This window comes from Mustela nivalis, assembly GCF_964662115.1.
Source record: "Mustela nivalis genome assembly, chromosome: 17".
Classification (NCBI taxonomy): Eukaryota; Metazoa; Chordata; class Mammalia; order Carnivora; family Mustelidae; genus Mustela; species Mustela nivalis.
Window position 1 is genome coordinate 51,243,673 of NC_139036.1, and position 54,230 is coordinate 51,297,902.

The 54,230-nt window shown below is 45.9% G+C and overlaps 1 protein-coding gene across 2 annotated transcripts; it reads right to left on the bottom strand.

Moving 5' to 3' along the window:
• Positions 1 to 4,999: 4,999 nt before the first annotated feature.
• Positions 5,000 to 26,034, bottom strand: LOC309852089 (uncharacterized protein). Of its 2 annotated transcripts, none has more exons than XM_082708320.1 (5): positions 25,821 to 26,034; positions 18,119 to 18,315; positions 8,447 to 8,574; positions 6,266 to 6,412; positions 5,000 to 5,246 (listed from the first exon to the last, which is right to left on the bottom strand). In XM_082708320.1, the coding sequence occupies exons 1-5, from the start codon at positions 25,886 to 25,888 to the stop codon at positions 5,016 to 5,018; spliced, it is 771 nt and encodes a 256-aa protein (XP_082564446.1). In that variant the 5' UTR covers positions 25,889 to 26,034; the 3' UTR covers positions 5,000 to 5,015. The 2 variants fall into 2 exon arrangements, with proteins under 2 accessions (XP_082564446.1, XP_082564445.1); XM_082708319.1 differs by having other exon boundaries at positions 6,266 to 6,439.
• Between the last annotated feature and the right edge of the window lie 28,196 nt (positions 26,035 to 54,230).

Consider the following 54,230-nt stretch of genomic DNA (forward strand, 5'->3'; position numbering starts at 1 on the left):
AGAGCCTCAGAAGGCAGCAGCCAAAATGGAAAGACGTTATCTCCAAGCAGTGGCAGACGAATCCACTGGTGTTTGTCAGAGAGGACTGCGTGACGTTATCAAGACAGCTTAGAAAAGAGCAAAGATCCCAGAAACCGCAGGGCAGAATGGGTAAGAATGCATGTGCTGCTCTGAGCAAATGTGGAATGGAGATGTCTGCTCCTCCTGGCTGTTGGGCAGAGGACAAGCCTGGGAGGGCGTGTCCAGGCCCTAGAGGGTGCTGGTCTCTACCTGTACAGAGAGAAGGCAGGTATGTGATGGCACTGTTAGACTTTCCTGGATCTTAATAATAAGGGTTTATCCGAGTGGAACAATAGTGTGGATTAAATGAGCTAACTCCACAAAAGCTTTGGGCACAGGGCCTGGAACGAAGTGATTACGCAGCATACGCTGGCCAGTTGCGATCATTATTACTTCTCACTTATGAATCTTGCCTTGCTTGAAGCTGAGAATGGAAGAAAGCTTTGTCTAGGTAAATCTTGCTTTGTGTATTAATGGGTTCCTGCAAAGCTGTATGTGAATCAGATATATTGCTGGTTGTGATTTAAATTGATGGTTCTTCCTTTTAATGCTGGAACACATGGCTCAGAGTTGAATATGCTCTCTCTGGGTCTCAAGCTTTCAGTGGCTTCCATTGTGATGGTACAGAGCTTTTCTCTGTTTTGGTGTGGGTGGAAGGCTACACCTTGTTTAAAAGAAAGCATGCCCAGGTTGGATAGTGTTGATGTCAAGCCCTCACTGGTACCCCTACAGAGCTTGGCCTTCCGGACAGAATCCTCTCCCTGAAAGCAGCAGCAGGTGGGAAGGAGTGGCTCACAGAATAAAAGGAGAGAAAGCCAGAAATTTAGACACAAACTACCAGGTTAGGCACAAGATATGCAGGAGGGTTTCTTTTTCTTTTTCTTTTATAATATGAACTTAAAAAAAAAAAGATTTTATTTATTTGAGAGAGAGAGAGAGAGAGGAGACCGTGAGAGAGAGCATGAGAGGGGAGAAGGTCAGAGGGAGAAGCAGACTCCCCGTGTTACTGGGAGCCCGATGCGGGACTCGATCCCTGCACTCTAGGATCATGACCCGAGCTGAAGGCAGTTGCTTAAGCAACAGAAACATCCAGGCGCCCCTGCAGGAGGGTTTCTTAATACAGATGGCCAATTAGCCTGCAGGCAGGTAGTGATGGGGGCAGCATTAGGCAGCCCTCTACCATAGATCCTTCTAGAAAAGGAACTGGATAAGTTCCTGACTCCATGTGTAGCCCAAGGACTGTGCTAAGGACTTTGCATTTTCTCATTTCATCCCCCCGATGAGAGCCAGTATTTTCAACATTAAGGCTGTTTTACAGAAGAGGAAGTCAAGGCTCAGGGAAGTTAAGCCCCAGATTCCTTGGCCAATGGATAATGGAATCAGGACTCAAACACTACAGGATTCCAAAACCCACATCCCTATTACGAGATCCCCAGAACCCTGTCTGTGCGGAGGAGGCAGAACAAGGACCCTGCCCCACCGGGCTTCCTTGCTGGTAATTTCATCTCCAAGAAGGCCGATGAAGCCCACTGAGAGATTTTCCACTTGCGACTTAAACCAGAAGACTGGCTGGGAACACAAGGGTGAGGGCAGCTTTGGGGGACAGTGACCACTGGGTCAGAAGGATACCACAATGGTGAGAGTATAGGTTCTGGAGCACCATCTCCTGGGTCCAAATTCTGCTTCTGTGACTTAGTAGCTCTGTTCCTTTACCTCGCCTTGGCTCTGTTTTCCTCTTTGGAAGATGGGGATAATAGTACCCACTTCGTAGTGAGCTCTCAGAAAGCTGATGAATCGATACACTTAGTACTAATGTTAAGTATTAGTATGCAAAAAATTTTGACTGTTAGTGTTATTGTTACTTGAGTTCATTTTTGTAATGGAAGATGTAGATGGACATAATCATAGACTCAGGACCTTAGGGAAAAAAATTTAAAAGCCTGAGGTCAGCAAAGCAGGTATCTTTGCCAGAAATTATAAAGGGGAATCTGGATTAAGACAGCTCAGCAAACTTTTCCTGTAAAGGCCCAGATAGTAAATATTTTCAGTTTTGGGTCTCTGTTATAATCAGTCAACTCTGCTATTGTAGCAATAAAGCAGCAGTAGACAATATGTAAACAAATGGGCATGTCTGTTTTCCAATAAACTTTATTTATAGAAACATGAGGAAAGCCAGATTTGGCCAGAGAACCACAATTTGTGGATCCCTGGCTCAAGCAAACTGGGAAACACTAAAATATAAAATTCTGCCTGTGTAATTGTAAATGATGTCAGTAAAATGAAAAGCAAGCAGGCAATTAATCAACATAGTTACAAAGGGAGTTGTTTGCTTCAGATTGAAAGAGGACATTTTCGCAAATGACATATCTGAGGGTTAGTATCCAAAGTATATAAAGAACTTATACAACTCAACACCTCCCCAAAATAATCCAATTAAAAATGGGCAGAATAAATGAACAGACATTTCTCCAAAGAAGACATACCAGATGGCCAACAGACAAGAAAAGATGTTTAGCATCACTCATTATCAGGGAAAAAGCAAATCAAAACTACAAGGAGATGTCCTCTCACACCTGTCAGAATGGCTAAAATCAAAAACACAAGAAACAAGTGTTGGTGAGGATGTAGGAAAAAGGAACCCTCATGTACTGTTGGTGGGAATGCAAGCTATCACAGCCACTGTGGAAAATAGTGTGGAGGTTCCTCAAAAAATTAAGAATAGAACTATCCTTGGGGCGCCTTGGTGGCTCAGTGGATTAAGCCGCTGCCTTCGGCTCAGGTCATGATCTCAGTGTCCTGGGATCGAGCCCCGCATCGGGCTCTTTGCTCAGCGGGAGCCTGCTTCTCTCTCTCTCTGCCTACTTGTGATTTCTCTCTCTGTCAAATAAATAAATAAAATCTTAAAAAAAAAAAAATAGAACTATCCTATTATCCAGTAATCACACTACTGGGTATTTACCCCCAAAATACAAAAACATTCATTCAAAGAGATACATGAACCACTATGTTTATAGTATTAGATACAATAGCCAAATTAGGGAAGCAGTCCAAGTGTCCATCCATAGATGAATGGATAAAGAAGAGATAAATGTACATATCCACCTGGATGTTGTCTTTGGAGAAATGGAATATTACACAGCCATCAAAAAGAATGAACTCTTGCCATTTTTAATGACATGGTTGGAGCTAGAGAGTATAGCACTAAGCAAAATAAGTTAGAGAAAAACAAGTACCATATGACTTCACTCATATATGGATTTTAAGTAGCAAAAAAAAAAAAAAAAGAAGAGCAAAAGTGGGAGAAAAAGAGAGAGAGAAAAGCTGAGAAGCAGACTGTTAACTATAGCAAAGAAACTGGTGGTTACCAGAGGGGAGTGTGGTGGTCGGATGGGTGAAACAGGTGATGGGGGTGAAGGAGGGAGGACCAGGTGTTGAACAGAAGTGTTGAATCACTCTATTGTACACCAGAAACGAACATAACCCCATGTATTAACTATACTAGAATTTAAAATGAAATTAAATTTAAAAAGAAACTCCAAGGGAAAAAAAAAGGCAAAAAAAAGGGGACCTGTGCCCCAAGGAGGAGGAAATGCAGTGTCTTCTGAAAGGCATACAGCTCAGAAATATGTGAAGGTCTATAGCTATATGGTGGTATCAACAGAAAGATGAAGCCCTCCATGAATTTGTGCAAAACGTTAAGGATTTTTATTTTTTAAGAAAGAATATGTTTTATTTCTGTTTTGGGGGTTGTTTAGTATGTTTATAAGATGGAAACAAGGGAAGGATGGGGCACCTTCCTGGGAACAGCACTATAATGAAGCAGAAGCCATGGCTTCTCTAACTGTGGCTACATGGAAAGGGACCCAGAAGTGGACCAGGGGTCCTATCAGGAGATGTCAGGCAATGGTGGCAAAAGACAGCCCAGTGAAAACTAGGGAAAGAGATCGAGGCCCAGAGGAAACCTGGCATTACCAAAAATGGCAAGAGAATGAAAAAACAATCTAACAGCGCCCAGATGCAAACACTAGCTGTCTCTAAACAGTGTGATTTGGGTCATTGTTATTTTCCTGATTATTCAACTTTTGAGTAGTTTTGATTATAAGCACCCATTGCTTTTAAAATCAAATGAAAATGAAAACCAGTTAAGATGGCGGAGGCTTCCTGGAGGAGCAACCTTAGGATGGACGCTTAAAAATCATGAGAAGATTATTTTCACCCAGAGAAAATAGAAATTTCTCACTGTAAGTCTGATCTGCCAACTAGTGATGTGTCCACAATGTCCACAGACATTGATTGATCCATCAGTCATTTTATTACTTTCTTTTAGTGAGGGCAGAACATGCTTCCTGGTAAACACCCAATACTTGCCTTACCAGCTTCCCTTAGGGTTATGGCATGGGCAAGCTGCACCATCCTGGTCAAGAGTTGCTGAAAAATCTACTGAGTGGCTCCCAGGAGAGGTTCTCCTTGTGTGTGCACACGTACATGCACATATATGTGTGAGTGTGTGTACACATGTACATGTATTTGTAGCATGAGGAGAACATTTGGCCTTCCAGTGTTTGGTGTATTCATGTGAGGATGTGGTGTTTGGTGCAATGGCAACTACTTTGTCACCGCATGGAGTAAATCCCAAGGTTGCCATCCAAAACTCTAGTGATGATAGACCAGGAAATTGAAACAGTGGGGTTCTTGATTCATTGTACTGTAGCCAACCTTTCCCCCATCTTTAGACTTCTGAGAAAAACCTATTGGATATCCAGTTCTGGTTAAGTACTGCAGTTCCTAATTGTCTCACTCACAGAATATTCACACAGAGGCACATTGGTGGCTCTCAAGCTATCTAAAGTTTAAGTCAGGTTTGAGAATGTCTCAGCATTCCTGAGTCTCTGGACTCTCACGTTGTAATGCAAAGCCTTGCAGTAAGGTGCCAGAATGCAGTTTTAAAATTTTTATTATTTCATGTCATTAGATTTTGTTGCTTTAACTATTGGGGGGAATAAAGGGATCTTAATGTGACTCGCTGGCTTCTCTTTCTCATGGTTGCTGTCATCTTTTTTCATACCCAGCTCTGTGGAAGACAAGGATAAATCCTGGAGATTCGCTTCAGTGGTGCATGAAATGCCCATTTTCTGTAGGTGTGGACTCATGGGCATGTCTTGGGGAAATACCAGTCTTCGCATTTCCTACAAGGTGGAGAATAGTGGCAATAGCATATAGCTTAGCAGGTTCATATCCTGGCTCTGCCCTGAGCGTTGATAATCTTGGGCAAGTTACTTAACATGTCTCAGCTTTTCTTGCTTCATCGATAACATGAGGATGTTGATGTGGCAGAGGTCATAAAGATTAAGGTTTGGTAAAATCTTTAGCACTATACCTGGTAAATGGTACAAACCCAGCACATGGATGCTGTTGTTCCCAATCCATGGGAAAACAAGGGTGAATTTGTCACCCTGCCAACTGGTGAAGGGAACAAAGTTGGGAAGAAGCGATGATGAATGAAGGTGGTAGACAGAGAATTTGTTAACAAAGGAGATTCCAAGACCCAACCCAAACCCTCTGAACTGAAATCACTATAAGCCTGGGAATTTACATTTTAATTAGGCTTCCCAAGTGATTCATATGCACACTCAAATGTTAAAAATCATAAAAGTGTATATTTAGAAAGGCATTACAGTAATGGTTTTAAGGAAATGCATTTTGGAATGGTACCACTTGAACTGACCCGAGTCCAGAAGGTCACAGGTAGGATAGAAGGATAGGACCGAGAACCATCTTCCCTTATTACAAAAGCTTCCCTTTCCCCCAGAGCTCTGTCTCCTCTTGAAATGGTCTTATTTCAGAACACCAAGCTGCAAACATTTGCCTTCAGATCTCCCCCTAAACCTAAGGTAACTATCCATTAGGTACTAGGCTACCTTTAGTCTCTTGTGGTAGATGAGATTATTGTTCTCAGTTCTTCATTCCCTCCTACCTACGAACTTGCAGTCAACAGAAATGGAATGAGTGTATTTCTCTGCAGGCTAGCAAGTGAGAAACACATGGTGGTTGCAATGGTAAGTCAGTAAATTTGGGGGATGTTTGTTATGCAGCATCCTTGTGGCCAGAATTGACTAATACCTTTCTTAAAAGGGGAAATAACTGGGGTTTGCTAGTGTTCTCACTGAAAGACTTAACAACTCTTTTCATGGGGAAGCTTGCTCACCGTTGTGGCAAGGGCCTGGAAAGGGGAGAAGATTTGTCCAAACTGATAGCACTTGTGCACGTTGATGTCTCCAAAGCGACTGCGGCGCTCCTTCCGGCCGGCCAGTCTCTTCTCTGCCTTCATGTCCATGAAGTGCCGGAAGGGGCCCTGCTGGGGCAGACGGGCCACATGTACCTGTAGCGAGGAGCCGAGGTAGCACGTGGCTCCCAAGTTCCACGTGCTCACACCGAGACAAGGCGTGTTTTTGACAACAGCCAGCTCTTGTCCCTGCCTCTTGATATCAGTTAGATTCCCACTGACCTTTCTAAATTTTCTGTGACCTTGGGAAATGGATCAAAGGGGCATCCTTTCTGTTTGTTGCTGGGAGTCCTGCATGCTAGGTTGAGTGTCAGGGCACTGAGCTCTAGTTATGAGCCCGCCCATCATTATAGGACCTTGGCTCAACACCCACCCATATGGTAGATTCTTTACAAAGTCTTTTTCCAGCCTGGAAATGGCACAGATTATATGAAACTGGAATGTCAAGAATGCCATGGGTTGAAAGCTATCCTTCTTGGGGGCAAGGAGCAGGAGGCAGGGTGTGATGTGTGTTGAAGGGTCCTAACTTGCGATTCTAATCTCGCTTCTATTAGAGACTGAGAAGCAGAGGAGCCCTGCATACATTCCACTAGGAGAAACACCACCATAAGGTGCACAGTGAATTTCCCCAGCCAGAGAGTTCCCCTTCACTGCACCCTCTGCCCAGACCCAGCTCTCTACTGGAGGTGGTCCTGCTGGGTGCCCACTGCTGGGCAGGGCCAATCCCTGCCTTCTGACTGCCATGATGTTTGTTTTCATGGGGTCGTCCTGATTCCTGATCATCTCACCCTCACTCAGCTCCCTCTCCTGCCCCAGCCTCTTTGTGCAGACAAGAGAGCATCAGATTCTGCCTACATAATTGGTTTCTTCAAGGAGCTGCTACCCCTCTTGCTTGGCCCATGTGTGGCCAGTGGGAGAGTGGTGCCCAGTTTCAATTCTGACCAGGGGGGCCACCCCAGGCACGCCCTGCCCTCCGTGTCTGCAAAGGAGGCTCAGCAAACATTATCTCTATTCACATTGTAATACTTTTCCACCCCACAGGGCAGGGGCATGGCTGGGAACATGGGCAGGGGACATACTCCTGTGGCTGATGGCCCAACATGCCCTCTTCCTGGCTGACACACCTGCACGGGTGGGGGTTACTTAGGAGTGGGCGGCCGGACACGTTGTAGGAACCTCATCCCAGTTAGGGGTTTGGGCCATTTCCTGCCTCCCACACAGCAGGAAACACGGATGTGTCTGTTGTTTTACTTCTTTCTGGGATTGCCCAGAAGGAGCCCAGAGGACACAGCACTAGCAGCTCTGGGGGCGGGCAGAGGGGCTGACCAAAACCTGGGGCCCCGAGCGATGCCAGAGATCCGGCATCCCACTTCCTGGATGGAGAAACTGGGACCCAGCCAGTGGGGGGGCTTTGCTGAGGTCTCTCTGTGACCTTCTCTTGCATCAAGTATAAATTCACTGCATTGCTTCGGGGTTGGTGACTCTGTTCCGAGGATGGTGCTATTCAGAGCCCACCTTGGAGAGCGAGGGCATGAAGCAAGCCGCGGGAGTGTAGATGGGGCCGGGGGTGCCCTGAGCATTCTGGAGGGGCCAGAGCCCCCCGGGAGGGTCCCCAAGAGAGACCTCCCATTGAGGCTTCTCCCACTCTCCTCCTTTCCCTGGTTTGTCACGTGGCCCTTCTCAGGCAGAGCCAGCATCTCCATCATCATCATCACCTCCTTAACCCAATTAACACGTGCCTCCGTTTCTGCCTGGGTCTCCTCCCCCTCCACCCCTGCCCTGTCTTACTGCCCCACCCCCACCCCACCTACCTCCCTCCTATTCCTCTTTTAAGGCTCTGATTTTGGCTTCCAATGAAGGGCCTCCCCCAGCCAGAACAGGCTCCTTCTCCTCTGGGCTTGCAGACGATTGACCCCAGAGGGGGTCTGTGTGTCCCACCTGGCTTCCTGGGAGTGTCTCACTCCACTGACGCCTGCTCCTGTGGTCTTTGTCAGGGCTTCGCTTGCTGAGTGTACTCCGTGGTGGGGGGGTGGGGGGGGTGGCACACCCTCAGTCCTCAGCGTGCAAAAGATAGGGGGAAAGAGGGATTTTTGGAAGACTCACGTCATGTATTCGTAAGCTCTTTGCTATTGGAAGAGAAAAGTCCCAGCTTCGTCCCACAGCTTTGGTGGTGCTCAGACTCGAGATTAATGGTGGATAAACAGGTCCCAGCGGGATCGGTAGCTTCCAGTCTGTTCCAGGGAAGTGAGGAGAGAAATGCCACACTCTTAGGATCCATGCACAGCGCTAGACCTAGCGTTCGTGTCTTTGGGTTTGACCCCCACCCGCAGAATAACAAGGGAGGTTCGTGCCCCAGAGAAGGAAGCAGACCCTCAACCCAGAGCCCAGAAGGAAAGCCCTCATTAGGAAAGGCACATGGAACCTGTAGGATATTCTGATTTGCTTTCTGGAATCTGATCAGCATAGTGGGCCGTTCTCTTTGCTAGGTGGATTATTGGCAAATTGTTTTGCGGATGCCCCCATGAGTTGATTGCTGCTCTGGGGAGTTAACCGAGTAGAGAAGCTCATTATGGGGTCCAAGACGGTCATTTAATCAGGTTAACTAAATAACAAATTAGGGGACCCTCTTGCTTTTTTGGATTTGCGAAGAATTAGTTTTTCATATTCACGCAGAAGCCTGCCACCCTTCTCGGGCTGGGCCGGACGGTAAATAGGCTGGGCTCGGCGGTCATATCCTCTCTGTTGCAGCCACACGGCACGGTTGTCGCGACACAGAAATAGCCACAGATGACACGTAAATGAGGAGCTGTGGCTGTGGTTCAATAAAACTTTATCGATGGGCACCAAATGTCACTTTCATAGGATTTTCATGTATCACAAAATATCATTCTTTTGATTTCTTTTTTTTTTTTCCAGCCATTTAAAAATGGCAAAACCGTTCTTAGTTTGCAAGTCATCGAAGACAGATGGCAGGACAAATTTGGCCTAATGGGCTGCAGTTTGCCAACCCCTGCATTAGTGGATGCTTCAATACACCCCCTGTCACAAGGAGACAAGTGCTAATTTCCAAAATAGAAATGAGGATTCTGAAGTTTTCTCAGCAGTTTCAAAATCACTGCGCAAGATAGACAACTGGCCCGTCACCAAGCCTGAAGCAAACCAAGCCAAGGCTGGCTGGCCTAATTCAAAGACAAGATCTAGGGTTCCCAGGGACCTTGAAGCCATACAGTTCATCTTCTAGACATGATGCGTGACCCACATTGAAACCCATTAGGGACACAAGGCTCACTTAGAGATACAAGGCTCTGGAGTCCTGGAGTAAATGATCTCATCACCGTGACCCTCAACCCCTGATTTTCACCCTGGCGACTTTGATGTGAAGCAGTTCTGCTTCATGTAACCCAGCTTCATAAGGATGTTGGACAGAATTTCTACCCCCACCCTACCCCACCCCACCTCCATGCACCAGACACGTAACTGAAGGCAGGACTCCTCCTCTACGCTTTCCTCTACCAAGCCAGCCGTGACCTTCGGAGTTGCTCACCAGACCTGCGTCTGGGTGGTACTTGCTCGTGTGGCTCCTGAAAGCGTTCAGCAACCCCCAGCTGAGGTATTGCACTTGAACAGAATTTCAAACTAGAGAATGAAGTAGGCTTGACAGCGATTTCCCCAGGATGCCAGAGTAGGTAGAAAAAAAAAATAACTCAGAGCGATTCTTTCTGGCGTCTGCCACGATACTTCAGTTTTGAGTCCACAGTAAGGTTCTGATATTTTCCAAAACCTTCATGGGTGGAAGTAGGGTGGTGGAGGGCTAGCAGAGCCGAGCCCAGGGTCTTGTACACAGCGGATTCTCAGGAAGTGTTTATAAGACAAATGAGAGGGGGGAGGCATTTTGGGGGGGGCGCTGGACTGCTAGTTGAAATCCCTCTCGGGGCTCTATGGACATGTGTTACTCTGGGGGGGAAGGTCCCCTCTAGAGCCAGACAGACCAAATCCTTTCCTAATTTTACACCACCAGCTCTGTCTCAAACAGCTGTCTCTGGCTCAGTGCTATCTTCAAAGAGGAATCGGGGGCGCCTGGGGGGCTCAGTTGGTGGAGCGTCTGACTCTTGATTTTGGCTCGGGTCATGATCTTAGGGTCGTGGGATGGAGCCCCGCCTTCGGCTCTGAGCTGGGCTTGGAGCCTGTTTAATATACTCGTTCTTCCTCCCTCTCCCTCTAAAATTTAAAAAGGAAAAAAAAAAAAAAAGAGGAATGCAGCTTTTCTGAGCTTTGCCAAAGTCTCCTCGGTCAGTAAGTGTCTGCTTTCGGCTGCACTGGCAGTCGGTCTTGCTGGAAGCCAGCACTGTTCGGCAAGTGGAAGGAGGCAGCTCCCCCTTCCTGCCCCCACCCTCCCCCCTCCCCAGCTCAGGATGTGGTCCTGGGTTGTGGAGTATGCCCCTCCGTATGGGATTAAAAACTCCAGAGGGTTAGAAGGGATGGGAGGGGGAGGAGGCTAGGGCTTCATGTGGTTCTTCTCCCTTACAGAGTAATTATGACATTTCGGCAGTTTTTATGTTCTTCTCTTTGGTAATTTTTTCTCGGGGTGGGATGGGGGAAAAGAATGGTTGCCAGGGAGATGGAAGGGAAGTTGGAAAGAGGCTGCCCTCTGGGACTGATTAAAACCGGAGAAAGATACATGTAGTCCTAGAAGACAGAGAAGGTTTTTAAAAAGATTATTTACAGCCGAAAAACTAGCTTCCTGTCCTCCGTCCAAAAAGCACTTCTCGTCTGGTCCAGGAAGGGCATCTTTGCATCTTGGCATTAGACTCTGAGCTCTTGAAGGCACCGTTTGGGTCCTGTTGGTCTTTGAAGCCCCAGCACCCATCCTGAAGTCTGGCATATAGTAGGTGCTCAATATATGCATGTGACAGAGTAAATAAAAACTGAGTGAGCGAGCGGAAGACATGCTGAGCACCAGCAGCTTTCTGGGCAATGGATTCTGTGCTCAGCATGATCCTAGCTACTACCCACCCAGGGGTGGGCTGTCTGCAAAAAGGAACAGCGGTCTAGACCTGGGCACCTTGAAAAGGTGTGAAATGTGTTGAATTTCAGTCTCTTTGCTGCAAATATATGGAAAACTCCTTTATCGCTGCTCACGTGTCTGGCCCGTCCTGTCTTCAACAGTTTCTCTTTAAGGGGAGTTTGGCTTTCGGACAGTGGGAAATGATCAGACTTTGTCTCCAGCAGAAATTCTCTTCCCTGGTGGTGTGTGGGAGCATTTGGGGGTGGCGGGTGTGGAGGATGGGGCTTAAAAAATTCCAAAGCCAGCCGGCACCCCAGGCCGAATGCACCTGTGTTTCGGCAGGTGGGACCCCTGGCAAGCCCTCCAGGGGATTCGACCGAGAGCAACCGAGGCTAAGAACACCCAGGGAGAGTTGAGTTCACCTGCGTTGACACGATATTACTAGACAGCTGCTCCTCTGACTGCAAGTTCGTGGCCAAACCGGGGTGGGAGGTAGTGGGGGGACGTTTAAGGGTGGAAATAATAATCCTATGGATGATAGTCTTTGATTGGAGTCAGCACTTTTTATTTTTGACAGTGACTTCAATAAGTGAAAAAATAAAACCTTGAGACTTTGTATCAAAAAGTCATTTAGTTGGATTTTAAAGCTTTATTGCTTTTTGGCAGCTTTTGAAGGGGGTTGGGGTAGCGAGGAACATTTAGTGTTAAGAGAAATGTCATGATTTTTTTAGAGTGAGGTTGACATTATTATTTTCTGAATCCCCAGCTCCTAACGTGGGGCCTACCATGCAGCAGATACTTAGAAATGCTGGAATGATTACAGCAGTTACTGCTTGCTGGATGCCTCCTGCTATCTTCACCTCATTTCATCTTTAGAGTAACCATGTACAATAGGTCCTATTTGAATCTTCATTTTACAGGGTGTGGTGGCCGACTTCTAAGATGGCCTGATATTCTGCCCCCTATTATGAATGCCTTTTATAGTCCCCCTCCCCTTGAGTGTGGGAATATGCTGGGATACAGCTCGGGGTATGTTACATTGTGGCAAAGGTGAAGGGATTTTGCAGATGTGATTAGGGCCCCTGATCAGTTGACTATATAAATTAATCAAAAGGGAGTTTATCTTGGGTGGGCCTGACCTAATCAGGTGAGCACTTTAAAAGAAATTCAGGGGGCTTGAGACTCAAGTCATGCTGGGCATGCAGAAGGATGTCACCATGATTTTTTTTTTCTTTTTCTTTTCTTTTTTTTAAAGATGTATTTATTTATTTGGTGAGGGGAGAGAGAGGGCACACAAGAGCAGGAAAGGCAGAAGGAGAGGGAGAGAATCCCAAGCAGACTCTGCACTCAGCAGGGAGCCTGGCATGGGGTTCGATATCATGACCTCAAGATCATGACCCTGCGATCATGACCTCAGTTGAAACCAAGAGTCTGATCCTTAACCGACTGTGTCACCTAAGCACCCCAATATGTCACCAAGATTTCTAAAGCTGCAAGCAAATGGACTCTGGTGACAACCCTGAGTCTCAGATAAGAGCTGAGCAGAGGACCCAACTAAGCTGTGCCTGGACTAACCCACAGAAACTGAGATAATGAGTAGGCATCGCTGTGACATTCTAACCCAGCGGTAATTTGTCACACGGCAATAGAAAACAAATACACTAGTGAAGGAATAATGATGCAGACAAGTCACAGGACTTGGCCAAGGTTGCATATTAGGAATGGTGGAACTGTGTGTGGAACCCTGCTGTTTCTGACCCCTTACTGTTAGTGACATTCACTGTTTCACTGTTAAGTGAAACCGACTGTTTCACTAACGTCGGTTTGTGAAATAAGGCTCATCTGCTTCAGCTCACCGATGTTCCATAAATATAAATGGAACAAAACCAAGGCTGATACCAAACCCTGCTGCTTAGTGGAACAAAGTGGAATCAGAAGCAGGATGTGTCAGCATACGTCACACGTGGTTTCTACACACAGCGGGTGTCAGAGCTAGGGTGTCTTTTCAGACTCTTGCTCCCAGCTGTCCCCACACGTGGACACATTCTCACTTACAGGAGAAGGGCTGAGGAAAACCCTTCTAAGAAGGACCAGGAGCACAAAAGCCAATTTACGGAGCGTCAAAGAAACCTCAAGGAGAAAAGAGACATGGCCAGTGGTCACGTAGTGACACCCATCTGTTTTGCTCCCGTTGAGATGATGCAACCGACTTTTCTGATTTCCAGAGTTTAGATCATCATGATTATTAGGGTTGCCCTTCCTTAAAGAAAAGCTAATCTTTACTGCTAGTAGTGGTAATGTACATTTTAATCTAGCTTTTCCTGTGTGTGTGTGTGTGTGTGTGCATGTGTGTGTGTAAAAGTTTGTTGGTGGGGAAGGGGTGTCTTGGAATGTTACTGTTTTCTTCCAGCCAGCTTGAATGTATCTTTCTCTTTTCTCCTCACTCACCTGTCCTCTTTCTGCCTGGGAGGTAGATGTGATGCATAGAGGTGAGCAGCCATTTGGGGAGCATGAGGACTTATCCTCATGATAAGAAGAAGTCTATGAATGGCTTGGGTCTCTGATGTCATCATAGAGCTCCCGCCAGCCTTGCACTGCCTTCCTCTGGACATCTTGTCATATGGGGGACATACACTCCTTTCTGTTGGTGGAATTTTTTTTTCTTCTCCCTTCAGGTCACATGTAATTCTGTCTGATACGAAAATCTAAAAAATAATGTACACTCCCCAAGTATTTGAAACATACTTGGTAAGTATGTTAACACAGTGTTAACGTGTGCAAGGAATAATCATTATAATTTAAGGATCCTTTCTAGAGTATAATGAGGGTGAGAGGGGAACTCAGGGACGCCTCTCTCCTTCATTACTGACTCATAGGAAGGATGCATAATGGTGTGAGAGGAGGAATAGGGTGGCTGAAATAGATTTGAACCACAATAATGAATCACTCATTGGCCCTGATGTGTTTAATTTTGTCTAAGGCACAGAAGACCCAAGAAGGAGCTGTTCTTTGTCTTTGAGCAACTCTGACGTGAGCATCTGTTTGGGATCTGAAAAGTATATTCAGATTCGGGGTGAGATGAGTGGGGTTGCCCACTGCGCATGTCATTGAGGTGATTGCCTTGCATCACTGCATACAGGATCTGTAACAAGAAGGGGACAGAACCACTTTTCCCTCCCTGGTCCAATCATAGCTGAATCACTGAATTCAGCTCGGGGCATCTAGGTATATTGTCCCTCATTCATTGTGATTTGGGGCATGGCCGAAGGAGGTGGGAACAATTAGACTGAAGGAGAGAGAAGCCACTGGGAGACACGGCAGCTAGGAAAGACTGCTTCATAGCAGAGTGATCAAACCCAGCTCACCCCACCATCTCACCCTGCCCCAACAGATGGAATGGGAACCAGTGATGGAAGCTTCCAGGAGGCAGTTCTGAATGGGGATTTGGATTTGCTTAGGATGCTAACAGCTGTAGCTGCCGAAGAAAGAGTGGCCCAGCTCAGTAGATGGTCCTGTCATTGCTGGCACTTTAGATGGAACAACTGTTTGCAGAGATGGCATCCAGGGGACCCCGCGGGTCACGTGTTCGCACGTTCGCTCAAGAGTTAGAATTACTTAGTGTCTACTATGTGTCAGGCTCTTAATGGTCACACTATGACCTTGAAGATCTCTCCTATCGTGGTGATTCTCTGAGGCTCTGAGCGCAGTGAACTCGGTTTTGCACAAAGCAGAACCGAAGCACCCAAATCCGGGACCAGTCGCACCAAGTCATGTGGCCTGTCAGCGGTGGACCCATCCCTGTCTCTGAGCTTTTGCTCTGTCTCCTCTCCTTTCTCTTTCAATCATCTGCTGCTTTCAGAGAAAACCAAGTCATGCTCTGCTAGGCCATCAAGGCTTGGGGAGCGTGTTTAGACAGGATGTGCAGTTACCCAATACTGGGCTGAGTGATGTGTTTTCCTGACTCCGACAAATTGAAGCAAGCTCTCCTTTTGATCTACAATCTTCCAAATCGCCCCAGACCCCCCTCCCCCCGCCCCCGAGCGGAGGCGGGTCACAGGCAAGGGATGTGGTTCCGATTTCATACAACACATGGCTTTCTGACTAGGGAGTGGCTGAAGATTCCTGGTGCACTTACCCATGCTTCGCTCAGCCTCGAGATTCCAAAGATTGCTGTGCAAACCGCACACTTCCCAGGGAGCCCATTTCCCCCAATCCTTAAACGTGTATGAACCTCCCTCCCTCCCTTTTTCTATTCTCTCTCTCTCTGTCTCCCTCTCCCATGCACGCGTGCGCGCGCGCACACACACACACACACACACACACACACACTCTACCACTCCACTGTCTATCTGTACCTCCTACACCGCCTATGGACGTTTCCAGCCAGGATCTCTTGCCTGGCAGGCCCTCTGTGGGGTGGGGAGTGCCTCTCAGGCAGCGAAAAGCAGCCTCGCCTTTGCAGCCGGTCATTCCACCAGCAAGGGGTCCTTCAGCGGAGGCCTCTCCGAGCTTCTGAATGCATCAGGCTTGCAAGACGGAGGGAGAGCAAATTGGCAGCTGTGTTGGACCGCCTGACGCTGGGAAAAACATCTGTTGGAAAACTTGCTTTGTAATTTCCTGAGCCTTTTGGGGTCAGAAGTGGGTAGAAACCCCCAAATGGAAGAAAAGCCTAATTACTTTCAAGTGGGAGGAAAATAAGAACCAGAAGGGCTCACATGGGGGCCTGTGGCTGGTCTGTGGATTCCCAACCTCAGGCTCCCAGGATAAATGCTTCCAAAGCTTCCCCAGGCACTACTTTCTTCTGGAGCGAGCCCTGGCATTCTCCTGGGATAACTGACTTGGCCCAGACTGGACCAGAGTGGGTGGGAACACTGCTCACATTCACCCTCCACCAATATTGCTCTGCAAGGCTGGGGGTGAGCTGGAGAACAGCTCGGGGCCCCTTCATGCTTTCACTGCAGGCGAGTCTTTGATCACCAGGCTCGTTCACCAAGGTCGTTTCAGTGCTGGAACGGAGGCTGATGCAGAGTGGGTGCTCCCCGGAGATGGATGGAGTGAGGGAATGCGTCTGCCTTGGTAGCCCACGCACCCCCCAAAGTTCTCGTTGCTTGCATGACTTGTGTGAATGGCTGCTCTGGAAAGCTAAGGTCAAAAAGCAAGGGGGGCTCCGATCAACTGAACAGAACTGGAAAGGAATACAAATCGGGCAGGTCGGAAGAGTGGGGGGAAGGGCATACTGCTCTGGGGAGGTATCTGGAAAAGCCCTGGGCCTCCGGGAGTGCCGTCAGCAAGCCTCTGAGCTTGGAGACCGGAGCCGACCAGAGATTTTTCCCCCCAGGCCTTCAAAGTTTATAGGTCATCTTCAGCTGGGTCTGCAACAAAGATTTTGCACTTGCTTGGCTTCAAGGCTGAGGTCTTTATCCCACAATAAAGGGTCTCCCCTCTCTCTCCTACACTGCTCGGCTACATCTCTTTTCTTACCCTGCAATTCTCCTTAAATACTAGTTTCAGTCCCAGGGAATAAGACCGAGATTTGCAAAAAAACAAAACAAGACAAAAAACAAACAAACAACCCCCTCCCCCCCGCCCCGACTTTTCAAGTTCTCCTTTATCTGGTTTGGTTGTCCTGGTTTTCCTTGGCCCGAATATGCCTAAAGCTGAAAAGGTTTTTAGGGAAGCGAAACTCTGATTTTCAAGAAATGAGCTCTGGTTGCATAATGAAAGCCCTTTCTGATTCCCCGCACATAGGTCTCTGGGGGTAATTAGGAGAATTTATGTATCCCCTACTGGCAACGATCTTTTGTCCCTGTGTTCAGCATGTGGAGGAAGTGATAGGTCCATGTTAATGATCAGAAAAGGTTGTATCTTCCAGGTAGCAAATGAGGCTTAAAGGTAACTTTTCATCTTAAAAATACCCCCTTGCTCTTCCTTCCCCTGTCCCGAGGGGCCCACTTAGTGGAAATGCCATGTTGATGTATTTGCAGAAGGTCTGACTTCTTTAGCTGGAGGAAGGTGGAGATGCAGAGAGGACTCGCCCCAGCCCTCTGGGCACAGAGAGGAGAATATACAAAAGGAGAAACAAGAAGACGTGCTTCCAGCCGGCCTAGCTGCCTTCCCGTGGGTCAGCTCCGTGGCCACTGCCTCCCACTCTGAAGACACCTGCCACGGACACTAAGCAATTCGTTCCACAAAGTAGACGGGAGATGGCATTGGCAAGGCTGTTTCCTGTCTTGATGGGACAAGGATGGGGCTCAGGTCTGTGCTTTGCTGGGCTCACAGGCAGCCCAGCATGGAAGAACCCAACTCAGCAGAAGCCAGGGTGATTGATGGGGAGAAGGGTTGGGGGTCCCTTGACCAGAACAAAGCCGCCTCCCCCCACCCCCCTCACCCCTGGAATGGTGCCCTCAGCTTTTCCTCCCAAGGATCAGTTTCCCTCACTGAGAAGATGAGACCGCCTCTGGGACTCACGGCACAGAACACGGCCACTGAGCTAATGGGCTTGCGCGACCTTTCTTTCCGCTGTTCTGGGCCTTTCTGGCCCAGCCCCAGATCGTACCTAAGTATGGAAACTAGGGCTCTGGAGCCAGAAGCTCGGTCATGAACAGCAGGAGCTCTGCGGACTTGCTGGTTTGCAACCACAGGGTTTTCCTACCCTGGCAGCTCTGCGCCTGCGTGAGAAGCTCCCGCTCCAGGACACCATCGTATAAACCCAAAGGGAGCCTGCAAATGCACGGGCGTGGGGCCTGTCCCCAGCCCCGGGCTGGCCTTACCCTTGGCGTCTCTTCGTGGTTCTGTTTTGCCAAGAGATGGGCCTTCCTTAGTAGCCTTGTCCCCTCCTTTGTCTTTGGCTTTGTCCTTAGAGATCTGGGCGCCTTGCCCCTTCTGCAGCATCTGCCCATCGGGCAAGGGCTGGCCTTCAGGCAGATCCTCTTGCTTCTTGTTCTCTCTCTCCCTCTCAGGGGGAGCTCTAAAGGATACAAAATCCACCATCAGCGGTGATGTTCTGAGGGACTCAACAACCCCCAAGTGAGTGGCCTGAAGAGGAAGTTACGGGACCGGAACTTGCAACTTCATGAAATATTATTTAATCTGGGAAGAAAATAAATGGATGCTGTCAGCTTATTCTTGTGTATTTGCACAGCACAGTCATAAGAGAAGGGTGGGGGCGATCCTCCAAGTAGCAGAACAATTGGAGAACAGGGGTCCCACAGCTAATGCTTCCACCGGTGCCACGAAGGAATTCCACACTTATGCGCACGGATATATTGCAAAGAAAACAGGTCTTACGGGGAGAGACACAGGAGGTCAGGAAACATCTAAGAGCTGGTGTGTGTGTACCTATAGAAAAAATATACTTACATAAAATATGTATATGTATATTAAAGATTTTCTTTATTTGAGAGTGACTGAGAGAGAGAGAGAGAGAGAGAGCACGGGTGAGGGGAGAAGCAGAGAGAGAAGCAGACTCCCCGCTGAGCAGGGAGCCCGATGTGGGGCTCGATCCCAGGACCCTGAGCTGAAGGCAGGCGCTTAACCCACTGAGCCACCCAGGCACCTGCCCTGCTGTGTGTATTTTTACTATCAAGCAATTTTCTTTTTAATTATTTTTTTTATTTGAGTATAGTTGACACACCGTGTTACTTTAGTTTCAGGTGTACACAGTACAGTGATTTGACTTCTCTACACTTCAGGCTGTGCGTGCTCTGCACGATGTAGCTACCATCTGTCTCCGTGGTATTTCTTCTTTACAGGGTAGGGGTAATATACTGCTCATCCAACTGTGTTTTCTGTTTCTTTTTCCTCCCCATTTCCCATTATATCAATTATTTGTGTTTGGGGAGAATATTAAGCCGTTCTTCAGTGATTTTCTTTTCTTTCTTTCTTTCTTTCTTTTTTAAAGATTTTATTTTAGAAAGGGAGAGAGAGAAAAGGCATGAGCAGGAGGGGCAGAGGGAGAGGGAAAGAGAATCGCAAGCGGACTCCATGCTTAGCACAGAGCCCCAGGCGGCCTCGATCCCAGGACCCTGAGATCCTGGCCGGAATTGAACCCAAGAATGAGACATTTAACCGACTGCGCCACCCAGCATCCCCGTCAGTGATTTTCCAACATCCAAGTCACTGCTCTGGACAAGACCCACGAAGGAAGAGGGTCCTTCCTGATCTGACCCGATCTGCTCCTTTCTCCATCTTCTCTTCTACTCCACCTCCCTGCCCCCCAGCCCAGTGCTCCTTCAACACGAGAACCATCTCAGTGCCCTGGAAATGCTGCTGGCTCTCGGGCTTCTGGGATCGGCTTGTCTCTCTCCCTCTGCCTGGAATGCAAGCTTTTCCCCCACTTCCCTTCCCTAAATACTCATCCACCTGGAGAACTCCTACTCATTACTTCCTCTATGGTGCTGTTCATGACACCCCCCCCGTTCTCACCCTGAGATATAGACCTTCCTCCCCCTGTTCTCCATTATCTTTTTTTTTTCCCCAAGATTTTATTTATTTATTTGAGAGCGAGAGAACGCATGCTTGAGAGTATGACCGGGGGGAGGGGCAGGGAGAGAGGGAGAAGCAGGTTCCCCATTGAGCCAGGAGTCCGACGTGGGGCTCGATCCCAGGACCCTGAGATCATGACCTGAGCCAAAGGCAGACGCTTGACCAACTGAGCGACCCAGGCGCCTCTCTGGCATCTTTCAAGTATCTCCATTTTAGTAATGACGAGTTGTGCAATAAATGGTCTGTTTTCGTACCTACATCCACGGTTAGATTTTATGTTCTATGAAGTCACAGCCTCTATCTCATCTTCCTTAACACATAGCACTATATCTAGCAAGAGGCAGATCCTCAATCCGTATTGGATGGATGGATGGATGGATGGACAGGAGGATGGATGGATGGACAGATGACGAAGTATTAGGTAAAGGTAGAGAAGAACAAGACAGTAGATTCAAAATATGAACTATGTGGAAGGGAATGTCAGAGGGGCACTTGTAATCAACCTCTGATCTGCAGTGATGACCAGAATTAGGTGGGAACAGAAAGTCAAGGCTGGGACTTCTGGTCCCCGTGAAGGTTGCATCTGGGATTCATCTAGAATGTCCGACTACAGTAAGATGCTCAGAAAGCTGGACGTAATTTTTGCTTTGGAATTCTGTGGTTAGCGCTAAGTGGCAGCATTCTCTGGTGGATTTAACTTTTTCCCCTGAAACCCAAAGAAATGTAATCTGAAAACTGGCATCCTAGAGGTGATAATTAGAAGAAAATGGTTAAGGATATAGAAACATCCCAGTCTCTGTGTGGAGCCTCAGGTTAGGACCTGTCATTGAAATACCTTCCCTGATATTGGACAGAAACCTGAACATTTCTCCATGCCATGCAAATCTTTGAAAAGTGCATCATTTTTCTTTGATGAGTCTAAACTTGGTTTCTGAAGTTGTTGCTCCTGAAACTTCGCTTCCCTTAGGATCCCTCTCTCGCTTCTCTCGAAAGATCCACTAAGCAGTTTGTAAGCTGCATAGTTGCAAGTAGGTGGAAAGTTTTTTTAGGGAAACAAAATTTTTTAGTTTAAAAGAACATCTGCTCTGTGTCTGATCACTAGATGCCTCCAACTTTTCTAGCAAGTTGTAACATTTGTACTGACAACCCTAAGGCATATTTTGGCACATTATGAAAATCTACACTCAATAGATATGTTATTATACATGCCTTTAGTGCCCTATTCGAGGACCCTAACGTGCCTCCCTCACTTTGGATTGCTTGTTTATAAAGTTGTAGCTGTGCTTTACTGTCGACCAGACCTAGGCAGATAAACGCCAATGAACGTGGGTTCACAAGACTCAATTAAGACTTGCCTTGCCATCTGGGGGCCTTCGGGGAGCTGGGGATGTCCTCCATGAGATCACATCCTGACACTTCAAAAATTATACTCACACAGTGTTGAAGGGAAGAGAATACGTTTTCAAGGGGCCCAAGTCAAGCAACCAGTGACCAGATTGCCATCTGTTTCAAATTAAATGTGTTTATTATCTTTGCATCTTGTTCCACAGCTCCACATCGTCAGTTAGAAAATATCTTTTGGGATCTTAACTTACGCTCCAAGGCATGTGTTTATAAGTTTAACTGGCTGTTTGCTTTCACACGCAGGCAGCGATCTCCGCCTTCACTTTGACTCCGGGCTTTGTCGAGGCTGTGGGAGAGGGCCTGTGGGTCCTGGTCATTTGATACTCAGGTCTTGTTGTCCTCGTTCTGTCTCTGTTTTTCTTTGTTTCATGAAGTCCCCAACTCTATGTTAATCGTTCACAGTAGAGAGCACATCAGATAGAGCCAGAGCTTCTCTGGCCAAAAGAATTAGGAGCTGAGAGCTGAAGGTGAGAAGAAGCTGTACAAAGAGACACTAAGGGATGAGCATCTGGACAGTGAAGACGGTCCCAGGAAAGGCTCAGAGACGGTCCAGGACTAGAATATTTGAGGAAGAAAAAGCAAACCATTGTGGCTGGAGAGGGCAGGGAGAGGGAAAGTGGTGTGAGATGCAGCGCAGGGAGGCCAGCGTCGGGTCAGGCAGGGCCCCATGGGACATGTTCAGGGTTTTAGATTTATTCCAGAAGCAAGCAGAAAGCCAGGAGCACTTGGCATGTTTGGATTTGCATTTCATGAGGATGAGGCTGGCCAGTCTGTGAAGAAGGGATTGGAAGGAGGAAGACGGGTGGGGAGGCTGTGGGGAGGGGCTTGCATCAGTCTTGTGGAGGTGGTGGGGGGAGGAGGACTAGACTCAGCAAGCCTCCCCCCACCCCCCGGCCCCCAGCTAGAGGCGACAAGGGACAGGAAGACCCAGAGACCCGTTGGCCTTCTGACCTGAGCAACAGGTTGAAGCTGGTGCTACTTAGAGAGAAGGGGCAGTCCTAGGGGCACAACGATGTGGAAGGGCCGGGGACCGGAAATCCGTTCTGAAGTATGACCTGGGGACACCTGATTCTCAGCTCTAGGTAGACATGAAGAAGTCCCGTGGTACTAAGTCTCTTGAAAGGGTTAAGTTTATCATTTATTGGTGTAACTTTAGAAGTAATGACAAAAACCTCTGGAAGACCCTGTCGTGGAGCTTGTGACAACTCAGGCTGGGGGACATCAGGGATGGCTCAAGGGTCAGCAATAAATCTGGGGAGCGGCGTAGCAGGTGGGAATACGTAACACTGGATTTTCTCTTCTGCAACTTCTCCTTGGATCAGACTTTATTCCTGCGGGGCGAGGAGTGGGTGCAGGGAGTCCGGGAGCTGCTGGGACTGAGAGGGATGAGACAGACAGACATCCAGAAAGGAAGATGAGAAACATGACCTGGAGAGAGAGAGAAGGACTCGGGGCTGGGAAGGCATGCCTAGGGGATGATACAAGGTATTGACTTAATATTGTCCTTCGAGTTTCAGCGAGCGGAACTCATTTGTTTTTCAGCACCGTTACAAATGACGTTTTGCTCTGTAAAGCAAGTGTGGAAAAGCACGCACTGAGGGACCTCGTAGCATGTCCTCAGCCGCGCCCCTGCCTTTCTGTTCACTCTCAGCAGATTCTGTTTGTTTTTCCACCCGCCTGCCCACTTCCGAGCACACGCTGTCCCACTCTTTACTTTGCTTATCTTCTTTTCTGCTTGCTTATCTCTTTTTCTCTTCTGGATGGTGCTTTTAGAAAGCACAATATTTGGACGGCGGAGGGGCAGCCTACAATGCAAAATGCATTATCTGGAGGTTCTCACTGGCACCTGACTTGGAAGAATAAGATGGTCCCTCTCGATTTCTGATTGCCAATCTACTGTCTCAGAGTCGTGCAGGGGAAAGTCTTTGACTTAGGGTAGAAGAAGCCTATGTTTAGGCGACAGAGAGGCCTGAATTGGTCCCTTAGCTCTGCCATTTTCTATTTTGTGACTGCATGCTTGTGACCTCATGTCTCCAAGCCCAATGTTTTCATCTGTAAAATGGGTATAATGATGTATATACAAATGGTGGGGTTGGTGTAGAGTTTAAGTGATATGACACAGGTGAAGGTCTTAGTATGCATGGTACCTAATTCATGCTGGTAATCACAAGTAGCCCATCATATCATTCCTATAAAACCTACCAACATAATGGCTGTCAGTTGGACCGGAAACAAACACCGTTGGTGGTCTGTAAGGCCTTTGGCAAACATTATGGTGTGGGTGGAGGGGTGCCGGGGTGCTGGGTGGGGTTTCTCTGTCACAGTCTAGCAAAGTCTGCGAACTGGAAGCTTACAGTGTGCTTAACTCACCCACCTGAGAAATCAGATGAAAAGTGTAATGAAAAAAAAAAAGTGTAAATGAAAAAATGGGGGCCGTTCCCACATAGGGTGGATTGCAAACTTCTCTTGAGAACACAGAGCTGGTGACATGGGGTCCCCACTGCTCCCTATGGTGACTGTTAGCCGTGACTTAGAAACAGCTGATGCTATGGTTGGAGGTGCCCTTTCCCAGCTCCCTGCCCTTCTTAGACAGCACGGTCTTAGACCTTGTACGTACTCTCAATAAGCTTGTATGGCTTTGGGCAAATTATTTTTTTTAAGATTTATTTATTTGAGAGAGAAAGAGAGAGAGAAGAGTGAAAGTGTGAGCAGGAGGGAAAGAGGGAGAGAAAATCTCAAGCCGACTCCATGCTGAGCACAGAGCCCTACACGGGGCTCCGTCTCATGACCCTGAGATCACGACCTGAGCCGAAACCAAGAGTCAGACCCTTAACTGACCGTACCACCCAGACACTCCTTGGACAAATTATTTAACTCTTTAAGTCTCAGTTTCCCCATCTGTACTCTGGACATGATAGTAATGCTTATCCCAGAAGGTTCCTTTAAGCATTAAATCCCATCAACAAAAATCTTCCCACCGTGCTGGGCTTACAGAAAGCCCTGGGGGCGAGCTATTGTTATCATCAGAACACTTTGCGAATTTGTGGGCATCTAATGGAAATACAAACTTAGATGAATACTGGCAGAAGTCAAACTCGGTAAGACAGATGTATGTTACAGGGATATAATATTTTTTAAAAATACCAATGAGATTTTCTTTTTCATACACCCTTGTACTTGATTCGTTCCCCACTCTCCTTTCAGGGAAAAGGTTTGGGGGTAGATATTCTCCGTTGTCTGTCATATGCACCTTTTGCTTGTTCCCATCCTGGAGCTCACCCGCTGGGTTATATCAATGAACTGTCTTGCCTCTGCTGTCCAGTTAGGTGTGACCAATGGGATGTTCCAATAGGGGATGGAAAGAGGGGAGGATAACGATGCCAATATTTATTCCTCTGGCTGACTCCTTCCCTGAGGATTTGCCTTGACCTGCTAGGACCCTTCCCGAAGGCTACAGGTTCTCTCTCCACACTCTATCCTTGTGGGTTTGGTGGCCCTTCCCCTCAGGTCATCAGGTCTTGGGTCCAGAGGTCCACTGTTCCCTGCAGTTCCCTTGTACCTCTCCCATATCTTTTCAAAACTACAACCCCCTGCTCTGCACTTTCCTACCATGTCCACCAGGGTCTGGAGGCAGTGGAACAGCCAGGGAGGAGGGGTCCTTGAGGCCCGGGGTTTCTGTCTGTCCTGGTGAGAGGATGCCCAGGAGTGAGAGTGGCTGTATCCTGGCATCAGCCTATCATCAGAGCAAGGAAGTGAGAGGCCATAAAGCACCCACACCTGGTGATCTGAGGGACTTGCAGGGACGTGCGGGGTCAGCAGCAGGGGCAAGGTGGACACCCACGAAGAACAGCAAGATGAGCCACACCTAACTAAACACCAGACCAGGACATCCAGGAACAAGACCAACTGGTAGCTGAGAACACCAAGGATCCCTACAAGGCTGTATCAGCTTCCTTCTGCACCCAGATGCCATGTTGGAGGGAGGAGGAGTGAGACAAGTGACTTCTAGAGAAAGGGAAGAAACCACATTTGAATTGATGTAGTATTTACCCATAGGAGGCTGAGTTCGTTTCAAAGCAAAATGTTTCAAACTTAGTCAAACAGAATAAGTTTTCCACATCAGCGATTCCCACCCCCCCTCCCCCGCCAGCAAGGAGGCATGGCGGCTCCAGAGTGAGAGAGAGTGATGACCGACAACGAGCTTCATTTGCTCAGTACCGCTGAGTGTTCTGTGTCAGTGTTGATTTCCTCACGAGACTGACCCTTTACAGTGGACCTTTGCCCCAGAGCCGCTGAGTCACGTTAGGCGTGGTGAATGCATTTACTTTAACACGGTCATTGCCTTTACTTATTAAATCATCTTAATATAACAACATGGAAGGAAGTTCATACAGAACAATATCCGTATCCCCTCTACCTTATCAAAAAGTCATTCACTTTTTTTTTTTTTTTTAAATGGCTTCTTGTTAAAATACTGGGTGACAGACGGGCTATACCCTGGGCTTAAGGAAGGCTGTGCTCCCAGTCGTAGAACTTGCCCTGGTGCTATAAAGGGAGAGAGAGAGAGAGAGAGGAGCTGGTTACCTGACGTTGTCACGCGGCGTCAAGCAGTTGCTTACTCGGGAGACCTTCCAATGAGTGAAGTGGGACATTCTTAGGATGGTGTCCAGAGTCAACGGTGTTGATAGGATTTCACACTTTATTTCCTACTCCTTAGCCTTTGCCCTTATACAAAATCCCAGGATTCATGGGGACGTCTCTCCATCCTTTCTCTGGCATCCTAGACCCTGCTTCTGGGGGTTCTAGCTTCCTTTGGAATGTTGACATTATGATGTTCCTAAAAGAATTTTGCAGATGAAATTCCTGGGCCTGTTTTAAAGGGGGGTGGGTAGTGCTGAGGAAGAGAATTTAACTTTGCTTTCCTCTGCATGTTTTCAACCCTTTTTGTTCTAATGAGCGTGATGTTTTTAAGGAAGGGTTTTACTTGGGATGGAAATTGTGTTCTGAAGAAAAAAAAAAAACAGCATTCTGAAGCCTCCTCCTGCTCTCATGGGCATCAGTCTGATTTTCATCAGTCTGAAGCCTATGCTGTCCTAAGCAGTTTCCTGTTCATGTGCCTCCCTGCGCTTGGATCACTAAAGAAACACAATCAGATCTGTCCACATCCATGAGTAGGGGAGGTGCGTACTGATTGCAACAAGATGGCTGACCGGGGTGAATCCAGAAGTGACATTAGGGATTGGGAAGTCTATCTGTGATGGGTGAAAGCAGCTGGTATTTTGAGGTGTCCTTTGGTGGTCTGTATAAATAGTCCCAAGGGTGTTTTCTCACCAATCCCTACAGTTCTTAGAAGGGCCTTGGGCGATGACAGCCTTGGGGTCCTGTGACAACCACTGGACACCTGTGGGCTTTTCAACTGTGAACATGGAGGGAGGTGGGCGGTTCTTAGAGAAATCCCAGGGAAGAAAATGGCGGAAACACCAACTCAAACCTAGACACAAAATCTATAGAAAAATGAGCGAAATAAGCCATTTAAGACTTTATAGTTTTCCCCACTAAAAACCAGGGTCTTGGTACTAGAGGCCTACTGTATTAGTTTTACTGGCATCACCAGATATGAAATCACACCAGCTTAATAAAATGGGAAAAATCAGGATGGCTCAGTTGGTTAAGCATCTGCCTTCGGTTCAGGTCATGATCCTGGGGTCCTGGGATTGAGTCGCACATAGGGATCCGTGTTCAGTGAAGATTTGGCTTCTTCCTCTGCTGCTTCCCTTCTGCTTGTACTCTCTCTCTCTTTCTCTCCCTCTCTCTCTTTCACAAAAATAAATAAAATCTTGAAATAAAATAAAATGGGAAAAGTCAGACCATGACAAACCAGCTTGGCACTGAAGTCCTAGCTTCAGTCAGGATTTCCTTCTTGACCCATGAATAACTGAGAATCACTATTTAGTTTCCAAACATACCGGGGTAGTTTAAGCTGGGTTTATTTTCTTATTTTTGTATTTTATTTTTTGGGGAGGAAAAAAAATATTTTATTATTATTTTATTATTTTTGATCACTTGATTCATTTGGAACAAATGATGTTCAAAACATATGTTAAGAAGTTCAAATTTTCCTAATTCTCTTTTCTTTTATGACATCACTGCTTTTATAGGTCTGTCAAATATAGACAGTTTCATGTGGCTCTCCTATATATTTTGAGACTATGTTACTGATTTTCACTGTCCCTGCTTTCTTATATTTTTCTGGTTTATTATGTGATAACCTTCCTTGTCCTCAAATACTATCTTTTCAAGGCTATTCCAACTGGCATTTCTGTGGTTAGAGAATCTTTTTTTGACCAGTACTTCTCTAGATAATCCATGGGTCTTTATTCTGATTAAACTCTATTTGGCCTAATGTCTGGTATACCATTTTTTCCCCCTATCTATTATACTTTTTATTTGATCTCTGCCCTTTCCCCTGCCTTATTTTTGATACTTTATTTCAGCATATTTTCATTAATCTGTTTATTCTCTGCCTTGAAGTCTTTGGAAGTTATATTTTCTGTTTCTATGATAATCTCACCAACAGACTCAACTCTGATGACTTCATTTTTTTTTTTTTCCCTAAGTCAACCCTTGAGCTCCGAGGCATGTTCAGGGTTAAAATACACCACATGTGGATAAATCCACCAGTTTCTCCAGAAACCGGGATGCTTTTATCTGTTCACTTATCAGCCTAACAGATATAACCAATGGAAAGGAACATAACATATCCCTGGGTTTAGGGGAGAACCAGGAGCCCTAAGGCATATCTCCTCTGGTGATGGAATTTAATAAACTGAGTTCCATGAAATTGCCAGTGTTTATTTGGTTTTGACTCACAAAAATGGCAATTTAACGGAGTCCAGTTCAATATTTTACTTTGCCACCTTGTTATTTATTATTGTTATTTATTATCAATATTTATTATTTATTGTTATTATTTATTATTGTTGTTGTTATTTATTATTTATTATTTATTTATTGTTATTTATTATTATTATTATTATTGCCTTTCTTACATTGCTTCCTCTTTGCACCTTTTTTCTGTTTCCCACTACAAATCTCTGCATCTCTCTCTCATACCCTCCTCCTTGGCTCTTGCTTTGTCTCTCTTCTGTGTCTCCAAAACTCTGGGAGAGGAAAGGGGAGACCTTGAATCCTGAGTCAGGTACAACGTGTGGTTGCAGGCATGGTTCTGTTGCTGGATGGCCTGGCCTTAACGTTCTCCCTCAGAGTGACTCTGTGTAATTTACTTACCCTTTCTGTGCCTTGGTTTATCATCTACGAAATCAGGTTCATAATGGTCCCAGCCTCTTGTTGTGAAGTTTAAATCAGCTAATGTAGCTAAAGGATATAGAAAAACACGAGTGGGATTCTCAGTAACTCTGAACTAAGTCTCCTTTTCTGGATTAAAGTCTCCTTTTTTTTAGTTTGACAGGATGATACATTGAAAGACACTCATCATATTTTATTGAGGGAAAAGAGGTCATGAAACAGTAATTGCAATTTCATGCTGTAGGAACAGCATCTATATTTATACATGCAAAAGAGATACAGAGAATTTCCTAGATTGTGGCTTATGTATCACCTTGTGCTTTCTAATTTTTCTAAAGTGAACATGTATTTTGCGTAATAAACTACATAAAAAATGCTTCGACTCTGGCTTATTTATATTTTTGTTCTATGCAGCGTTTCAATTACTGAGTTAGGAAGCAGAGACTGTGTCTATAAGCCAGAGGACAGTAGGTTGATGTGGCCATTTTGATGGGGTTCAAGCTGTTGGGAGACAGCTCAATTCGATGGGTAACCTCAGAGAGATTGAGAACTTGGAAACAGAAGCACAGAACCTAAAGCCATGAGCCATGGTGCAGGAAGGAGGACGGTCACGTGCTGCAGCTCATAGGTCAGTCACAGGTGCCTCGACTGAATGAATGAGCTCAGATGTTGGAGCCAGCATCGAACACAGACAATGAGGGGAACACGCAGCTGAGATGAAAAAAACCCTGCAGCCCCAGAGAGAGGGGTGCAGAGAGAAGCTGCCTGAGCTCCTGAGGACACCCCAGCCTTTAGTTCCAGGGCCCCCGAGAGTGGGGGCTTATGTGTAATCCGTTGCAAGCGACGTTTTCCATGCAACCTCAAAATCCATTCCCTGCTTGGGAAGCAAGCTGGAGTGTTTCTGTTTCTTGCCCACAGAGGCCCAGGGAATCTCCACCAGCTGCTTACCATGTCCTTGCAGCACCCATCCTTACCAGCCACCCCTCATGTATCCGATTGCTTCTGTCTGCCGGATTTTGTTCTGTTTTCCAGTCGCAGAATGAGGGAGAAGAGCTTTGCTTGCGGTGGTAGCTGGAGGGTCAACTCTGGCTTCCCGCCATTACCAAGAACCATTGGCTCCCGTCCATCAACATAATTACCGAATCTTAAAGCACTGGAGATGGGAGCACACGTCTCACTGGGAATCTCAGTTTCGCAGAAAGAAGCAAAGTCAGGACATGTCCCTCCGAGGCAGGGCGCGAGGGCTCCGAGCAGTGAAATAATGAGGCCAGCCCTGGCTCATGTCATTTTCCTTCATCTCTTACTGTCAATGTCAGAGTATTAAAACAGGAGATTTCAACCCAAGAAACCTAAGCCGATTGCACGAGGCCATGGTGATTCCCTCTAAGTCAGACAGAATGGCACTTGAGGTCACCGAAAATCCTGAGGTTAGAAGATTTTCTTTCTTTTTTTTTTCTAAATATAGAGGATGAAGATTTCGCTTCATGATAGAACCAGACCTAGCATTTCAGTCTCTTAATTCCAAACTCACCACTCCCGCTACAAACGTAAAGGCCACCCATGTCCTCTTCCCGCCACCCCAGGGCCCTCTTGTGACTTGGGGTCGTGCTTATCTTGAACCGTACCCCCTTTCCCCGCCTAAGTATTCCAGCAGTGGGAAGACCCTGAATTGGAACTTTGTAGGACTGACTGCGGCGTTGTTCAGGCAGACGGATGCTGGAACAGCGTCACTTTTCCATGGGACATCATGCGAGACTACAGAAGGATGCCCGGGAAGAGGTTTAAGGAACACTCATTGTTCAATGAGGAACGCAGCGAAGAGCTCGATGTACGGGAGCCTGCATGTCATTCTGCAAGGTGACGCACTTTGCCCGGGACCTGGCCTTCTAAGTGAAAGCTGGGGATCATCTGTTCTTATCTTGGCTTCTTAACTGGGTACGGAAATGGGTTCCAGTTTAAACACAAAGCATTAGACACAGCACAGCTTTATGTCATTCACTAACCCAGAGTTATAATTATGTACACGGAGAAAGGCTGATGTTTGCCTTCATACTCTTTATTTTTAAAAAGAGAGAGTGAGAATCACTTAAACTAAAACAGTAGATTTTTCTTCTACTTAAAAAATGCCTACTTTAGGGGCACCTGGCTGACTCAGTCAGTTAAGTGTCTGCCTTCGGCTCGGGTCATGATCTCAGGGTCCTGGGATTGAGCCCCATGTTGGGCTCTCTGCTCAGCGGGGAGCCTGCTTCCTCCTCTCTCTCTCTCTCTCTCTTTCTGCTTCCCTCTCTGCCTACTTGTGATCTCTATCTGTCAAATGAATAAATAAAATCTTTTAAAAATGCCTACATTATAAGGTGATGAATGTGTGGATTCATTATTATTACTCTCTGTGCATTAAAATGGGTTTCCAAAGTATTAGTACTTGAAAAAACTATTAGCTCCTGTGGAAATGACTTCACATATATACGGAAAAGAATCCTCATGAATTTCTTGAAAATGTAATAATTCTTTGCTAGATGCTTAGAATATCTTATTTACTCATTTAGCCATGCATCAAAGATACATTGAATGCAAGCTCTATACCAGACATTGTGTCAGGTCCAAAGTAGGGAAGTTTTATTATGTAATGGAACAAGTCTAGAACATTCTCCGTGTGAGGGGGCCGTGGAGAGCCAGAGAAGTAAATAATTTGGGGGAAGAATAAAAGTACCCAGGGACTCTGGTGAGTGTCTTCATGATGGAAAGGTTTGGGGAGATGTGAAAGTCCTGCAGGCGACTCCTGAGTAATCAGGGGACTCTTTGTTCTGATCGCTCCTATCTAGGAGGGGCAAGGGGTACTTACGTTTAATGGGCACATGCTACGGGATAGTCACAGTATTGGATCATACACACACACACACACACACACATGCACACACATGCAAAGATACTAGATGACATACATTATGTATATGTTTATAATATTTTGAATAATATAATAATTAACATTGTAATCATTTTAAATGTAATTAATAATGTAATTACTTAAAATGTGATTATTGCAATCAGTCTGCGATGGAAGTCTTACTCGCCCATTTGAAGGAGGAGGGGTTACCTCAGAGTCCCCTGTGTAAGGTCGTACATAAGAGGAAGAATGAAGATGTGTACTGAAATCTACTGAATTCCAGAACCCATTGTTCTTCCACTTATGTTGATATCCAGAGAATAAATCAATCAAAAATCTTAAAACTCAAATTTTATTATGATATATGACATCACTTATGAGGTGTGTAAACTTGGACAGGTTCTTTAAGTTCTCTAGGCTTCGTCGGACCATCTTTAAGATGGAATCATTGCACTCTCACTGCCTGTCTTAAAAGGTTGCTGAAAAATTCAATGAAATAAGTCCAGGTACTCAACTATACTGAGTAAAACACACAATGGTGTCATGAAAGTACAGTGCAAAAACAAGCACCCGTGGAATGTTGATAATTGTTTAAGTTGAGTGTTTGGGTACAAGGGATTCTTACTACTTTTATGGATAAAATTTCAACAGAAGTGCAAAAAATAGTTTCTTTCTTGACCACTATAGGTTAGATAGAATGGTGGTTAAGAACAAGGATTCAGGAACCAGAATGCCTAGCTTCGAATCCTGTCTCTGCTGCTAACTAGCTGTGTGACCTTGAGCAAGTTACTTGACCTCTCTGTGCCATGATGGCCTTATCTATAAAATGAAGTGAACATAGTACTGACATTATGGATTTTTTCAGAGAAATAAGTTGATATTTGTTAAGTACTTAGTAAAGTACATACAAGTACCTGATAAAATAAAAACCTTTTGGGTTCTGAATAACAAGGAAAATGAAGCTCAGAAAGGTCAAGGAACTTAGAGTCCCAGAGTTAGTAAGTAGCTGTGCCTGGGTTTGATTCTGGGTCAGTCTGACTCCAAACCTTGAGTCTGTGTGCCATGCTGTCTCCCAGTGGGGACCTCCTGTAATTCACCCAGGTCCTAATTTGGCAAATGATACTATATTTACTGTAGTATTGGAGGGCGTTTCTGAAGTCTGGAGGGCTGCTGGATGAGTCAGTTTGAAGGAAGCCTGAGAAACATGCCCTTCAGAGGCCAAGAGACTTACCAGGCGTGCAGCAGGAGACACTCTCTGAGGAGTCCTAGGCTTTCTGGAAGGCTTTGCAACTCAGATTCCTGGGGCGCTGGATTTGTGTCCCACCCTCCACACAGATCACATAAAAGCTACCCGTGTCCATGATGCTTCCTCTGTTCCAGATATTGTTCTAAGTGCTTCAGACATCATGCAATCAGTGCACAGTTATTAATCTGGATTCTCTTGGACAACCCCCTCAAGCTCTAGAAGACTGAGTCTTCCTGCAAATTGACTACCATTATTTGCCATTGAACTGATGTGTTAGCTCTGGTGTGAAATGAAAAACAGAATGAGGCAGATTGTGTGGGCTGCTCAGTCCTATATAAGGGTGAGAACATGACAGCATTACCGTCCTCTCTTCAGACTGATGTTCTCATTCTTTCTGAATCAAGTTCGCTGAGCCCATCCTACCTGTGTGACAAAGTGGCGATTTCTCATGATACTGGAAGGAGAAATAAACACAGGAGGGGATGACAACTTGACCTTATTTCTTAAGGAAGAATTTGTTTTAAAAGCTTAGCTACTTTGATACAGAGGGAAATACTCATAAAAAGTATTGGTGGCACATGTATTATCCAAGAATGTTTCGTCCTTATTGGTTTGACTAAAGTATATTTCTGAGGTCAAAGCTCCGTGGTCAAATGCCACACTCGGATGTTTTGGTGTCAGTGGTGGGATTTTTTTTTTTAAAGCCTAGATCTGGATTTTATGACCCTCTCCAATTTGGTGGCCAGTCCCCTGTGATCACAGGGAGGGCAGAAACATGAGCAGCAGTGCTTTGCTGAACAATCGATATATTGCTTTCATCACAAGAGATGGTGGGCATTTTCCTGTTCGACCTCTTCAATGATTCTGTGTGGGAACTGTATTTATCTCCCTTCAAAAGTGGGAGAAACTGAAATCCGGGAGCTGATGAAACTCGTTTGTGTCCCTCTGCATACCCAGCTAGTGGTGGGTCCAGGATCTCTATGTAAATTATTGGCGATACTTCTATTGTTGCTGATCAAACTGTAACAAATCTCTGCTGGAAAAGTTTGATGATCTTAGGTCTTTGGGCTGCTCTAACAGAATACCTGAGACTGAATGGCTTATAAACAAAAAACTATTTCTTCCAGTGCTGGAAGCTGGCAAGTCCAAGATCAAGGACAGCACTGGCAGATTCAGTGATGAATGAGGACCCCCTTCCCAATCATAGATGGTTGTCTTTTTGCTGTGTCCTCACATGACAGAGGGGGCAAGAGAACTCTCTGTTTTTTTTTTGTTTGTTTGTTTATAGAGTACTAATCTCATTCACGAGGGCTCTATCCTCATGTCCTCATTACCTCCCAAAGGCCCCACTTCCAAATACCATTACACTGAGCCTTAGGATCTAACGTGTGAATTTGGGCATGGGGCTTCAACATTCACTCTACAGACCCGATATTCATAAAAATAGACATAGCACGATACTGAAAATATGAACTTACACGTCAATGCCCCCCAACACTTTAATTCATGAAAGTAATTTAAAAACAGCCACCCTAGATCCTTAGGGAATTATACATAGCTTTTGCAAAGCTGCTCAGTGGAATGGTTTAATACTTTAAGAACAGATTTTCCAGTTTTTTGGGGCCATGGTGAAACACTGCCAAGTTGTATCATCTGCGAATTCTTGGGATACTCAAATATAGAAGGGGAAGCCTGCTGATATGCTCAGTCCATTAGGATGACAGTGCAAGAAGAAGTTAATAAGAATCTTATATATAAAGTGACATTTCCTGAGATTTGTGTAAAAATAGTGAATATAAATGATTATGGGGAAGACAGCTTATTAGCAGAAAGGTTCCTTTTTCACCTAATCACCAATTATTGTAACTTGGGGGGAAGCCAGCATGGCAACTGCTAACCTTCCTTTGTCATTGAGTTTCTCTCTCTGAGAGGGACACCCACCAACTTTGTGAGGTAGCAAATGGCCAGCTGGGTCTCTGTGTTCCACACACAGGAAAGAGTTCAAGAGATGGACAGTTATCCACACCCAAGATGTATTCTGTGTGGAACTGTCCTTCCTTCCGAGAAGAACAGGCAACCATGTGAATATTCTAGAAAGAACCATAGAGGGAGCCCTGTGTGGGTTCCCAGAGAGGCTAGACCACCTTCGTGTGGTAGACTGGCAGCTGTTGACATCCTCATGTTCCAGAGTGAGCTCTAACAAGTCTGGAGCCTGGCTCTGCTGACCCCAGTCCTTCCCAACAGCAGGCCATGTTGCTCCGAGGTCCACTCCAGACTGTTCGCTGAGGTTTTCTTCTCCAGGTACTAATAACTAGGTGAAGCAGAGACCCAACAACCATGTCTTCTCTCTCAGTGATCTTGTGGCTCGTTTCTCCCACCTAACCCATTCATTCCTCCCCCTCAACATACTCTGGGAATTACTGTATTTTTCTCTGCGTGTTTGGGCTGATTACATATTTGTTGGTCTTGTCTCTCGTACACCCTCTTTAAAGGGTGGGGACGGGGCCCTTCTCCACTATCCATTATCTGGAGTGTCTACTCTCAGGACTTCATGCCTGGTGGTGGATTGGGGGGCAGGGATGGGTAAAGGCTTGTTTACCAGTTGTTAGTGTCTCCCTGGGCTCTGTTTTCTACCCCGGGAGCTAGTCTAACCAAACCTTTGTGGAGTCTGGTCAAGGCAGTCCAGATCAATGCCATTCATAGAAAACAAGTTTCTCCTGTGAGTGGAACACAGGGCAAGGCTCTTTCTGTCCATAAGACGTAGTCTGTGCCTCCCAGAGCCTTCCAGAGCCTTCTGCAGCCTTTTAAGCCAGAAGAGGCATTAGTGCAACACTTTGCATCTTTGTTCTTAACAAGCTCTGCCGGGTCTGATTCGTTGTAAAAGGAGTCATCAGTGAGCTGTTACCACTGATGAAGTATTAAATGCGGAAGAGTTATTTTTAAAAGTAAATTCAGTGGATTCAGATTTATTTTTCTCATAATCCTTCACAATTTTTCTAACATTAGTGATGAATGTGAAACTTTGGGATTTACGTCTTTTTTCTCCCCACCCCAAGGAACATGCCTTACTCATCCCAATGGACCAATAGAAGGATTGGCTGCTTCTGGCAGAAACATAAGGAAGCTGGGTGGTGAAGCCTGTACAGCAAGCAGCTTACCAGCTCTGACCACGCCTCCCAACCCCCATGCCTTTCTCACCTGTCCAAGAAAACTCATCTGAATGCAAGTCGTGGTGGTCATATTATCACAGATGCCATCTGATGACGGGGAGAGGGATGTCAATTCTGGTGGGGAAGGAAAGACAGTAGGTGAAGCTCTTGGAGAGGACAGACCGCAGTTGGGTCTTATAAAGCAGTCCCAACTTGGACAGAGAGCTCTGGGGCGTGGGGGCTGCCCAGCAGTAAGATTTAGGCAAAGTTGCCAGAGGGGAAAGTTTGGCAAGCGTTCAGGGTCCTATGAATAGTCCAGCGTGGGCAAAAAGATGGGAAGGAGGGGTCTAGATGAAGCTGGAGAAAATCTTGAAGGGTTCTCCGCGGAAGACAGAGGTGTCTAGACTTTACACGGTATGTAGTAAGGACCATTCACATTTTTCAAATGTGGCCCATTAACGTGCATATTTCTGTGTGCTGGGCACATAGAATAGTTCTTAAGGTATCCTGGAAGGGTTTAGACACATGTGTCTGCTTTGAGGGATTAGGCTTTTTTCTAAACAGAGCATAGTGGTTAAGAGTCCTGGCTCTAGAGACAGCTAATTTGGGTTCAAAAACTGGCTCTATCACGTATGAACCTCGGTTGGCCATGCCTCAGATTCTTTATCTGTAAAATGAGGATAATAAAACTGCTTATTTCATGGCTTTGTTACAAAGTAAGTATTACTAATACTAACTCATTAGTATTTGTTACTAATGTATTAAAATGTAAGTGCTTAGTATTATAATAAAGATCCTAGCCCAGAATAAGGGGTGAGCACCTGCTAATTGCTAAGATGATTATTATTACTATTATCTCTCCTGAGGGGCACCTGGGTGGCTCAGTCGGTTAAGCATCTGCCTTTGGCTTAGGTCATGATTCCAGGGTCCCTGAAACGGAGTCCAACATTGGGCTCCCTGCTCATTGGGAAGACGGCTTCTCCCTCTCTCTTCTCTGCTCATGCTCTCTCTCTCTCTCTCAAATAATAATAATAAAAAATCTTAAAAAAAAAACCCAAACTATTATCTTTCCTGAGTAAGTAGGTAGGTGTTCTCTGGTTATTTCCTGATGATGTGGGCGAAATAAGACACACCCATCTTAAGGACTGAAGAGGAATATGATCTGGGGATTTTAAGTTTGAGTAGGAATTAGATACCCGGACAAGAGGAGGAGGTGTGTCTGGTGCCTTTTTGGGTGTTTATTTGCCACTTTTCACATTCTTTCAGTCATACATTGGTTGGTGGGTTAAGGTGTTCTTTAAATTTTCTCAAGTTCCACGTGTCTATGCTCCTCATGCCTTCTTTAGGGCATCTTCCCAGTCCCTACTATTTAATACTGTATAATACTGCCTTCAAGAAATGATCCTTCTCCGGTTTTAGAAACTGTAATTGTGGCCATAAGATTTATCTCTTAGAGAGCAATTAGTCTGCACAGACAGATCTTTGCATGTTTTCTAGTTTTGAGAAACACTTCTCCCTCTGCCCCAAATCCCTTTTTCCTGTTAATTGGTCAGTAGCTGCTGGTGAGCAAATCTCCATTTGCTCCACCATCTGCTTTAAAAAAATGCCTGAAAATCTTTGCATAAGAGGCTTCCCTGACTTGGCCAAAAGAGGGGGAGGAGAAGGGGGAAAGCAACCAAGAGGGATACCATTGTTCAATTTTCTTGGTAACAGAGACCGGGAAACCATATATAAGAGAAATGGAACTCAGGAATCTTTGAAATGGGTGATGGTCAAGAAAATGGTACATTCAATCTTTGCTATTTGTTGCTTATGAATATTCTTATTTGTACTCATCCTAATATCCTCTGAAAGGGCTAAACATTGTGGAGGGAGGGACTGCATGTAATGTGGGACAGATGGTCTTAAAATGGGCATAAATGTCTGCTGGGTGCCTAGGCCAGCCGAAGCAGGAGGGGCAGAGCTCAGTGAAGGACAGAGGGTCATTGGGACATAATGATCAAGCATCTCTGGGAGATGCTCTTCATTCAGCAGTGCAGTGTCTTTCATTGACCAAAGGGCTCTGGCAGAGAAAAAAGAGGGAAGTATTTGGGAGAAATAAGAATTACGGGTTCAAGAATCAGGGAAATGAGTGAAGAGAACTGAATAAAGCAGGTTGCCCTCCATAATGTGGGTGGGTCTTGTCTAATCAGGTGAATGGCAGAAGGGAATCAAAGGCTCACCTCCTTGGAGCAAGAGGGAGCTCTGCCAGCAGATGGCCTTTGGACTTCACCTGCAACACTGGCTCCTCGTGGTTCACCAGCAACTGCCTTCGGATGTGAATAGGACTTGTCAAGCCTCGTACAGATGTGGGAGCCCATTCTTTAAAATAAATAAGTCTGTGTTGGGAGATTCCTGATGAGTTCAGTGGTGCAATAGGTATTTCACATGTATCTCATTTCATTCTCTTCTCCCCCCTACCACTTTGTTCTTAACACTATTCAACATAATTATTCAAGGTCACATAGCTACTTGGTGGCAGAGACAATAGTCAAATCAACTTGTGTCTGACTTCATTCTTTTTTTTTGCCCCCCTCCAAATATATTCTTTTTTTTTTTTTTAAATTTCTGTCTGACTTCAAATCCTATATTCTGCTCACCAAAATATACTCTTTAAGACCCAGGGAGGGGCTTAAAAAAAAAAAAAAAACTAAAACTTGAATCCCTGCCTTTTGGTTGGTGTGAAGATTCAAATAGAACCTAACAGGAGACTTAACTGAGGCTCAATTAATGGGCTCCCTGACTCACTGTGTTGGGCTGGGCTGGACAAAACACAGCCTCGGGTCCTTGCCAGCTTGGGTTGGCTGGAATCAGGGTGACCCGATCCTTCTGAGCCTTTCAGCTTTAGTGGAAGGAGAGGTGATGTTTCTTTCCATCCCAGGTGCCTGGAAGTTCAGCTGGGAAGTCCATTATCCCACCAAGGACCTGCCAAGGAGATGCTCTGCTTTTCGGGTCCTTCTCAATATTTCCTGGCAGCAGACTCCCCCTTTATCCCTGCCCCTCTCCTTTAAAATGGGGGACCTGGACCGCACAGGGGGGAAGGAAGTGAATTCAGGGTCCGAGGTCTAGGAGAGGGGCTGGCTATTGGACAGAGGCATGACAATTCTCTCCCTTATTAATCTTCCCTACTTAGGGAAGCCGAAGTCCTGAGATAAGGAGGCAATTTTCCTGTGACTGCTTTCTGACTGTTGGCAGCTTGAGTGGCAGGGACTGTAAAACCAGAGGAGGTTTTTCCAATTGCTTTGAGCCGCAGAGTGAGTCCCCCATTGTCACATGACTGAATTCTCCACTTCTGGAAATTAGGGCCAGCTGTTCGCCAGCCAGCGGCTGAGAAATATGGGGGAGCCCCTTGGCATATGGGAAGCATGCAATCCCACTACTCTAACTGGCTCTGGGCTCCTTTGAATGTTGGGAAAAGAAAGGAGGAAGGAAGCATAATTTTTTTTCTCCCGTGGTTTTCTTTAAGGGGATTCTGCGATGTACCAGCAAATAAATATTCAGTATTCTTTTGTTTTGCTTTTGTTTCATTTTATTTCATTTTTTCAGTGTTCCAAGATTCATTGTTTATGCACCACACCCAGTGCTCCATGAAAGTTATACACTCCAAGGAGTGTTACGTACATTAAACCCTACCGATGCAGCCATCTTGACATCTTGGCTATGTGCTCATTCTAAATCTTGGCGGGAGTGTGTGTTTCTTCTGTCGGTGAGTCCTTGTCTCCAGAAACTCAGACTTTGATCATCACCGAGGAAGCAGATTAATTATATCTCACACTGTCAAGAACCATAAATGGGCTACATATCAAGATGATAAGAATAGGGCTAGATCACAAAGTCAAACCCAACTAGAAGCTGAGAAAAGGGACAGGTTTAAAATAAAGTGGCTCGTAGAAATTGACCATCAAGCCTGGGAAAAGGCACACCAGGCAAATGTAAATTAAAAGAAAGTATGAATCTTCACTTAGCAGTCAGAGGACAGAAAGCCAAGGTAAAGAACATTAAACGAAACAAAGTCGGTCACTTTGCATTCTTAAAGAGAAACCACATTTACGATCTAACAAATATGTTCCCATGGTCCATGGGACCAGGAAGATTCTTTTTCTTTCTGTTTTCCTTCTCATCCAGTACTTTGGTGAAAAAAATAACAATATTTATTTATAATGATTTTATTTTTATTTATTTTTGTTTTATTTATTTTCATTATTTTATTTTTATTTTTATTTATTTGCTTATTATTTTATTTATTTATTTATTTATTTATTTATAGATTTTATTTATTTATTTGACAGACAGAGATCATGAGTAGACCGTGAGGCTGGCAGCGGGGGGGTGGGGGTGGCGGGAGCAGGCTCCCTGCTGAGCAGAGAGCCCGATGCGGGGCTTGATGTCAGGACCCTGGGATCATGACCTGAGCCGAAGGCAGAGGCTTTAACCCACTGAGCCACTGAGGCGCTCCCAGTTTTTGCTTTGTTTTGTTTTTCTAAGAGAGAGAGAAAGGGAAAGAGAGAGAGTTCAAGCAGGGACAGAGGCAGAGGGAGAGGGAGAGAGAATCTTAAGCAGGCTTCACCCTCAGCCCAGAGCCCAATACAGAGACTTGATCTCACAACCCTGAGTACATGACCTGAGCTGAAACCAGGAGTAGGATGCTTAGCCTACTGAGCCACACAGGCACCCCTTTAAGATTTTATTTTTAGGTAATCTCCACATTCAACATGGGGCTTGAACTCACAACCCTAAGGTCACATGCTCTACTAGCTGAGCCAGCCAGGCACCGCCCCCCACCCCCAAATAGTATTTATTGACAAATCAATTTATTTATTGTAAAAATCAAGTAATTTCAAATTAAAGAACAATCTGTATTTCTAGTTTCTCTTGTAAAATCAGAAAACCCAACAGTGTAGGAGGGTTCCCTTTCTCCACATCATCTCTAACATTTGTTGTTTCCTGTCTTGTTAGTCTTTGCCATTCTAACTGGTATAAGGTAGTCCTGAATGTTCATGTCATATCCATCAGCCAGGGAGAGTTTGGCAAGCTGTGTCCTGGGCGCCAAGTCTGGCCCATCACCTCAAGAAACCCACACCGAAGACATTCGTGCTAAGACACATAATATAAGGTCAGTAGAGAAAAGCAATTGCATTTCCATGAAGTACCAACAGATAATTAGAAAATGAATTTTCAAAAATAATATCTTTATGCAGGCATCAAAAACATAAAAGAAATTAACCAAAATTCTCATATCTTCACATAGAAAACTACAAACACACTCTGTTGTATTTGTTTCTTAGATCTGCCATCACAGATTACCAAAAACTGGGCATCATAAGTCAAGCACTACTAGTTAAGAATCAAAATTTAGTCCCCTATGTGCAGACTTTTTCAGCCCGGGTTCCATGAAAGCATTAATCCCTACAGAAAATGGTTCTGGGGCAGATTTAGGACCGTTCTAGATGCAAAGGAGAGAAGTTAATTCATTACATATAATAGATGCTTTAGGGCACTAGGGTTTCATTCCCTGTGGGGTCCCCTGTTGAGAAGGGTGTCCAGATGCTTCACTCCTAGAAGTATGGTGGGGGGGGGCAAGAGGGGGGAGAGTGAGAATGGAGAACCCCGCAGGATGCCGTTTGACCCTATCAGCCTGGCAGTCATTTATTTCCAAATCCTGGAGAGTGAGTTTTCCACATTCAAGAGGCAATTGGGCCAGAAAACATGAATGGTGTACTCAAGAGCTTCTTTTTCCCTTCTTGTTCAGAATAGACTCTTTGAGATGTTGGCTGTGCTGGGATTTCCTTGCCTCTGCCCTGTAGCACTCACTTCAGCCCCTGGATGCTATTTTCTATTTAGGAACCACCATTGAAAAAGTGCTTAAGCCTCTTAGGCTTTCAGGAACTACCGTTGGAACACTTCCGATGAAGGCTAAGCTGAGAAAGGAATCCCAGATGGCTTAAGTGTTTACAAAGTAGACTTCTTCTGTGTCTGGGCTTTTCTGGACATTCCAACAGTCTAGCCTGGTGGTAACTGTGGTCCTACAAGACTCATCCAGTGGGATTAGTGCCGGTTGGCTCTTTGATGACCTTGAGCAGACCAGCAGAGCACAGGAGACCAGAAGAAGGGGGCAGGTTGCTGGACACACAGAAGGGGGCTTTCCTTTCTCTGGAGGGTGACCCAGGGAGACACAAGACTCCTTCAGCATCATGGTCTGCAGGACTGTGTGGGAGAGAATGTCCTAGATCTTCAACACCTAAGGAAGAAGATAAGCCATCATTTCCATGGGGTTCTGAATTGTGCTAACATTAAAGCATCCCACACAGGTCAGTCATTATTAGGCAGCCTGGGGTGCTCATCTACCTTCCTCTGCTAATGCCTGGTGAAGGTCCCAACTCACTTCTAAGAGGCTTACATACTCACGAGGACCTGAAAATTAAATATGTAATAGTGGGCTCACCATAATTCATTCTTATGATGATCCTTTTAATTTACCAGCCACAATATATATGTGGAATGGAGGACAATGTTCCAGAAACAGTCTTAGGCTGACACAGTATAGGTGTGAAGGAAGGAAGTGGCTTGTATCCAGTTGTTGGAGGCAAGACTCAAGAATGGATTTTTATTTATTTTTTAAAAAGATCATATTTATTTATTTGACAGAGACCACAGGTAGGTAGAGAAGCAGGCAGAGAGAGGGGTGGGGGGGAAGCAGGCTCCCCGTTGAGCAGAGAGCCCGATGCGGAGCTTGATCCCAGGACCCTGGGATCATGACTTGAGCTGAAGGCAGAGGCTTAACCCACTGAGCCACCCAGGTGCCCAAGAATGGATTTTGTTTTTTAAAGATTTTATTTATTTATTTATTGGACAGACAGAGATCACAAGTAGGCAGAGAGGCAGGAAGAGAGAGAGGAGAAAGCAGGCTCCCTGCTGAGCAGAGAGCCTGATGCGGGGCTTGATCCCAGGACCCTGACATCATGACCTGAGCTGAAGGCAGAGGCTTAACCCACTGAGTCACCCAGGAGCCCCAGCCCCTGTGGAAATTGCTTAATCGTACTAAGCTTTTGTGTTTTCTCAGCTTTGAGGACAAACAACGGTACTCCCCCCCGCAAAGAGTTTCTCAGAAGATTTTGTGAGAAAGTCTACGTAAGGTACTAGTACAGTGCGTGGAGCGTAGCAAAGTCGTGATCAATGATGAGCTATTCTGGGGGGTTCTTTTAAAAAAAAATTATCAATTGATTGTAAATTCTTTGATCCCATACCCTTCACCCTCTCTCAAACATCCTACCGGCTTGACCCCATTTTCACACCTTTTTCTCTCTCTTTGAGGGCACTTGAGTCTAAAACATGGTTGAGACCCTGAACTAGGATCTCTTCCATGTTCTGACAAAACTGACCCAACTGAACTCCTGTTGTGGGGGTGAATTGGGATGATGAGCAAAGAGCTTGGGAGTCCTGGCAGGAGATCTATCCCCAGGTTGCTGCCTCTGGCATAAATGGCGGGGAATCTCCAGGTGATTTGCTAAGGCACCACACCCTAGCGGAGGGAGGTGTGGGGTCTCTTTGCTAAGGGAAGGTAGCTAAAAAGCAAATACTGTACTTTCTCTCTTGACAGCAGGAGGAGCATGGGCCATGTTCCATGGACAGCAAGAGCCAGCGAAACAGCAAAGCTCACCTTCTGCATCCTTGGAACGGTTGGAGAACCCATCCTTGATCTTCACAGATGGCCATATCCAGAATGTCTAGGCAATGTCCTTGGAACAGTGGCATTGCATGATGGATGATGTAGGGACTCCACAGCTGTACAGAGCCACGGGCCTCTCCCTGGGAAGCTCAGAGACTCGTAAGGGTCAAGCAACGTGACCCCTTGGAGCATGAGTGATAACACAAGGATTTACAAATGAACAATACAGCCCCGAAGAATGGATCTGTCCCACGGGCCTTGCACAGACGTTTGGGATGATCTCACCATTGCCCTTTTAACACACCTTCTGGAGTTTTTCTATTTTGGTCAATGTGTGTGATGACTGTGACTGTCTTGGACACCAGCAGAGAACAAGATGGTCTGTGTTTCAGGAGTGCACACCGTTGGGAATGGCTTCACGGCAGAGAACGGCTGTGTAGACATAGCTCAGACGTTGGCTGTGTTTCTCTCTGTCCTGGGGGTGGGGGATGGGGGTGAGGAGAAGAAGATGAATTGTAAATGCTGTTTTTGTTGAAAGTTTATAATCTGCGAGGTATTGCTCAACGTGTTTTGGATGTATTTTCTCAGTTAATCCTCATTGACAAGACACAGACAAAGGCTATGGTTTCTCCCATTTTGTGCATGAGGAAATCAAAATTTAAAGAGGTCAGATAAATGACTGCTGGTCACAGAGGTAGAACAGGGTTTTGAACAAGGTCTGGTCCCAGAGGCTGGGCTCTTAACCCACCAAGCTAAAACGTCAAGACTTTTAACCTGGTGTAGAGAACTATTGGCTTGAACAAGTTTCTTCAAGAGAAGTGCCTCCATCCTTGATGAATGCCCTTGACTCTGACTAAGCGTCCACAGGACAGGGTCTGTGTCTTATTAGAATTTAGTGTCCCTGCACCTGGCTGTTGGCCCGTACTTGATAACCAATAAATGTTAGTCAGCTCAGCTGGCTAAATCGATGAGTTCTCTACAGCAATTTCTGAAAGCTAGCCTTGCAAATGAAGAAACATTGCTGCCTTACCTTCTCAGGAGCAGACAAAAATCACTAACCTCTCTCAAGATTCAAATCCAATTCAATTAAAAAAACATGATTTATTTATTTCTGGCAAGAAGTTGAAGTTAGAAACATTGTCCTTCTCCCCATCTATTCGCCATAAATTATTACCTTGTGTTCGCATGGAGCCTGATAGGAATTTGGATGGTATTATGTAACGGTGGCTTAAAAATATTTGTGAAAACATCGATGTATCCTTTATAAGAATGGACTTGACCATGTCAGGAGACAGGACTGCAGGCCACCAAGCCAACGTTAAGCGAACCCGTTTAATGTGGGTTGTCAGATTCTGGTAGTTCTCAAGCCCGGGAGTGGATTGGGACAAAACTCAGACCTTTGTCTATAATTGTGTTAGCACCAGGGACTCTGATCAAGATGAAAGTGTGTTTCTTCCTGGGGTGTGCCAGTAAATATCTAACAAAAAGCTCTCTTGAAAATTAAAAAAAAAAAACAAAACAAAAAAAACCCTAGTGTGTAGCATTGGTTTGTTTATGGGATGGGGCACTCAATCCATGGTTGATTTTAATTCCATTGAAGATGGAGTTGAAAAGAGATATATATGCAATCATCTCTCTTGAATTGGTTTGAATGGACACCAACATATCACTTACTCCTCTAGAGCTTCTACCCTGGTCTATGTGGGCTTCCCAACTCACCATCCAAGCATACGAATGGCCACTGAGTTGGTTTTGTTATTGTGGCTTTTTGTCTACTGGACACTGGAACTTCATGGACCAGATGCTCAGTTATCAGGCTCCAGGTTTCCTGTGATGCTTTATTCTGGACAGAGTAGTATCTAGAAAGTCGCTGAGAGTCCATATGGCCCAAGACTTTTCAAATAAACAGTCATGAGGATGGTAGGAGAGAATCCACTCAGTCTTCGTGGTTGTGTCCCCAGCCTAAGAATAACTAGTTCATTAGGGACTGATGGGTGGGGAAGGAGCCCTGTCAATCATCAGAAGCAGGTTAAGTAGGAAGTGCTCTGGGCAGCATCTGTCATCGCCCATCCTTGAATGCCCAGAATCCTTGGCTTGGAAGTTTCAGTTTATTTATTTTTTTAACAGATTTTATTTATTTGACAGAGAGCGATCACAAGTAGGCAGAGAGGCAGGCAGAGAGAGAGGGAAGCAGGCTCCTCGCTGAGCAGAGAGCCCGATGTGGGGCTCGATCCCAGGACCCTGAGATCATGACCAGAGCTGAAGGCAGAGGCTTCAACCCACTGAGCCACCCAGGTGCCCCTGGAAGTTTCAGTTTAGTTGAGTAAACCATTAAGTGCTAGACCCAGAAAGGTGAATGACGACCAAGCCTTCTGCCAAGGAGAGGGGCATGAAAACTCTGTGCTACATACACAGGTGGATGGAGAGCTGTCCCTCATGCTGAGGGCCTAGAGAGGAGCATACCTACATCAGACTGAGCTCTATGGGGTGGTAGTCAGGGAGGGCTTCCTGAAGAAGGCAGGCCCAGACAAAGTCTGAAGGGATGAGTTTCCCCATAGCTTGCTTGGATAGGACTCAAGTCATTCAAGTGAGTTGGACTCTCATTCCTTAAGATCTTCATAAAGGAGGCTCTTCCATCTGCTTCAGATCCCAAGCTTCAACATTTGGTAGGATTGTTTCTAGAAGTGGATGTTAACAGTCCTTGTGGCAGGAGAGCTGGGAAATTTGCGGGTTCTTAAAAGAATGTATCTGATCAACAAGGGGCTGAGAGCTGATGCTATAGGGTCCCCTTACCCTTTCAGACTCAGCAATGACAATTGTCTAAAGAAGCACGAAGATTATTATTGCAAAATGAAGGTCTACAAGAGCCACTCAGGGAAGATTAACTTTTCTCAAGACTCATAGAGAAGTCAGAGCGAATCACCCAGCGTAGGATGACCACATTGTCCAGCAGATTCATCCCTCTAAGCCAGGATGGCTTTCTGAGATGAGCTGGGAAACTTCCACAGAGTTGGGAAACACATGCATGGGCTGTGAGGTCTTCGGCTACCCCCAATGTCAGAGTGAGGACGTGCCGCACCCCAGTTCCTGTGACTACGGACGACCACCAGCGGTGGTGTAGAAACTCTAGCGATGTTGCAAAGCTGCCCATTCTTTTGAATAAATAAAAGGGATGAAGGGTGTGTTCTTAGGAAGACTTAGGCAGGATGACTGCCTCAGGGCGATGGCTTTCGTCTGGGGAGACCTGAAGAACTGAGTGTCTTTTATAGGAAAGTTCTCGGTTACCAGTTTGTCTTTCCATTTGTCTTTCAAGGGATTGACAGTGGCCAAAGGACTGGACAGGGGAAGTCCCTTCTGATGCCAATGGTATAACAGCCAGAGGGGACTCAGGGTGGGCTTGAGTAGGGAAACCTGTGTGGTTTGAAGGGATGGGACAGGCCCTTTAGAAGCAGGACAGTATACCAGCAGATCTACTCTCATTCTATAATCTCAGGCTTGGAAAACTGCCGTGGGATTTGGCTTTTGTCAACCATGGAGGTGCCCTGAGAGGCCCCGAAAATTCAACTAACTCTACGAAAACAAGTCCTGTGAACTTCAGCATTCCCCTCGGTGGGGGGTAGTGCCTACACCCCAATCCCATCCTGTGAAGAGATTCCAATGTTATTCAACATTTCCAAAAAGGCTATTCTGGGGACTGTTACTCCGACAGTATTAAGGGAGGGGTGCTGTGGAAAAAGTCTCTAGGTTCAAGCAAGTTTGGAAAATACATAGTTAAATAGAGTTAAGGTGCTTATTTTTATTTATTTATTTATTTGACAGAGATCACAAGTAGACAGAGAGGCAGGCAGGGTAGGGGGCAAGCAGGCTCCCTGCTGAGCAGAGAGCCGGATGTGATGCGAGGCTCAATCCCAGGACCCTGAGATCATGACCTGAGCCGAAGGCAGAAGCCCAACGCACTGAGTCACCCAGGCACCCCAAGATGCTTATTTTTGACAGCATTTTTCAGGGTTTCTCCACGGCTCTCCTGAGCTGTGTATCTCTAAGAGGGAGACTGTGTATATTTTAAAAGTCAGGTTCTGATGCGAGAGGTAGGTGATTTTTCTACTTTGGGTTACACTGGTAACACATCGTTGGCACATGGCTCACACCTACAGAAACACAAGCGTGGATTTGCATCCTTGGATGAATGTGTATACTTTAAATAAGAACCAAACAGATACCAGACGCACGAGGAAAGGATCAGTGGCAGCAGAGAGACTTTGGCGTAGACACTCAGAAGCCAGCCACCCTGAGAGGTCAAGTGCCATGGTTCTAATTCTGAATTACTGGGTGACCTTTGCAGGATCACTCAACACACCTGGTTCTGTTCCCTCCCATGCAAAGCAGAAATTTAGAAAGTAAAGCCATCCCCAACTTTTCTTACAAAATCTTGCAAGGGTTTAACAGCCTATGCTGTGAACCTGTTCCGTGCTCTGGGGTCAAGGACGTGGCCTGATAACAGGGTCTGGGGCTGACCTCAGAGCCTCCCGCCCAGACCTGGGCTGTTGACGTCCTGGGGTCGGGCTGAATCAAGCCTGGGGTGGGAACACGTAGGTGCTGCACCCCTGGGTGATAGCAGCTTTCATCGCCAAAGGACAACCCTTTAGACGTGAAAAGACACAAAACCTAGAACAAGCAGCAGGCAGGATGACAAAACGGCCAGCCAACCTCCAGCCAGCTTGGTAGTCTCCTTTTCCATGAGCCCTGGGGCTCTCTTATTCACTGGGCCTTTTGTGGGACTTGCCCAAGGGATTATTTGCTTAGAGCATGCTAAATCCTACCCAAGGATGGGACTTCCAAGAAAGGACTCATCTAATCTAAAAAGTGCTTTCTTGTTGTTGTTGTTTTTTTTTTTTTAAGTTGGTGATGGCAGGCTTGTGCACACTGAGCACGTAGGCAGTATTCTTTGTCAAAATTTTATAATTCCTTTGCTCCCATTGCTGAGTCATTGGGTAGTCTTGGAATCTGAGGGAGAAAAAAACCTGGGAGATGGGGCGGGCAACAGCGAAGCCTGAGCTTTTTGAGTAGAGCAAGAGCGCCACCTTGAGTTGTAAGTGAGCACTGCAGGCCCTGTTTAGCCATTGGAGATGGGATGCAGCGGGACTGGTTCCCTTCTGCAACAAGCTGAACAGTAAGGCCTGGGCTACCTCTAGGACATCCTGAATTCTTTTGAACAAAACGCAGTGTACTCGTTCAGAAAGCTTGTTCAGAAGGACATAACCAATAGAATATGTATGTATACTCTTGGGGGATTTTAAAGAATTGGCTCACACAGTTGGAGAGAATGATGAGTTTGAAACATGTAGGAAATGCCCGCAGGCTGCAAACTCAGGCAGGAACTGATGTTACAGTCTTGAGGCAAAATTTCTTCATCTCTGGGAAACTTTGGTTTTTGTTCTCAAGGCCTTCAACTGATTTGACAAGGCCCACCCACCCCAACCAGGGTGATCTCCTATACCTATAAAGTCAACTGATTGTGGACATTAACCTCATCTCAAAACACCTTCACGGCAACACCTAGATCAGTGTTTGATTAAATAACCGTTTTTTTTTCTTTTTAAGATTTTATTTGACAGAACGAGAGAGTGAGAGATTACAAGCAGAGAGACCTGAAGAAGGAGAAGGAGTAGGCTTCCCCACTGAGCAGGGAGCCTGACATGGGGCTCCATCCCAGGCCCTGGGATCATGACCTGAGCTGAAGGCAGACACTTAACCGACTGAGCCACCCAGCCATCCCTCCAACGAATCTTTATGCCAAAGTGACTCATCTTGGAGCAACCTGTCCTCTGCCTCTCCAGCAACATTAGCACAGGTGAAAAAATCTATTTTTTTAACATGACCAGTATGGATTATTCTTCACTTGTTACTTGACTCTAGCAACACTCGGGTTCATATCAGTGTATTGTCACGGCTAGTTCTTTTTTGTAACATTGTGTTCAATTCTGATGTGTTGCTATCAGCTTGAAATCTGTTTGTGAATATGTTTCATAACAAATAGAGTCTTTTCCCAAGCTTGATACTTATGGGTCTGCATACAGGTGCAATTCCCCCACCAGAATTCTTTGCCCTGCAGTATAAGGCAAAGTTCAAAAGGCTGGTGTGGCTTCTCAGGAGTGGCACCCTTGGTGCTTAAAGGCTGATGACTTCAGTCCAGCACTCCTAGAAGAAGAGAAGTGTCGAGCTTTCTGCCAGGGAGCATCCCGCAGAGTGAAACGGTTACTCTGTGCAAGTCTCCCATTTGACTTAAAAAAAATATATATATATACACACACACACACACACACACACACACACACACACATGTATATACCCACACACACATATATATTATATACATGTATATATATAAAAGACTTCTGCTTTGATGGCTGTTTACCTCATATTGATGTAGGAAAGACGTTAGGGTTTGAAGCCAACATCCAAGAAAGAAGATGTCTTGAGACGTCTTTGCTGCAAAAAGTTGGTTGTATTAAATAAAGCACAGGGACAGGACCCGTGGGCAGAAAGAGTTGCATGGGGGTCACAAGGAGCAGCCCATTATATACTTTTAAGTTGGAAGGGGATTAGGGAGAGTGTAAGTCTCTAAGGAACTTTGGAAGCAAGGGTTTCTGGACCTTGAGAGGTTAGCTATTTTGGAGAAAGGGTCAGTTATGACCATCTAATAAAACCTGGGTTGTGAGACCCTTCAGATGTATACCGGTGGGTCATATGCTTGGAAGATGATTGCCAACATGTATCTTGGGGCCTTAGAAATAAAGGAAGTTTCCAATGGCATTTTTATACGTTAGAGTAGACTCACGGGGTCCTGGGAGCGGGGCTAAGATGGCCTTGTGCCCCCAGCAAAGTATTAACATTGAGGCAGCTAAGTTCCTAGAGGAAGGTCTCTCTGCCTGTTTCAAGGACTGGTTGATGGGCTGTAGGTAATAAGAACATTTAATATCTTTTCTTCTTCCTTTGTTTCCCACATCAATATGATGTTTGAACGAGGCATGTGCAGCCCCAAAGACTGAGAATCCCTCCTGTGCAGACCCTCAGAAAACACAGAGGAGGAGGACAGGAGATCATCACGAATCCCACTGATGTGGGAACAAAGGCAGAAGAAAAACTATTCACTTTCCTTACTACCTGCAGCCCACTGACAAGTCCTTGAGGTGGACAGAGTGACATTTCTCTAGGGACTCAGCTGCCTGGATTTTGACACTTAACTAAGGGCAAAAGGCAACCCTAACCCAACCCCCAGGATCCTGTAAGTCTACTTTAACATATAAGAATTCCTTTGGAAACTTCCTCTATCTCTACCCCTTCCCCTGCAACAAGATACATGTTGATAATCGTCCCCCAAGTATGTGACCCACTGATATACATCTGAAAGGTCTCTTTGACTAGGGGACAGGCGGGGCTAGGTAGGGGGAGATAGGTAGGGGCTAGAGGATCAGGCTGACAGAAATCCCAGGAATGCGAAGGGCATAAGGAAGCCAGAGATAAGGGAACAAACCAGACCTGATGCCCTGAGCATCAGAAGTGGGGTCTTGGGGTCTTTTCATGACAGTCCCCTTGGGACCAACAAAGAATGACCAGACCCCAAAGAAGAGAAAAGCCATTACAGATGTGATCACCAGACCTTACTCAAGCTAAGACATCATGAGAATGATACGGCCATGAGACCCCTGGTCAGTTCGAAGAGAGTGTGGGGTGGAAGCTCACTCCTGAGAGCTTTTTTTTTTTTTTTTTTCCTGTATCCTTGTGTAATAAAACTCTATTACCTTACTCACTCTACTTTGTCTGTGAGATTCATTCCTCGACTCCATGAGATAAGAACCTAGCTCTCCCGCCTCACCATGGTTGGTTCCTGCTGGAAAGAGAAAAAGACGACCTTGGATCTTAATTGGGGCTCCCTGGCCAGATGGCAGATGCAGGAAAATCCCACAGAAGCAGTTAAGAGAGAGGTGGAAGGTACACCACCTCTATAGATCCTACTAATTGGTGTGTAACTCGAGTTTCTAAACATGTCTCTGAAATGTGTGTCCCCCTCAAATTCTTATGTTGTAACTATGGAGACAAGGCCTTTGGCGGGGTGGTTGGGTTGCAGTGAGGTCATTATGGTGGGTCCTAATTTAATGACCGGTGTCGTTCCAAGAAGAAGAGGTTAGGAATCAGACAGACCTGGGAGAAAGACCATGTGAAGACACCCAGAGAAGAAGACATCTAAGAAGCCAAGGGGAGAGGCTTCAGAAGAAACCATCCCTGCCGCCATCTTGTTCTCCCACTTCTAGCCCCCAGAATAGTGAGCAAATACTTTTTAGTTGCTTAAGCCCCCCACTTTGTGGTATTTTGTTATGGCAGCCCTAGCGAAGTAATAAACCAGACATTTCAGGATTTTGTAAGCCTTAACCATTCATTATCTGCTTGCAAGTGTGTGGACCTGCAAGTTGATGATAATTTTAATCATTTGACATTTTGAAATTTCTTTTCTCTTCGGTTTCCATGATCGTGGAGTTTAATCATCATATAATAGGTTTGAATGTGTGTAACCAGTAGACAAAGGCTTCTTTGCATTAAGGTTCTGGCTTTCAAGCTTTTTGAATTCCCCGTGACACAAATATGTATGTTTTCCCTAATATACACCCACCCCCAGAAGTAACGGGAGTGAACGCTTCATTAAACAATGCTTTCCTGTATGAAGGGCTGGTACCAGTTTGAAAAGAGTGTGCTCAAGGTTACTATGCTGGTAATGTGAGTTGATGCTCCTGATGTAGTTTCTGAATGAGGGTGAGGGGGTGTTGGTGAGCTGGGGTCCAGAACTGACGGCCGAGAAAGAGTTCTTGAGATGTCTTCGGTGCAAAATAGTAGTTTTATAACATGGACAGGACCTGTGGGCAGAGAGAGCTGCACTGCAGTTGTGAGGGGTGACTGATTATATACTGGGGAGTGGGGGTAAGGAAAAGGGAGGTTTTTCAAAGAACTTCGTAGCTAAAGAAGACCTACAAGATAGTAGAGGCCTTGCCTCCATTGTCAAGTTAAGGTGGTTTTTCCCTCTTATCAAGCATTAACGTTAAGACAGTTGGGATCTTCCTTCTGGAAGTTGGGTTATTGATAAGAAGGCTTTTTTCTTGTAAATCACTAAGACTGTCTTGCAGGACTGGAGTCTCTCTAAGTTAACCCTTTGCTTTCCCTTCCCTTGGCTTTAGGACAGCCGGGAGTGCATAAGGAATGTCACACGTGTTCCACCTTCGGGGTGGGGGGTGGATTGTGGGGTGTCAGCTTCCGCTTTGTCCTCAGCCTGCCTTGGCTCCCTTGTCACCACCGCGTACCCAGTCCTTGCTTTAGGTCTGTACAGCTCCTAGAGCTTTCCCTGGGTTACTAAGCTGCTAAGCTACGGTCCTCTAAGTCTGTTCAGATTGCTCCAACAGAATCCCACAGATAGGAGGCTCCTACCCATCAGAGATCTAGTTCTCATGGTTCTGGAGGATGGAAAACCAAAGATCAAGGCCCCCGCAGATTCCGTGTTGGGTGAGGGTCCTCGTCTCTGTTCTCAGATGGCTGCTTGTCTTCTCGCTGGGTGTCCGCATGTGGCAGGCAGAGTCCGGGAGCCCTCCGTGGTTCTCTTTCATCACAGCACTAAGTCCGCATGCCCGGGCTGCACCCTCATGACCTAAGAACCTCCCAGAGCCCCCTTCTACTGTCGTCATGTTAAACATCAGGATTTCATATGTGACTTTTGGGAGGACATAAACATTCAATCTATATAGCAACTAAACATAAGCCGTGGAGTTTATTAAAATACAAAGGATAAATATAACAGATGTAATTATCAACATTTGCTAGGTATTTTTTTAAAAAAGGATTTTATTTATTTATTTGAGAGAGAGAGAGAGAAATAGAGCACAAGCAGAGGGAGCAGCAGGCAGAGGGAGAAGCAGGTTCCCTGCTGAGCAGGAAGCCCGATGCGGGGCTCGATCCCAGGACCCTGAGGTCATGACCTGAACCAAAGGCAGACGCTTAATGGACTGAACCACCCAGGCGCCCCTAAAGATTTTATTTATTTGAGAGAGAGAGAGAAAAGGAGTGGGGTGTGGGAAGAGAGGAGGAGGGAGAAGCAGACTCTCCACCGAGCAGGGAGCCCGACGTGGGACTCGGTCCCAGAACTCCAGGATCATGACCCGACCCAAAGGTAGACGCTAACTGACGGAGCCACACGGGTGCCCCACTTGGTATTGTTTTAAAGAAAGAATAAACCTTACAAAAGCAAGAGTCTAGGTTATTGCTGCAATTATTAGCGTAACTCTGGTCTGGCCTTAGCGGAGGTCCCAGACTGACCATCCGAGACTCAGCGAATAAATGTATGCCTCCCCCCGTCCCTTGTTTTGAGACTGGGGATTGTCCACCGCTCTCCCCCCAAATCCTTTTATTCGTGCTGTTTTTTGGCCCGTGTTTGTCAGGCTGCCCCATTTTGCTCTCTGTTCATAGCTTACCTTTAGCACCGTTGTTTTTCCTCCAGAGAGAAAACTGTCCCCCTCCCCAACACCACGCCTTTCTTTTCCAACTCTCTGGCTCCTCTAGGACTGTCTCCATCATGAGAACACCGCCCCGCAGAACTGTCTTCAGGGCTCCTCCGTGGGGTTTCCCCACCATCCCTGCCTTTTGAAGCTAGAAGCGGCATCCACAC

Bases quoted from the DNA above. Each gene is read 5' to 3' on its own strand.
- LOC309852089 (XM_082708319.1), bottom strand. From the start codon at position 25,888: ATGTCCCACTTCACTCATTGGAAGGTCTCCCGAGTAAGCAACTGCTTG. The intron at 6,440-8,446 runs GTGAGTCTTCCA...TCCTCGCTACAG, and splicing joins AGAGCTTACGAATACATGAC to GTACATGTGGCCCGTCTGCC. The intron at 5,247-6,265 runs GTGAGCAAGCTT...TCCACCTTGTAG, and splicing joins TCCAGGCCCTTGCCACAACG to GAAATGCGAAGACTGGTATT.